Source organism: Dermacentor silvarum, unplaced genomic scaffold, assembly GCF_013339745.2.
Source record: "Dermacentor silvarum isolate Dsil-2018 unplaced genomic scaffold, BIME_Dsil_1.4 Seq1012, whole genome shotgun sequence".
In the NCBI taxonomy this organism is placed as follows: Eukaryota; Metazoa; Arthropoda; class Arachnida; order Ixodida; family Ixodidae; genus Dermacentor; species Dermacentor silvarum.
The window spans coordinates 251831-323919 of NW_023605447.1; the positions used below are offsets into that span (position 1 = coordinate 251831).

The 72089-nt window shown below is 47.2% G+C and overlaps 1 protein-coding gene across 1 annotated transcript; it reads right to left on the bottom strand.

Annotated features, from left to right (window-relative positions):
• Nucleotides 1–19162: 19162 nt before the first annotated feature.
• LOC119434344 (isocitrate dehydrogenase [NADP] cytoplasmic-like) lies at nucleotides 19163–43278 on the bottom strand. Its single transcript, XM_037701510.1, has 3 exons — nucleotides 42802–43278; nucleotides 33068–33168; nucleotides 19163–19367 (listed from the first exon to the last, which is right to left on the bottom strand). The coding sequence occupies exons 1-3, from the start codon at nucleotides 43276–43278 to the stop codon at nucleotides 19163–19165; spliced, it is 783 nt and encodes a 260-aa protein (XP_037557438.1).
• Between the last annotated feature and the right edge of the window lie 28811 nt (nucleotides 43279–72089).

Genomic DNA, 72089 nt, shown 5'->3' on the forward strand with positions numbered 1-72089 from the left:
CTCCGTGGGTAAGACCATGAGTAGTGCGTACTCGTGAGGAAGAGGCTGCCTACCGCGAGCGTCAGCGAGAGTTGGCTCGTGAACGGGCTCGTCGCTTGGTCTCATTGCTTGGGCGGAAAAAAGGGGCGGCGCAACTTGCACGCGAACAAAGAAAGCACGCCACAACACAGGGATACCTCACGCGAAAAAAACAAAAGAACACACACACTCAGAGAACCGCAAATATGTAGCATGAACCAACGAGGCAACGCACAGAGCTGCCGCCGACGTCGTCCGCGTTTCCCCGCGTTCGCGCCGAACGCGCGGTGTACGTGACTGCTGCCGATGCCTCTGGCGGCGGCTTGGCAGGTTAGACGAGAGAACTGGGCACTTGTCGAGTATATATATATATATATATATATATATATTTGTAGCGTCGGAAGTCGCTGCCTCTTCTCGCCTCGCAACGTTTTGATACAAGTTCCTATTGTAGATATGTGTTTACCCAATTGGATCACGTGCAACACATGCACATGTAATACTCGGCGTAACTAACACACCGTCGCAGTACGACCACCATCATAGAGTGGAAGGTTCGTCAATTTTTCGTATATGCAACGCAATATTTTTGGTTGGAATTGCAACCAGTGAAATAAGAAATAAATAAATGCGGGTATTAACGTCCCAGAACTGCACAGGCGCCAAGGGACGCCAAGGTGGAGGACTCCAGGTTAATTTTCACAATGTGAGGTTCCTTGAAGGCCAATTGCAACAAAATTTCCATAACTAAATTTGTTATGAATTAGTACATACCACTGAAGCAATCTTGACAAAATTGCATAGTTTTCTTTCTAGAAGCCTAGAAACACGTATACTGACTACTTATGTTGGGACTATTGGGGGGCACGTCGTATACCGTGAATTCAGCGCCGAGCAGACGATGTGGATGAACGAATCTCGAAGGGCGTTCGTTCTTCCGATGGCTAAGCAGTGTTGTAGCTTCCACAGGGCGGCAAACAGGCGACGGTGCACCGGGGGGCTGTCAGTATGACGCGAGTACCAGGTTACCAGATTAGCTTCAGTTTGAAACTGCGGCGCGAAGCGTGTCACCTTTCGGGTTCCTTTAGGTCCGGGCTTCCCTTCAGGGAGCCACATACACAGAAGCGCACGCACACACACAGACGCTTTATATACAGATACCCCATTAGACAGTTAGCAGAGCGCCGCTTACGCTCCGCTCTGATTTCCCGTCTGAGATATTGCAGGAACTGCGTAGACTTCGCATTTGATAAGCGCGTCTTGCCTAGACGGGTAGGACGCGCTATTAACTCGGCTGCAAAACGAAAAGAGGCCAAGTAGACGCGCTGTCACGCTCCGCTCAGTCGGCTTTAGCGGAGCGAGGGATGGTCTTCGTTCCGCTGCCGGTATCAGCGACGTGCGCAAGCGCAGTAGCGTTCCCGCTATTGTGGTCGCATTTGGTAGCGGTTGTGTGGCATTTTGCTAGCATATGCCGGTCTGAGCGGGGCGGACAGCAAGCGTCATCTAAAACGCTCTATTAACTCGAAGTATTCAAAACTGTAAGACTTCCGAGATAAGCGGAGTTTCGAGATTAGAGCACTGCACAGGCCGATTTTTTCAGCCGGAGCCCGGCCCGGGCCCGTTTTTACTTGGGCGGCCCCCGAGCCCGATCAAAACATATATGGCGAGACGCGGGCCCGGCCCGGCCCGGAAATAATCTACGTTACCCGCCGGCCCGGCCCGCCACCCCATTACCTTAGGCCCGAGCCGTGCCCGAGCCGGGCCCGAGCTCGGCTCGAAACTGGCCCGAACTCGGCCCGAGACCGAAAAATACATTTTTTCAGAGTTGAGACGCCCGAGAAGAACTCGCTGCAAGTTACATGCACACTACCAGAAAGCCCGAGCCCGGCCCGGGCCCGCGTCAAAAAACCCAAGCCCGGTCCGGGCCCGCGTCAAAAGCAGACGCCGTGCCCGAGCCCGGCCCGAGCCCGTGAAAAAAACTGCTCTACCCGGCGCCCGGCCCGGCCCAGGGTGAGCCCGAGCCCGTGCAGTGCTCTGTTTGAGATTGCCCCAGAGTTTTAGACCGAGGAAACCTCCACAGGCGTCGTACTGACCGCTTAGAAAGCGCAAAATGAACTGCCCCGGATAAGCCATCGCTCCAAAATCACGGGGGTAGGGGATTCCAAAATTGTTTCCGCCGTTTGCAGCCAGCTGAACAATGGCCTCAACATCGTATCTCTCGAAAGTGCCATGCCGCGCGTTGCGACAAAAACGCCGCGGGAAAGCGCTCGCCACCACCCTGCTTAGCAACGTGACCACCGCCAGTGCAGCCACAATCAATTGCTGCCTCCAGCACTGCGGTGTACAATGGCGGTGCGCTCACCTGTGGCCGACTAGTGTTCCATATTATATGCACAGGGACACTATGGCCGATGCTACTCTTCTCGCACTCTTTGCAAGCGATTTAGCGATGGATGAAAGCAGCGGCGTGGCGCTGCGAAGCATTCGCGAGATTTTGTTTCACATGCATTTTCCGCCGCGAATTTCCACCGCTGTGAATATCGTCCTGTGCGCAGGCTTTCCCGCACTAGTCTTCCATGGTCACGTGGCGAGGTGGGCCGTCGTTGGTACGGAAGCGGTGCTGCCGCGCTGCCGCCGTGATAAAATTACAACTTGCCCTAACCTCGCCGCTCCAGACGCTAGTGCACCGCTCGAAACAGGTTTGAGCGCCGTGGCGGCCGGAATTGCGAGCGTTCTCGCTCGCATGTGAAACAGGCTTAAGGTGATGGAGGGACTTTAGTCGTAGCGACGGTCCGCCTGCGCAATCAATGGGATAGGCGGCCGAGAACTGTAGATGAGGGTCAAGTAGAACGAAGCACAAGGCAATGGACAAAATTGCAGGCCTGGTCGGTATTTTGCAGCGAGGCGTTATGTTTATAGGCTCCGTACAGTGAACAGGCGGCGTGCTGCGCAGCAGCGGTGGCGCGATGCTCAGCGTCGCATGTGGCGGGCGGCGCGAACTGGGAAGTGGGGAAGACAACGAGATTTCGGAACTACGTATACACGCCTCCGAAAGCGCACAGTATATCCGCGATCCGCTTTCTTTTTTTGTGCGTGTGTTACGTGAAAGTACAAGCGTGGACCTCTGTGATGGCACAAATAGTTTTTGCGGGGTTCAGACCTATTAAAAGAATAGACGATTACTTTCACGGTGCAGCGTTAACCAGCGGAGACAAGCTCTACGCTGCTTAGCATGTTGCTGTGTGAAAGACGGCGTGGACATTCACGCGAAGTGCCATTCGCAACAGGGAAAGCAAGTATACGTCGTCATCCTTCACGTGAATACGTTACTGTTAAACTAAAATGAAGTCACTAAACTGGCACCCTGAAAAGTGACCCCGAAACCGATTTTTAATCGACGCCTCATGTGGCAATGCATGCCTCATTTCGCTAAGGCGCGTTGTACGCGCGGCCTATCATTTTTTGCCCCTGTCACACTGTTACTTTAGATTGTCATACAGCTCGATCTGGACCGCGTGCAGCTACACGCTCACTCGTAGGCTGTCGTCAGCACAGTCATGTCGAGTGAGCTAAACGATTCGGATTGTTGGATCGTGTGTGGCAGTGACTATGCTATCCTCGTTGACTCGTTTGGGACCCAGTCGGAGCCACCTGCTGCGCTGATAAACGAGATTATTAACTAGGCGATCTTAATTTACATGACGCGAATTTTCGTTCTTCATCATGTACAATGATCGCGGCTCATTAGGCCCCTTTCACGAGATACGATATCGCATGCGAATTCCTTTCCTTGCATACGCGCTTTGCTTTTACAATGATACATCGCAAATGTATATCACAAGAAAATCGCACCATGTGAAATCGGCCTCTCAAGCGCCAGCGGCCGAAACGAGGATCGTCGAGGGTGGCTCGCCAGCCAAAATAGGCGTCCTTGGCGCAAAATATTGCTCATCGCACATGCCAGTGCTATGCTGATCATACCGAATGCTAAGACAACGGCAAGCACTCGTCAAATCAGCAAAGTCGTGAAAAATTTCTTTTAAATGTTCAGCAGCTGGCCATGGCCGCTGGCGTCGCACAACGAGCTGTGAAACGCACATGTGTAGCACGCTTTACAGAACAAAACCTTGTCACAAATATCAAAGAAGCTGACTTACTTTACTCTCTCACAGCTGCGACCCATTTCTTTCGCCGTTCGATCTCATAAGATTTGCCAGGAAACCTGTACAACTTTATTACCGGCTGGCCTTCGTGGTTGTGACAGCCCTTTACGCAGCAGTATCACCGGTTCCACTTGCCTTTTTTTTTCACCTCCGACGCTTGCCGATGAAGCGCATGTCATTGCACCGTCGCAAGACGTATAAAAAAATAAGGAGGCTGGTGAACAAAGCAAAACGGCTTCAACCGTGGCCGAGACTAAATGTAGCGCGCGGGAAAGAATTCTCATCAAGCCGGCCAAGCTGCGGCGCCCACTTCCCAACACTGTTGCGTCGCTGCGCCAGGTGGCGCCAGAGCAGCCGCAAACTCGACTCTACGGAGCCTATAGCGAGGCGTTATGCTTTGATGCAGCGAGGCGTTATGCACGAAAAGGATTTAGCCTCGGAAAAGGCGTCGCTAAAAAATTAGGGGCGATGGTTACACTTTTTGGCGATGCCACAGCGGCACAAAAAACGTACAAAAAACGTTTGGGTACCGTCTTTTTTCAGCATTTTGGCAGTCTAGGTTTCGAGATATTCGGAGTTCGGTGCAGAGGAGTTTTGAGATATGGGGTGAAAAACCCATGCAGTTGGCACCTTGCCAGGGAAAAAAATCGACTTGCCGATAATTCCAGATATCAGTGTTCGAATTAACCAGGATTTACTGTATCTTACTGAAGTGTTGAATGTCAGAATCCGGCAGTGAAGATCAACTCCTGGCCGTCCGGAGAGCTCACAACATCGGGAAAGCCTTTGGCCTACCCGTGCTTACGTGGGCGGAGCCACCGACCTAGCCTGGGGGCTTTTGCCCTCGGGCCCTAGTTTCTCTGGACCAAAATAAAGTTCCTGTCATGCCATGCCAGGCCGCGACCCCCGGGGCCGCGGTCTAGATCGATATACCTCGCATTCAAGGTTGCACAGATATACCTCACTGATCCTAACACTAATCACAGAGAAATCATCGTGCAGTGGACAAAAGTCACGGTGATGACATCATACGACCGTGACATTTCCAGCCCTGTAGAGCTGCTATGTATTGCGAATGTCATTTTTATGTGATAATTCTGAGCGAATATATGAATTCCTTTCTGTGCTATTTCAGGATCTTCCATGTGTTCTCTGAGCTGCCCTCGCTACAGCTGATGCCAGGCGTCATTCAAGGACCACTGAACCGCTACATCATGGCCGCGCGCCTTTCTGCGCCGCACTCGCCGATTCTGTGCTGTGGTCCACCAGCACTCATGGACAAAGTATGCAGGGCAGCGCTCGCAGATATTGGCTACAATAATGAACACGTCCTCTTTTATTGAGCCGGTGACAATGAAACACCACACTAGGTAAACAATGCTTTCTATATGCTTTATTTTATAAACAAGTGGCACATTAGTGGGTTCCCAACTGTGACACATTTACTATAAGTACATTTACACATTTACCTTAGACTTGGGCTACAGCACTTGTCCTTGTCGATTGTTACTTTGTCATGCACAAATTAACATCTCTGATGGAGTTAGATACTGCAAGGTCATAAGACAGGCAGGATATGTCTGTGCCCAAGTGATATTTACATTAACTGTACTGTGCCGTAAAAGTGCAATGGGCTGGTCAAGTTGGCAATTTTCATTGTACTTGGGCTACAGCACTTGTCCTCGTCGATCGTTACTTGCTTCACAGTATAACCCTTGCATTGTTTTATGTACTGCCAGTATGCTTGTGAGAAATTAACATGTTTGCTGCAGTGACATACTAGAAGGTCGTAACAGGCAGGACATGCCTATGCTAAAATTTTAAGCGATAGAAATGCAGGCCTGCACATTGGAAATAAAACTTAGGCGCCATTTGGACTCACAAGAGAAGGCTGACAGCTAGAGCTCTTATTAAACAGTCCACTAAGCCTGTCGTTCATCCTGAAGACAGCAAAAGACAAGAGAGCAGTCAGGATGCTTCTTCGGCAGGCTGCTGTTGGCGCCGTCTCGCTACTTTTTTTTTTCTTTTTTTTGGGCGGGGGGGGGGGGGGGTCGTCGAAGCAACATCGAAGCATCGCAGAGTGGCTACAAAAGTGAACAAGGCCTCCTTGCTGAGCCGGTTACAATGAAACACCACGCCCTGCAAACAATGCTTTCTCGACGCTTTAATAAATAAACAGGTGTCACATTATTGGGTAGCCCCACTGACAAATTTACTGTGGTGTACTTTAAAATTGCAATGGGTTGGCTTAGTTGGCAATTTTAGTGTACTTAGGCTACAGCACTTGTCCTCGTTCATCGTTACGTTGTCATACATGTGCTTCACTCTGTAACCCTTGCACTGTTTAAGGGGAGATGTGGGTATTTGAAAAACTTTATTTTTTGAGATATGGTGCTGAAAACATGCACATACATATATGTATTGTTATGCGCTCATTTCGAATATAAGATTCTTTTTATATAAGTTCACATTCCACTCTATTTGCTATCTGCCGTGTGCTCACGAAGAGCTCTTCGGAGTGTCAGCATCGTCGTCGGTAGCTCGCATGATGCTCAGCTCGTGTTGAATAAACGAAGCGAGCGAATCTGAAATCGGCTGTTCTGACCAGTCCTGTTCCTGCAAGAGACAAGAGGGCAGAAATCAAAACTGTGCAAAAAGAGGAGTATTGCACGATACCTCCGACAACATCCAAGATACAATGTGAAGGAATGAACATACATTCATGCAAAAAAACACAATTATAGTTCAACCACGATATATCGAAATTCAATATAAAACGACTGCCTAAATCTATGTAGTTTATAACTTGTGCTAATAGAATACCAGGTTATTAGAACCTCAATATAATAGTGTGTTTATACGCGATTTTTAAGTAAAATAGTAGAAGTAGCAATTAATAGTAAAACCTCGTTAATTAAACCCCCGCTATTTCAGAAAATGGAATAAATCGGACTCGTGCTCTGGCCCCGGCAGGCGTATGCATTTAATGCAATCAGACTGTCGTTAATTCGGACGTATTTGGAAGCACATCGGTTGATCCGGACAACTGTCTGAACTCGGCGAACGCGGAGCGCCGCAAGTGTACCACGCAAGAGAGCAAGAAGGGCGCTGGCGTCCAACTGGAACTAGAGTTATTGTATACGCTACCTACGGGAGCATAGTTGCGCATAGTTCCGCCATCTTGCCCGCCGACGCATCCGTGTTAAGCAGAAAAGCCACTCCTCTTGAATGCAGAATACGGCGCGGCTCAGCTGCGGGTGTGCTTGCTCCTTCATGCCTCGAAGGCGGGTGGCGGGGCGGGCGGCAGTGCAGCCTAGAACACTGCACGGGCTCGGGCTTAAACGAAAGCAGTTTTTCACGGGATCGAGCGGGGCTCGGGCATGGCATGTGCTTTTTATCCGGGACCGGACCGAACTCGGGTTTTTTGACGTGGGACCGTGCCGGGCTCGGGATTTCTGGTGGTGTGCGTGTAACGTGCAATGAGTTATCCTCGCGCGTCTCGACTCTGAAAAACATGTCTTTTTCGGTCTCGGGCCGGGTTCGGGCCGGTTTCGAGCCGTGCTCTGGCCGGGCTCGGGCCTAAGGTAAAGGGGTGGCGGGCAGGGCCGGGCGGCTAACGTAGATTATTTCCGGGTCCGGGCCGGGCCCTTGTCTCCCCATAAAGCTTTTGGTAGGCCTCGGGTGGGGAGCCCAACGTAAAAACGGGCCCGGGCCGGGCCCGGGCTTAAACAATCGGCCCGTGCAGTGCTCTAGTGCAGGCCATAGAAACTAAGGTGCAGGCGCAGCCGTGAAATTGGCTTTTCCTCAAAAGGCTGCTTTTGCGCATGTGACCATATTTGGCGAATAGGGGCGCGGCGCGTTCAATCAGATGCGCAACTCCTTTCTCCAAAGGGAGCATATACAGTAACTCTAACTGGAACGAAGAGGCGGAGTCCGCATCACTATAGTCATCAACGGGAATCAACTTCAAAACTGCGAAGTCGCCATCTATGACCGCGTCGATAGCGGCTGCGGTACGGTGGCTAGATGGGCAGGTGTGCCAACCGGCGCCTCTGGAGCGTAGTTCACCGCTTCTCCGCGTCATGACGCAAAATTGGCGCTGCGGTCAGTAGAACGGTTCCGCAGCGCGCGTCGTCTGCTACAGGGGGCTGGCGGACTGGCGGTGAGCAAAAAAAAAAAAAAAAATAACAAAGCCCGTATTGGAATAGTTGTATGTCGTCTGTTCGTGTCAGATTCAAAGGTGAAGAGCTCCGCATCTCGTACTGTTTGTAAGTTCCTAAGCGATGTGGAATGTTCCAGGTCGGAAAAATGACCGGCGAGATTAGCGGCGGCGTTGCTCCACCAATCAAGACCACCAAGGAGACTACTCCTTCGCTCCGAACTGCAAGTCGGGCTCTAAATTTGGGACAAAGACAGCGGAAATGTTCACCCCGAGCTGCTCAGTAGCTTGCTCAGTATCGGTACGGTGGCTAGATTGTATCGGCGACGTTAATGAGCAAGCGGTACACCGAAAAGCGGATGTCCATGAGCTCCTCGACGTAGGAAATTTTCAAGCCGCACATGAGGTGCTCAGCGCCTGCGATATCGAGCACCGCTGCGCTGCTACAGGGAAAAGAAAAGTGATTCTAGGCTGATATTCTATATAGCAGGCTATGTAGCAAGGAAGTTCCTGCAAAGAACCAAGTGCTCCGATTGCTCAGGGACATTACTAAATTCAACAGAATGAGTAGGTCAGGGCTGTTGCTCCCTTCTGAAGCACTAAAAAAACTGGTAGCATCGCTCGAAGACGCCTTAAGCTTTGCTTCAGTTTAAATGAGGCACGAAGGAACAGTATCGCCGACTTTGCATCCTTTCTGCAGCTGAATCCTTCGAATTTGATCGCTGTGAGCGGCACAAGGAAGAGCTCACACAACGATGTCGTGAAGTTCTATTCAATTATACGCGTTTACTTTCTTGTCAAGGGCAATAACATGGTGGGCGAAAGCAACAGGGAGAAGAAGAATCACCTGAAGTGGAGGCGTGTGCTGTGAATATAATGTTATGATGCGGTGGACCAACGTTGCGGCCTTGCTGGCGCTAGGCTATTTATGTTGGTGCGTTTGCTGACTCAAGTTACGAGAGCGTTTCTTGTATTTTAAATATATTCACGAATTTAGCCCAAGACGTATTACTCTATTTTATTACAATGAAACAGTGAACCATATGCACTTACCAACACAATTCTTCTCGCACCAATTTAGATACCGTAACTGACGCAGCAATAAAACAATAGCTGGATTTCTCGAAATTGAAACATTAGAACTCGCTAAATATCACGTAAACACGGTTCCACATACCGTATAAAACCATTGCAGTATTGTTTTATGCATGGAAAAAATGCATTTACGTCTTTAATGCAATGGGCTGGAGCGCCGCCTTTATATCAATAAATGTGACCGATTGCCAAGCTAGAAAATTTACTTCAGCATTTAGTTTTTTCTGACTAGACGACAACAACAAGTTCCTCATTCTGGCTTGGCCTACACTGCTCAGAACGGTATTATAACGCGCTCGTCTACACAGCGCAGCCGCCGTTGCGCGCCGCTGAACCGTTCTACTGTCCGCAGCGCCAATTTTGCGTCATGATGCGGAGAAGTGGTGAACTACGCTCGGTCGGCACATCTACCCATCTAGCCACCGTAGCTGCGGTATCGTCCGCACTTGCTGCGGCAAGTGGTAATTTCGTTCTGACTCGGTGCAAAGCTGTCGAGGATGAAGAGCACCGGCTACATCGCGATGGACGGACGATCTGTTGGCGACCAGCTGGCGAAAAAATAATTGGCATGCGCGCGCCGCGGCCGCGCTGCATGGAAGGTCGCGGGGCCATCGCCGCTGCGAGAGTCAATCATCACGATATGATGAGAATTGCAGCTTCCACACTGCTTTGGAGCAAAACAGAAACAGCATTTGCTCGTTCATTCAGTAAATAAAAGTGCGTTGGCGTAGTAAGTTTCTTTACTTTTCTTGATTCTTCGATAATCGGACATTTTTTTTCGGTCCCGTGAAATTCGAATTAAGGAAGTTTTACTGTATAAATAAATATAACGGCGTCCACGAAGGAGTGCAGAGACAATAAATCGAAACTTTCGCGGGCGCCGATGGTCAAATGGTTGATTTGCAAGCGGCTGCTTGCGAACACACGTCTCATATTGCACGCCGCGCGATCGCACGCGAGCGCCGAAGTAAGCCAACGTAGCCGAAGCAAAGGAGCGTCATGTGCTTATACAAAGTAAAAACGCGATAAGGTCCTATCTCGCTCTACGCACTCTACGCTTTGGGCATGAGTGAAAGTGTGCGAGGGTGAGATGTGCGAGCAGGAGGAAGGAGAGGGGGGAGCGGACCCGTGGTAACGCAATCAAGCGCGCGCGTGGTAGGGGGAGGAGGTTGGCGTGCGTCTCCTTTTCTAGTGCAGCCGTGTTTGTGCATGGCTGTCAGCGCGTCTGAGCGCATACGCAGTCTTCGCGTTCGCCGTTTTGGAGATAATCTGCCGCGTACGCAAAAAGTGGGCGTGGCATCATGTGCGCTGTCTTCCTGCGCATTTAGTACTGGAGGTTGCGTAATCTCGAGTTTCGGAAACACGTTGAAATGATACTCAGATGAAGCATTCGCTCACCAAATGTTGGCGCATTTCATGATAGTGCCGACCCTATCAGCTGCGGGGGCACAGTGGACGCGAAAGCATGGCTGGCTTCGCTTCGTACCGCCGTTGTGAAGATATCGCCCACACGGCATGAAACCGGTCTTTCGTCGCGCTCTCAAATTCAACAAATTGAATGTTATTTCTCCTTCAGATTTGCTTTTTCCGATTGCTGTTCATAGTTGGCTAAATTTTGAGGCCCCTTCCGTGTAAGAAAAATCCATCGTTGACTGCACGCATTTGTATAAAAGATCAAATGTCAATATAACGAAATTTCGATATAATGAACAAAACTGACAATATTACAGATTTCGTTATCGAGGATTAACTGTACCAGTAGTATTCATTCCTGAAGTGTACGACAAAATACATGGGTACCATTTATATTGTGTTTCAATGCGTAACGCGGTGTTTTGTTACAAAAAGCGGCTCAACAGTCCATGTATATATACCACAAGTTTGATGGCTCATATCATGGTGCACATCTCAAAGCCCGTGCCATCCTCCGAATTCGTTTCAAGTGGACAAACCTTGCAAGCTCACCGGATACAATGCCTAATCAATACGTGCAATGAAGTAACTAATAAAAGTTGATTAGTGATTTGTTAATTAGTGGAAGACGCATTTCAATTTCTCGTGTAAGCAATGTGTCTCGGAGTCATCCAGCTTAGTAGTACAATTAGGCCGTTTCCTAAAATTCTGTATAGTATGAAATAAAACGCCCGGTATGAACAAGTGCCAGTGCAGAGTTTCCATCCGGTAAGTCTGCAAAACACCTGGTAAGTGCGACAAAGCAATGCGACTTACTGCCTCCTCTTCCAGGCATACCGCCATAGTGGCGAGGCTGAACTGAAATTTCCATCAACCAACGTTGGCTGCCTTGCATTGATGATGAGACTATTCTTGATTTCACGCAGAGGTGGCCACTGCAAGCACAAAAGGCACCCACATTCAGAGCTGCCCTTTTGCTAGTACTACACCACTAATGTCGACATTTTTTACGACACTGTTGAATGAGCTAGCATTTGAACGGCCCCTATACACTTTTTGTACATAGACAACACTGCCTATCTGTGTGAACATAGACAACACTGCCCACCATTGGCTAGATTTGTGATCACCAGAATATTCTCAGATTCTCCGTAATAGTATTATTGGGAATTTTGAGTTAAACGAAAAAAAACACATATGTCTGACCTCAAAAAGGCTGAAAAACCATTTCAGCTAAGCACTACTGGTCTACACACGATGGTTGTGTGCAGCTGCGTCTGCTTAACGTGGCCTCTGAGATAGCAGCAGCATGCTGAGTAGCGTGGTCTACCACGGATACCACGGCTTCCAATGGCCGTCGCAATGAGACCTCTCGCTGCCGAAGTGCTTAAGTTTTCTACGGGGCTTTGCCACTTAGGCTTCTCTCCTGTGATGCTTCCCGCTCGAGTGGAGACGAAATGAGATTGAAAGTTGCTCATCGGTGTGACAACTATGTCTAATTCTGCTTATACTTCAAGGATATGAACATTTTATTGCGATAGCAATTATATGGACACTCCAAAGCAGATTTCTCCATCGGCGTCGTCGTCGCCGTGTCCGTCGCCGTCGGAGAGCAAAAGCGCGTTCTGCGCCGTGCTGCCTGAAGGGCTGCAGAATCAGGCGTCTCTTTCCTTCTTTACAATCACCATATATAGACAGCAAACGCGACTTCTATCGCGCGAAAGGCTTTGTGGGGACGGGATGGAGTGAGTGAGTGAGTGAATAAACTTTATTGTAAAATAAATTATTCAGCTGGCCTCATGCGAGGCTTATCTATGGTCGGGGCCCCTATTTCAGGGCTCCGCTGGCTTCCGCAAGTGTTAGCGGACGGGATGGAGGGAGGGGAGGCGACGGTTAGCTGCGGCACCAAATGCGTATTTATATAAAAACGTTTGCGAGGCGAAAAGGTGGGTAAGGTTTCGGACGCTGCTCGACGAGCGTCCCATTCTGATCTCGTCGAAAACCTCCCAGCCACCCCCAGAGGCGCCGACATCAGTCACCAACGCCGCGCGCGTTCGGTGCGAACGCGGGCAAACACCCATGGCGTCGACAACAGTTCTGCGCGTTGCTGGTGCTGCTGCATGTCCAAGTTTATACAGCTGATAAAACCACTATCCTTGCTCCGTATATCTCTCTACTAATTTGCTATCGCAATTGATGCTTCGTCTTTCGGGCGAAACTGCGACATTTTTTTTAGGGCAGGAGGTTTGCGAGATGATGTCATTTATTAGTGAGCATGCCGTTAAAGGACCGCTTTGATACGCGAAGAGAAAGCAGATGGGACATGCCGCGTGAGATGCGGTCAGCCATTCTGTGGTAGCGGTAGCCTGTAAATATTGTCATATACAATTCCGTCTCTCCCCTGTACTTGTGAATCCCCGTGACAATTTGGTGGAGGTGCGGGGTACCAGAAGACGCGCTGTACAACGAAGCTCCGCAGTGGTCGTCGAGTCGGGGTCATGATGATCACACACGAGACCACGACGACGCAGCCTGCGCCGGCCAGTACGACGCCTGCACCAGCCCCGACAACAACGTCAATGATCGTCCTTACGCATCCTAATGACCCAGGGACGTTCTGGGGCACAGATGAGGTTGACGTCAAAGGTTGGATTGAAATTCACGAACGCGTCAGTGAGATAAAGCGTTGGGAGCGACGATGATGCTGGCGAACGTGCTGTTTTATCTCAAAGGAGCGACAAAGGTGCGGTTCAATAACCATGAGGCGGAGATTTGAAGTTGGGACACTTTCCAAGCAAAACTTAGTGCCTTGCTAGGGAAACCCATGGGTCAAAAGGCAGCCGCAATGAAAGAGCTATCCATCCGCACTCAGATATCCACTGAACCATACATATCCTACATTCAGGACGTCTTTGCTCTTTGCCGGAAAGTCGACATGGACATGACGAAGTCGGACAAGGTTAGTCAGGTGTTAAAGAGAATGTCACACATTTGCGTTACACCTATTACTGTGCCGAAATTGCGTGACCATCGACGCAATTATTGAAGAATGCAGGCGTTTTGAGCACGCCAAAAGTAGAAGTATTGCGAGGTAATTCGCTTGGCTACCGAACACCGCTACAATGTCATCATGCGAAGAAGGACAGACCTCTCATCTGCAGTCGTCGCGGCTATCGGAACTTACACGAACCCTCCTTCGGGAAATCGAAGCAATTGCTGCCACTTCCCCAACAACGGCCACGGCGATTTTCACGTGCCGGCCGGTTCCTAGTCCAGTCCATTGCGCTGGGCGTAGTGGCATGAATTCTGCCGCTAGCGAAGTTGCGGCACGCGTGTCGGGAGTCGGTCAATTGACTTCAACCTGTGTTTGGGAGAGCACGAAGGCTATGGCCGCTTCCTCGGCTTGGAGGGATTGTATCGGGTGAGCGAAATGCTGCTCCGATGTTTTTTGTTGACGATTACGGTGGTTGTTGTGGGGCGCGTCTGGTGTAACACCCCGCATCCGTGTAAGCGGTTGAGGGTAAAGTCCCGTATCGCTTGTGTATGGCCCGAGCCCGGGCGTCCCTTCGCTGTGCGTGGTGCACTGGGTGCATGTTGCGAGGTAGAGGAGGTACGGTGATGTTGCTCCCGAATGGCATGGGGTAAGCTAACACTCTGAGGTGGCGGATGGCTGAGAGGAGCAGATAGCCGCAGACATAAGAGAATGGACCTCCCCGCTTCTGTAACCGCCAACCTTGTTCGCTGGCTGGATAAATGTGCCTCGATCAGCTCCTCGGCCGTGTTGTGCACGCCTAGTCGTAGTAGGCGTTCTGTGGACGTATCGATTGGCATGCCCATCACCTGCTTCTATGCCTTTCTGATCGTTGTGTTGATTTTTGTGAATTTCGTCGCGTTGAGTAGTGCGTATGGAATAGCGTAAGTTATTCGAGACACGACGAAGGCTTGGACAAGCGTCATAGGGGCTTCCTCAAGCCCGTGGGCGTCACCTGTCGTCTTGTTCAAAAAAAAGGATGGCAGCTCGAGATTTTGCGTCGACTATCGTGCCTTAAAGAAAATAACGCGCAAAGACGTATATCCTCTGCCAGAGATCGATGACGCCCTGGACGGTCTTCAGGGTGCGAGATACTTCTCATCCATATATCCTGTGCTCATGTTACTGGCAGATTTAGGTTGATGACTTGGACCGAGAAAACAAATGGCTAGTTACTATTTATTAGTTGGAAAAATGCGTCAGGGCCCCTTTAAGAAATCTGTAACCTCTGTAAACAAACAGTAAATAGATTGAAACCAGCTGGCTGCTGTCGCCTAAGACGCAGAAGTCTACTGCATTTTTTTAAAACTACAAGTTACAGTTAGCAGGACTGGAGAGCCACAATCTACCTAAACAAGAGAAGGAGTGCTAAACAAGAGAAGCATGTAATAACATTACGCAGCTTTGTGCGCAACCTTGCCGACTTACAGAAATAGGTTACGCAGTAAAACAAAACATAACCCATTTTTAGATTTACTTCATGATTCAAGTTACGAAATTTGCCGGCCCAAATTGGAATCAGCTAGCGCAAGACAGGGGTAATTGGTGATTGCAGAGAGAGGCCTTCGTCCTGCAGTGGACATAAATATAGGCTGATGATGATGATCCGGTAACATTTATTGTGCTCAATATACAGAAGAATCACGTTAGTTCGACCTCCATGGGGACTAGAATTTTATTTGAGGTAAACAAATTACAAACAAATGAGAGACCTTTAAATATGCACCTGATCAATGGTGTGGTAGAGTAAACAAACCCAAAACAGTTACTGGGCTTGCATTGAAAAAAAAATGTGGCCAGCTTGCACTAGTGGTACAAGGCTGGAGTAACCAGCGGAGCTGGTGATCGACCTAGCTAATTCCAGGTTTTACTCGGCTTGGCTAAGTTTTACTAGAAAATGCTAAGTGCTGCTAGGCACGGTATTCAGAATCGGCGCCCCGCGAAGCGCAGATTATCGCTTGGCCGCGCGACGCGCTTCTACATGAGCGGCGGCTTCTTCAGATGTCCGGATATTGTTCGATCGCCCCATGCCAAGGCTACATGTACTCGCCACCGAATCAACGAGTTCTGTCGGCGTAGCGGCGGCTCCGAGCCTTATCTCCCCGAGGACGTCATGGCCAAGCTGCGTCTCCACACTTGCCGGGGCATGCCTGGTCTAAACCTGCCGAGCCGCCGTCATAGGCGCCTGCTAAAGTCACGGACACCGCGCGCGTTCGGCGTGAACGCGGGGAAACGGAAACGCGGCCGGCATCGGCAGCTCTGCTGGCATGATGGCATGTGCTGGCCGAAGCGTAGGCTCATGCTCATGAAGTCCACGTGCACGAAGATTGCACCTCGAGTGTCGTTTGCTGTGTGGGTGAGGGAAAAGTGCGAGGGTGAGCCGAGAAGGATGGTGCTTTGAGTATGCCGTACTCCCACCTGCGCAATGTTGTAGATTACGTGATCAAGCGGCTCCTTCCTGCTAATTTTAAGCCTGGTGAAAAAAAAGGAAGCACGCGATGGCTCTGCTAGGTCCAGTTGAGTCTTGGCTTTCAGTGCTTATTTCCTCGTCATTTTTTCCGACACGTGACATTCAGGTAGCTAGTGAGGCATCCAACCTTCGCCTATGGCTTGGGTTTGCCCAAAAAGCGGCGCATGGGAGTGAGAATTTGTTCGAAATAACTGTTGTGTCGTTTTTGGAGTTCGAATTCGTGGCAGGTTTTCTTTATTCAAATAGATAGGGCTTGCCGGGACCACCAAAGCAGTTCGAATTATCCATCAATTAAAATTAATGTATTGATATTTATATGTATCCAGTAGGCGAGTTCGTCTAGTTGACTGTAGTAAAGGAAGTATTTTTTACATGGTGACGCAAACAAGCCCTTTGCCAAAATTGTGTCCAGATGTGTTGATGCCTGCTGGTGTTCCTGTGGCAGTATTTGCAATTTTAACAGTATCTCTTGTAATACTACATATTGAACACAAAGCTCTTAGTAAAGATGATAAAAGGTATAAAGAAGTATGCTTGCATTCATTACATGGTTGGCACTTTACAACTACTGTATCAGTGTGCAATATTGCACAACCTCCATGCACAAACTTATAATTACTACGAAGGTTGTGTAATTTTTTATGCTCACAGCAGGACGAAGGCACCCGCCGGGGTGGCTCAGTCAGCTAAGGCGTTGCGCTGCTGAGCCCGAGGTCGCGGGATCGAATCCCGGCCCCGGCGGCCGCATTTCGATGGAGGCGAAATGCAAAAACGCCCGTGTGCTTGCGTTGTAGTGCACGTTAAAGAACCCCAGGTGGTCGAAATTATTCCGGAGCCCTCCACTACGGCGTGCCTCATAATCAGAACTGGTTTTGGCACGTAAAACCCCAGAAAGAAGAAGAAGAAGCAGGACGAAGGCCTCTACCGGCGACCTCCCATTGCCCCTGTCCAGCAGAAGCCGATTAGAAGTTATAGCGGCAAATTTCTCAATTTCATCGAACGACAGAATTCTTGAGTGTCCTCCAGTGCACTTCACTGCCCTTGGCACCCATTATGTAACTAGTGGACGCCAGGTTATCCACTCTATGCATTACATTACCTGCTCAGGCGTCACGTGCTCGTGACGCCTGCGGCAGAAAGGATGTTCCACATCCGCCCTTAGGTTTGTGAGTGGTGGCGCTGGCTAACACTCCCAGTGTTAGTTCTAGTTGTAAAACATAAATACCCCAGAAAGTGGATGGGAAAACGGCTCCGTGGTAACTCAATGGTGAGAGCATCACACGCGTAATGCGAAGACGTGGGTTGGTTCCCCATCTGCGGACAGTTGTTTTTTCATCCGTTTTTACTTGCATTAATTTATCATTTCTTTATTTCAATTAGTAAGAACAAGTAATTTACCCTATGTTGTTCTTTGTGTCATTGTTTGTTGGCTTCCTATGATATGATTAATAAAAATCGGGCCCCTCGGTTCCCTTTTTTCTCATTCATTAAATTGTACCATTCATATACAGTACGCCATAAACAATACTAATCGAATGATCGCGTACTTATGGCGCAGTTTTTCCAAAGCACCGCCTGCTTTAATGCTATACAGCATTACAAGACTAATACGCTCAAAACTTCAATATGCATCTGCAATATGGGATCCCCGAGTAATGTTAATCTCACTACTTCACTTGAACTAGTACAAAATAACTCTACCCATTTCGTTCTTTCTAGTTACAACCGTACAGCGAGTATAACCTCAATGAGAACTAACCTAGCATTTCTTCCACTATCTAATTACCGAAATGTCTCGAGTCTTTCGCTATTTCATAAAATTTTCCATCACATCACACTACACGAGGAGTTCACACTGTGGCCTTAATACATTTGAAAATGCATCGATCATCACAGTAAGGTAAGAATCGATTCATGTCACACGAATACTTTCAGTCTCTCATCCCCCGCACATCTCGAGAATGGAACCACCTTCCCTCAAGCATCGTAGCCATCGCTGATAAACTTTCGCGAAACATTGGCTAACTTTGTACAATCAAGGGAATCATTGTACTATCAAACCTCACTGCACTAGTTCGTTTGAGTTGCTTTACTACTTTGTAAACACTGCCCCCCTTATTGCCATATTTCCCCGAGGGTACTCCAAATTTAAAAAGAACACGAAAACGACTGTTCGCTAATATGGCTGCAAGGTGTCCAAGCTTTCCTTCATTGGCGCATGCATATGTACTCCTGAGCGCAACAGCCAGCCTTGGCCACCTGAGCTATACGGGAAGACACGGGACTGCCGCACTTGTTTCTGAAGGTGTAATGAGTTTACAGGCGGAGCCTTGTGCTAATTCCATTTCCCGCATTTTCATTTGTCATAATCTCCTTGCTCCCTCTCAAGTTATTCATTGAGCGTACACTCTTGGAGGGGGGGGGGGGCAGCAATATGCAACGGTGGATGGACAGACGGCGTCTAGAAGTGAGGGGAGAGGAAGAATAAAAGCAGTGTTCGGACGACCATGTTTGTACACGCCTGCAAACTCCTGCTTGCGTCACATATGGTATATATAGACAGACAGACAGATACACACATCGCAAGAACAGTAACGGTTCGCTGCAGAGCAATTACGATTCATAGCTTCTGTTCTTTAGCAAAGCAAGCATGCTTCACATTACGTAGATGTCAACTGGAGTTTGCTTAATTTTTGCTCTCCTAAGTCACTGCTATATCCATGTGTTATCTTGGCACTGCCACTAAACACCACCTCCAGTTCCGTGACAAAGGCCCTGAACCTAAGCAAATGATTAGCATTTGCAGCAGGAGCTCAAAGTGCAACTGCGTGTGCCACTCGCCTGGTGGAGCCACTCGTTTCTGGAGTCTCTAAAGCCGCAAGGTGAGCTGGCTGGCAGTGGCCACGCTGTAAGAACATACACACTCCGTGGCTGGCCTGCAACAGGTCCCCTACGGCCAGGACTTTGCTGGGAGGCAGCTGTCCTTGAAGCTTGGCTGGCAGCAGCATCTTCAAGGGCCTGCCGCAATAGACAGGACTGTGTGCGTTTTTAAAAGCATACTACAGTTGAAAAGGCAATGTTCATCTAAAGACACCCAAAGGGCAGTAGTGTGTTGGTGTGCAGTCGTCACTATCACAAATTGCAGTTTGAACTTGGCCATGACGACTGTGTAAACACTATTTGAATGAACGGTGCGTTTATTTACACGATCTCACAAGGCAATGAGCCCAAAAAAGTGTGGTTATCGATGAGCACAAAGAATTGTGTTCACCATGCTCATTTTTCGTTCAGTAAGCATTCAATCATAATACTTATCAACTAACCCGCATCGTATCATTTCCATGAACAACTTTCACGAACGAGTTCCATGTCAATTTTCACCCAAACCCTCACCTGCCCAGATTGTATGCATAAGCAGTCGCGTCTTAAATGACACATATTGCTTTATCTCAGGAACTATTACATCACTCAAACAATCTCAGACAGGTATTTACATAGCACGTGCAAAATCCATATTACTGATTGGATTACCGAGCTACCTTACATACACTAACGATAAATACATGCATTTTATGCTAGAAGATCGTTCTAAATCTACACATGCATTCACTCAAAGGCTGAATTCTAGTAGAGAAAATGTCAAACTGCATTCTTTAACAGTGAGCGCCAACCACAGTGGTAATACCAATGCTCTACCTAAATGAATTTAATGTGTTTAGCCTCTCATGCTGCAGAAATGTCTAAAGTAGCGATGAAGTTGAGCCTGCCTACTTTTCAATGCCGTAAAGTTGTTCTTTTCCTGACGATCAATTAACTCGCACTAAACATACGCTGCCGAAATGTACTGCGGCGAAGAGAACTGGTGTAGGAAGCTTGAAGCAACGCCAATACATGTGTATTGTTCTTTTTTCTCTTCCGGCTTACCAAACTACCAGTAACAACAACATTGGCATACTTAGATTTGCAGAAGGACAACACGGGATTTACTGAATGATGTGGTTTAACATTTAACAAAGGGACTATGAGAGATGCCGTAGCCAAAGACTACAAATTATTTCTTACCAACTGCGATTCTTAATATGCAATGGAACCTCTGTAACTGAACAGCATTCACATTCGATCCTCATCACAGTGGCGGCTGCGAGGAATAGAATGTGCGACCTCACGCCCAAGTAGCTAAACGACTCTTCCACAGAACCATTGCGATTGTGGTATGTACCATATATTTCTCTTCAGCGTCTTTATGAAGAGGGTAGTTCTAGTCAATCGATATTTTTCAATTACAAATAAAAATATCAAGAAAAGCTGTCTTACTGTGAGGGGGGACTTAAGTAAGCCAGATATAATATGAAACCAAATAACAGGTGGTGACACACAGATGTGATAGTGTCTGCGTAAGATAAGTTGAGGCTGTTTAGGAGAAGGCATTCAAAAATTAGCCATGACTAAATCCGGCCAACTTCCAGAACTTCCTCTGTAGAAAGGTGTGCGGAAATGATGAAACTACAGTGTAGACTGATGCTGAAGTGACGTCCAAATGTCCTCATTTTCATTCCTATTAAATGCCCGATAGAGCTCTGAACGAAATTTCTAGCAGAATATTGATATATTGGTTGCCTTTAAATCGCTCTACCTCTTCAGTCCAGCTCAGAAGTAATTTGTATGGATGCATGCGCACCATGCGCATGCATCCATACTACCTACCGTAAATATTGGAGGACGCTTAAGCTTCGCCTTTCTGAGTCGAACGCGACAGCATTCAAAGATCCCTGACTGCTTCTCACGCTTCCCGGCAACTACAGTTTATGTAACCCTAGTGCTTACCGGGAAACGCTGGCGGGGAACGCTATGCACAGAGGCGAGCTTTCTGGTAGAAACGCGGCCTCATGCGTGGGCCGATGCCGGAGGTTGTGCATAGCCGCGCCAGAAAAATTACATCGTCTTCTGGTTTCTTTAATAATTTCGCACCTTTAATGTTTCAGTCTGAGGAGATTTAACGTAAAAGGCATGCGCTTTCGGTGTTTTGTTTCATGTCATATGTTTAAGGGCCGTCATTCTCACACTTCGGTGGAATGACTTTGTCAAGGATGTAAGACAAGGCATGACCAATTTTAGTGATAGAAGCCCATGTGATATGTATGCATATGCGCATATAGCCGCATATATGCGCTATATGTGCATATAGTGCATGTCCACAAGAAAATAGAAAGATACCTACAAAGAACGGGGTCTTGCAAGGAGGCACAATCTCTCCAATGCTAAATAATTATGGGGTTTTACGCGCCAAAACCACGATCTGATTATGTGGCATGCCGTAGCGGGGGATGCCGGAAATTTGGATCACCTGAGGTTCTTTAACGTGAACCTAAATCTAAGTACAAGGGTGTTTTCGCATTTCGCCCCCATCGAAATGCGGCCTCCGTGGCCGGGATTCAATCCCGTTACCTCGTGCTCAGTAGTCCAACACCATAGCCACTGAGCATCCACGGCGGGTAATCTCTCCAATGCTATTCACTGCATGCTTAGAAGTACTCAAGCACTTAGACTGGGAAGGCTTAGGAATGAGGATCAACGGCGAATATCTACGCGACCTTCTGTTTGCAGATGACATTGTCATATTCAGCAACAATGGGGATGAATTACAGCAAATGACTGAGGAACTTACCCGAGAAAGTATAAGAGTGCGGTTTAAGATTAAAATGCAGAGGACAGACATGATGTTCAATAGCCTGGCAAGGGAACAAGAATTTAGGATCGCCAGTCCGCCTCTAGAGTCTGTAAAGGAGTACGTTTATCTAGGTCAATTATTCATAGGGGAGAGTAAAAATGAGAAGGAAATTTACAGAATAAAGTTTGGTTGGAGTGCATAAGGTATGCATCCAATAATCTTCACTGGGAGTTCACCATTTTTGTTGAAAAGAAAAGTGTACAATCGTTGCATTCTGTGGGTGGTAAGATGTGGGGCAGAAACTTGGAGGTCAACGAAGGATCTCGAGAAAACGTTAAAGGCCGCACAAAAAGCGATGGAACTAAAAATGTTAGGCCTAACGTTAGGAGACGGAAGAGAGCGGTGTGGATCAGAGAAAAAACGGATTGAATAGCCGATATTCTAGTTGACATTAAGCGGAAGAAATGGAGCTGGTCTAGCCATGTAATGCGTAGGATGTATAACCGGCGGACCAATAGAGTTACAGAATGGATACCAAGAGAAGGGAAGCGCAGTCGAGGACGGCAGAAAACTAGGTGGGGCGATGAAGTTAGGGAATTTGCAGGCGCAAGTTGGAATCAGCTAGTGCAAGACATGGGCAATCCGGTTTTTGCATGTCCCGAGTGCGCATGCGCTGTACCCTAGCGGCGAGTGCCGAATACGTTTTGTACGGCGTCGGTGATTCGTGCAGCTGACGACGCACGCGTATGCAGCATAGCCGTCGAGCACGCGAACTCTTTATTGTCGGCGCTGTGCCGGTTGACGACGCGGTATTGCGCTGTGTTTCGCTAGAAACTTCATCTGTTCACAGCGATATTCGGTTAACGTCCGGTACATCACAATATATACCGAGACGACACCGATGTCCGTCAGAAGTCGACCTCACGCCGGCGCCAACGCTCGGCCGGCTGTAGTTGTGATACTGTGCCAGTGGGAGACCTAAATTGTCATACAAGTATATGACGAAGAAGCGACCGACGACAGCGAGTGATCGTAGTGTGATAAGCTTTCGTACCAACGACGCCGACAAAACCAGTGTTCTGATCGCCGTGCGAGCAGCCGCCGAGCGAGAACATCGCACCGACAACGTGAATATCGCCGCAAATGCGATCGTGCATGTATTTTCATTTATTGACGCTCAAATTGAGCCGAAACGTGTTTCCGACGCTAATATGCATGATCTACAGCCCTTTCCAGTCCTCCACATCATTTTTGAGGCGGTGTCGATCTCCTTCAGGCAGCTTCATTAGGCCTGACACAGCCTACGGGTTCGTCCGCTACCGGCGGACCTGAAATATAGGATAAGCAAGTGCGACGAAAGAAACTGCTAATATAGTTCAGTACTGACCTTACGCCTTGAAGTGAACCACTCTTAGCATAGTACGATGCACACACAGAGTGGGAAGACGCAACACGGCGCAGTGCTAATACCTCGGTACAGGCACCGTTCTTGAACGAAACGAAGGCTGTCGGTCGCAGTCGCCGGCGCTTCCATGAACTAAGGGCAACTACGGCGAGTATCTTTATGCTGCCAGATTTAGTAGTTACCGAAAACACAGTTTGCCTCTTATGCTAAACAGGCAACAAGTGATGGCCCTTTCGATACTGCATCGTAAGCAACAACACCGCTCGTTGCCACGCGAGTACGGCTGGCATCGGAATTTTCGCGTGCCAGTGCGGCTAGGTGGTCGTTGTCGCCGTTTTCAATGTGTCCGGGATGTTCATGCCTTCTCGTCTCAGTGCGATCGCTTCTGATATGTGCATGAGAAGTGTTCATATATGCTTTGAACGTTTCCTCGTTATTTCGTGTGAGTGGTGCACGGTTTCTTTTTTACTTGAAGCGAACAGCGAACGGTGGCCGTACGCGTGCCGATGTAAACAAATGCGCCGTTCTTGCGTTGCATAAATACTCTGGGCGCAGTGTCGCCCCTTCAAAGAGCTGTGGCCACTGTGGTGAAGAGTCAGCTATCAAAGTAGTTTTTATCATCTTATTAGCGTACGTTCAGTGCAGGTCAAACAGTGGCAAATGCATGAACTCGGCTGCTATATACCTCCGCTGACTGGAATCGACCCCAGCTTAAACTTTATGTGGGCGGCTGGCGAATGCTCACGTTCGTGCATTTCAACTTTCGAAGCATGTTTGGACTCATATTCGGAACGAATAAATATGAATAACAGGAATGCAAGCGTAGGCGCTGTGTCAATCGCGTTACGGTGCGATGTATTCGTTCGGAGGCACATCGCACGGTGACTGGTTTTGTCGGCGCAGCTGCACGAAATCCCGTCATCATATTTCGACGACCTGCGGTTCTAAGTTGCACCAGAGTCATTGCCGGCCTAGGCATCCTGCCCAACAAGCGGCCACTCACACAAAACAAAAATTACAACGACTGACAAATGCACAAACCCATTTCAGCTCTCTTCTTCCAGCGTGCCTCTGCGTCCCGCGGGGCCCCGACGCCGTACATATTGCTTCTCGCGGAGCCCGCTGAGGTGGCGCCACAGCGCAATGCAAAAGGCGAATTGGAGATCGCAGGGAGAGGCCTTCGTCCGGCAGTGGTCATAAATATAGGCTGATGGTGATGATAGCGCATGTCATTATAGCATGGCGTGGCATATACATAGACCTAAATATATACAGGAATTTCCGCTCACGTGACGCCGGCGCCGGACGCTGACAGCGGACTTTCTGCGACACGAGGCCCTTAAAGGGACACTAAAGAGAAACAGGAGGTTCAGCTGGAATAAAAGAGGGACCTTCAGGAATGCATGCAGTTTTTGTTGGGTGCAAAAATATGAGTTATAAGCGGAGAAATTCGTAAACAATGACCAAGTATATCTTCCTCAATTTCTCTCACCCCAGATTTGGCGCTGAAGCAGTGTCGTCACAGATTTCATTGCTCTCGGCGAATCAGAATGCGCCATGATACGTCACCGCTTGCGTACCCGTACAAAAATGACTGTTGATTTTCTATTGACGTATTGTTGGGGTATTGTTGAATCAACGGACTCTCAACAAAGTCTCTAAAGTCTTTGAGTTCGCTCAACAGTTGCACAATGATATTACCATTGAGAGCTTCTCAATAAATAATTTATTGAGTAATTTGTGTTGATTTTCGTAGTTGTTTTTCTGTTGTGTAGCAGTTGAGTTTAGCATATAGTAATTAGGACTTGCATATGAAGGCGACAATTCAAAACTTTATTAAGAAGCATTCTTTGCCTAATTCTTGTCGCTTTGCGGTAGGTACGTAGGTTCTAGTTTGGGCTCGCTTTCGTAAAAAGAAAACAGTGTGTGACCGACTTTGGCACCGAACGTTGACCTTCGAGCGCAGCAGCCCGGTGCTCTAAACTTTAGGCCACGAGCGCACGCGTACGTCTCTCGTTCCGAAACCAGTCAGCGCTTTGAATGCTCGGCGCGCGCGCCCCATGTAACTTCCTCGTCTTCTTGCGACAGCTCGCGCTTTGAGGCGCCATTTTAGACTGTACTATGTCCGGGGCCAGCCCGCTTTCGTAGCCGTTTACGCTACGTAGAAACTGCGACGTTGAACCATCTTCATGATCGCCCACGAGTGACTTGCTCGCCGGCGTACAAATGCCATCGTCGTTTTAACATACAACATATGGCATAGCCACAGGTGCGATCCAAAATGCGCACGTTTTAGGGAGCAAAAGAATGTGAAATTCACTTGCAAACACGGTGACTGCGTGCATTTGGAGTTCCCCAAAAGTAGACACGGCGGCAGCGCGGATGATGACGATAAGGCAGGCGCCGACAAGCGACGACGCTACCTTTGAGCATCGGACGCGCTGTGCGAGCCGTAGGACGCAAGCGCGCACAGGCTGTAAACATACACTTCAGAGGTCTTAGAATTTCCTGTGCCACACCCTGTGTCTCGAAAGCATAATACATTTTTTTTATCCAACGGCCGTGGTACTAGATATCAACAACAACGCGCTTTGAGACCACAGCGCGTTGAAAGAGTTTCGGATTCAGCAAAAGCCGCAACATTACGCAGTTAATCGCTGTCTCAGCGGCTGCTCCCGACACTCGCCTTGCAGAAGCATGCGATAAAATTCTTGCCATGGAAGCCTCCCAAGCCTGCAGCTCTCCTATGTTCAGTGAAACAAACGAAGGCCAAAGAGAAATGAAAGAAATCAAACAACAGTTACGCGCCCACGTTATGCCCTACTTTTTACCGCGTCATCTGCAAACGTTCTGCAAACTACTTAAACAAATTATTGTTCACAAAAATAAAGATATTAGTAATAACTTTTACTCATAGGTGACGCAATGAACGCCAAACCAGTGTTTGAGCATGAGTGTTTAAGTGTGTGCGTGCGTGCGTGACTTTATTGTGAGCAGTCTTTGCAACGGTATGCAGTGTGCCGTTAGTTTCGTAGTCGCAATTTTGTTAATCGTATTATTTTTTTTACGCTACAAATTGAGTTCTCCTTCAAAATTTATTATGTTTTCTATGAACAAAATTATCAATCATTATTTATGGATTTTAGTGGTTATTTTTAGTAGGAACGATTTTATTAACTTAATACGATACTGAGGCTGCGACCGGTTTTCGACTCTGTCACTCGTCTGAACTTGTGCGGTGGTTCGTGCCGCGCGCGCTTTGTTGAAAGCATTTTTCTTTTGTTTTTGGACATCATGACGCAAGTTTTAGTGAAATTGCTCTATGATGATAAGTGGGATGTTTATCCGTTGAAGGCGTTCGCTGACGCAGCCACTGGTCTTCGGGCGATGTTCGAGCCTGGCAGTTTAGATCATTGCGCGGCAGAATTCATGATGGAAGGAAGGCGAACAAAGCCGCAGCCTAACCTTCTGCACACAGGTGTGATTTCGTTTTCTTGAGCACATAGCCGCGTTTTTTTTTTTTTCACTTGGACGATCGTGAGATGTTAAGCACACCGTTCACTTTCTGCAGGCAAACCGCATGCCCTGGAGCGAAAGCGCGCGAAGCTAGCGCTTGCTGCCGCCGCTGCTTCGATTGAAATGTTCGTAATATTATCTACTAATTTGCTATCGCAATCGATGCTTCGCCTTTGGAGCGACACTGCGATATTAAAAAAATATTCTTAATCTGTAGTGGCTCATCGTATACCTTAAGGCTAGTGTGCACATTTTCTCGCGTAGTCGTTAACTGCGCCTCTATTTGCGTTGTGGCTAATGTCGCGGTGTGCTGCAAAATATATTTCGCCTTTTCGGTATGTGCGGAGAACAGCCTACCGATAAGTCCTGCATCGGCGCGATGATTACACGGATACACATCGTAAATGAACAGAGGCGTGGTGGCGACGTCGGCAAAGCCGCCGACGGGCTTGCCTTATCACACATCGCCACCCCAACCGCAGTAAGCATATTTATCAAACGTGACGTGTTGCCGTTTAAGGCGTACTGCACGCTTTTAATAGGCGATAACTCAAGCGCGCCGCCGTTCTCTGATACCTCTTTGAGCTGGGCCGACTCGAATGTGCGTTGCTTGCAGAAACGAAAGGAACGCCAGACGGCTCATCGGCGCCTCAAGCTAAGCGCCGCACTCGAGCACCGTTAGCGCGGCGAGGAATGGCACGTTCATGAAGATAGCTCACTGCACAGACGCAAGCGTGCAATGCGCACAGGACGCGTACGCAACGCGCGGCACACAAATCGCGCGGAATGTTCTTAGCCACGCAGCAGCGGATACTAAGCTTCAAAGAAGCGGTGCCGGTTCTCACTAGCACGCTCGCGCGCGCATCGCTCTCGGCGAATTTTTAGGTCTGCCCTGCTGCTCCCGAAGATTCGGACTGCTGCTTGGTATCGGCTGTGTACTATAGCATGGTCTTTCGTGTTGTGAGAGAGCCGGGAATATATTTCACCGGTGTGAAACAAACATCGCTGTGCGTATCTTTGGTAACATTTACTGTAACAATCCATTTCATCATTTTCGCGACGGCCCTCTTGAAAGAGACGCAAATTTTTAATTGCCAGTGTAGTGTACTAATATTTAGTGCGTGGTTATGTATATTTGTTGACAGATTTTTAATTTGCATTATCTAATTCTGTCTACATTCCCTTCTCTACAGGTTACACATGCACCAAATGCCCAGGTGCTACGTGTCGTTCGTCAAGAACAGCTTGGCGTCGTTTCTCGCAAGAGACATCCATTGATCTGCGGCTGATTCACCAGGAAGCTCGCATCTCTGTTGCCACTCTGCGTCAAGTGGGATTTTTAACTATTTTTTATTCTGCCCTGTGGTGTACGCTGTGACGCTGTGAAGACTTACTTTCATGGACGCTGTGAAGGCTTACTTTCGATGTGTTCTGCCTTTTAGTTGTAAAGAATTGGCTACCTTGTGAGTGGAGGTAGTTCCTTTTTCTTGTGAGAATGTTTATCAGCCTAACCAAGTGGTACATGCGTACTTGAAACAGCAGCACAGACGAGGATAATGAAATAAGTAGGAACACATACAAGCGCCGACTCAACTAGAAGTTTATTCTTGAAGACAGGTTGTAAACACATTGGAACTTGACAAAGATAAGAAACCATGTATGCGTGGCCTTTGTGATTAAACAAAATTGTGTTTTCTGCTGTAAGGGGTAGAACGAACAATTGTTTCATCACAAAGACCAGAACACAAGAGAAATTATGGAAGCCTTATTTATTGATTGCAAAGAAGACAAATGCATAAGCTATCTGTTGCTCTTAATGGGAAAGAGTTGGGATTTTTAAAAGAGCTCTCCTTGTTTGGTGGTATCACTTATAGGACATCTTTCACTGTTTTTTTTACCTGCATATTTATACTACAAAACACGTCTTTGTTCCTTTTTTTTGTTGCACCGGGCTGTCTGCCACGCATGCATGGCTATTTCTTTGTCAAGTTGGCCAGTGTGCTTAATATCTTTGTCGTCACGAACAAACTTCTAGTTGAGTCAGCATTATTGTGTGTTCCTACCTTATTTCACCGTTCTCATCTTTGTTTGAGCTGTTTGTAAAGTATGTACACACCAAATTACCAAAGTATCCGTAAAATTGAGATACATGAAGGTATTTGCACTATTCATTTCTGCAAGAATGGTATAGCTTCTCATCTCGTTTGTTCTTAACGTTGTTGTACAGTTTTTGTAATATATAGCTGGAAAGACGTTTTCTGTCAGATTAAATATGCATGTATGTCACTTTTGATATTTTTTTCAACATGGGTAGTGCAGCTCCTTCCGTCTTTCAGTTACTGCTTTGTCGCAACTTTTATATATTTTATGCAGCGAAATGCTGGTGGAATATATATTTATGTGCGCAAGTGTGGTAAATGGTGTTTTGTATGTGCATTTATTTGCGTTTTTTACTAGCTCTCCAATCTGGCTGTACAGTTATTGAAACCTTTTCTCATGCTTTATAATGAGTCGTTCTGGCTCTTTGATGATGCAGGTGACCATTTATTTCACTGTTGGGAATTGCGTTAGCTGTGTGTCACTCCAGTTGTCTGTGTATTTTATGTCACTTTATTATATCATTGAAAGTATTAGCCTTGCATTAGCTTTTTATTGACCGAGGTACCAGTTAGTTGCTGTGTAGGGTGAAAAGGCCCAAAGAAATGATTTCATTAGCTTTGTTCAAGTCCAGAAAAAATTCACTGATGAGCTCACTAAATTAGAAAATGCCACCAGTAAACTCTTCCGTACCCAAAGTAACACAAGAAATTAAATACTGTTCACACTCGAGAGGGAAACAGCGCGAAAAAACCGACAAGAAGGGAGACACACACCAGCGCTTCTTGTCCCTTCTTGTCTTGTGTTTTTTTGCGCTGTTTCCCTCTCGAGTATGCACCGACTAGCCCAAGCCTCTACTGTCTTGAAATACTGTGCAGTTCTTGACTTATGCCAGGGAGGTAAGCTGCTTTTACAGCACAAATGTTTTAGAAGTTTACCTCTGAAAAACACGATTCAGGTGTTTTGTATGAAGTCAACATGAAGTCATTTGTTTCCAGTTTACTTGTTATTTTGCCTACTCACAGGCAGCCGTAAACCCTTCTGTGAGTGTTTACTGGGTGTGTGAAGCATTTTACTGTAAGGTATCCAGTGGTCTTCATTTTTGTATTTATGCATGCAAGCCAAGAGTTCATGTGTTCAAAGTTAGTTACAAGGGTATGCTTAAGGTCTGCCTTTGAGTCACTTGACTGTTGTTTTTACAAAATATATTTTTTTCTGCTGTAATTGTGAAATATAATTCTTTCTGCTGTAATAAACTTCAAGTTGAGTGAGCATTCGTGTGTATTCTTCTTAATTCAGCGTTCGCATCTCTGTTTGAGCTGCTGTTTGTCAAGTCTGTACATACACCAAATTGCCAAAGTGCTCGTAAAATTGTGACACATAAGCTATTTGCATTGTTTATTCTGCAAGAAGGCTATAGGTTTCCATCTTCCGTTTGTTTTTAACATTGCTGTACATCTTTGTAGGTCAAGTTCAAGGAGTCCCTTAGGTAGCCAATAAGAGTGATAACTTTGTAAAATTTATCAATTTCATCCATCATCATCGTAGTTTTAAACCCACTAAGTTCTACTTTTCAGTTCTCATGACCCTGCTTTGTGCTGTGCTGTACAGGCACAGGAAGCTTTTTTATGCTGTAAGTGCAGGTGGTGTTGTATATCTTCCAGAAAAAATTGTTGCGAGTTTAACTAGGCATGTGTACGCTTTTGCTACATTTTTTCAGCATGTGTGCTATAGTTCTGCTCCCTTACACTTAATAGCACTGTAGGCACTAGTATGTGTCTTCAGGTTTCATACAGTTGTGCCTTATATACTGTAATAATGTGTCATGTGCACGCTATATTACATATTAGGGTACATGAAATATGTCAGTCGCTCCTTTGCTTCCGTTCGGATTAGGGAAAGTTATGTGAAGAGGCACCGGGGCATGCAAGTGCAAATAGCAAAGCAATTTCAAAATTAAGTGCACTAAAATGCCACAAGCCCAACAAAATATCAATGATATTTCAGTGGCAATTTTCGAAATATCAATGCCATCTCAACAGGCGCACAATGTACTTTTCAATGCTGTGTCAATAATCACTCAACAAATGGTCAACAGAACAATCACAACAGCATTTCAAGACTGCATCAATGGAAACCCAACAGAAATTCAACAGAAATTACACAATGATATGTCTAAGCACAATGTGCTTTCAATACTAACTCAACAACTATTCAACATTGACTTGCCCAATTGTGTTTCAATAAAATTTCAGTGGCCAATATTCAAGAGCCCTCAACACTTTGCTCAATGATATCCCAACAAACTCCCAATGAATGCTCAATAAGATACTCAACATTGACCAATGATATTTCAATGCATTCTCAACAAAAATTTTTGTAAGGGTAAACGGCCGAGGCACTGGATGCATCATGGCTGCATGCATAGTCGCTGCGTTTGCGTTCGCCGCGATGGATACCGTTGCTGCAGCTGAACCTTGCAACGAAAAGCTCGCCAGGGAAGCAGGACTGCATTTCAGCGATATTCAGTGAAACGGAGCGCGAAATGATCCTCCGTGCTCGAGCGGTAGGTGTTTCCGCGTGCGATGGCGGTGAGCCGCCGGCCGCGCCGGCGGAGAGCTTCGTTTTCGTCGACGGAAGGCGAAGCTAGAGTGTACTAGAATATGGTCCATTGTCTAGTACACTCTAGGCGAAGCGTCCGGTCCGCCAGGCGACGATGCTCCCGACAGATCAAGCGTAGAAAGTTGCGCACGTACTCGGTATGGTTATTTCGTGGCTTTATTTAATGACATTCAGCACTCACCGAGCCGCCAGTTTGCTGCTGCAGGGGCACCGGTAGGGGTTTTGATGAAAGCCGCATTGAGGGAACAGCTGCTCGAGAAAGGACTGGCCTCTGGGGCACGCCAAGATACTTTCCGAGGCCAGGATTATACACATAATCCGAGGGCGAGAAATGCAGAGAGCACACCATCGGTTTCTCTGGCTCTTTTGCCGTTTTATCTTCGGCAGAGCACTGAGCCATTGCGAAAGCCGGGGAGCCAGGGCTGACCGCGCGACACCACATGAAAGGACACAATCGAGTCAACACTGCCGCTGCCCTGAGCAAGCGCCTTGGGCCATATATACAGCCCCTCAACACTACACACACGAAGCATTTTCTGGCTGTTTCCCGCAAGTCAACGTTTTTCGAGCCACGCAACACGCAACCAAACACCGTAGAGCGGAACAGGCGCGCGACGATGCATTGACCAAAAACGAAACTACGAAACACGGCCGCATGTATCGCCATGCCATTTTTCTTATTTATTTAATTTTGTGCTAAACTTGTACTTCCTCGCTTGAAACGGTTAAAAAAGTTGGCAAATGCTGTTTATGTACGTTTAAGATGTATTTCATTTTGCGTTTTATTAACAGCGCTAAATCGCTCTCGACCAATCGCGACCGGTCTGCATTTGTAATCTCCGACGTCAGAACGTGTAGTGCGGGAAATTCGAAGGGGCGTCAGCACCTATCCTTCAGTTTTTCGCTATTTTCTCGCCTATTAAACATCTGTTTACAGTAAGAATGGTATGGCTGTGATCGTGAAAGGATAATCTACCATTTAAGCGCAACTTCCCGTTTCTCTTTAGTGCCCCTTTAAGGCTATCGCGTTTTTTAAAAACCAAATGTCAGGCAATGTCATTTGGGAATGTAGTGACCGGACAAGCTGACTATTCGAAAACAGTCAAATTGTTCCCTTTTGTGTAGGCATATCTCATGGTCATGTACAGCATTCAGTAATTGAAGCACGATCTGTTCACTATGCAAATTTTGTTGCTTTCGCATGTGCTGCCCGAAAGGTATTACTCTCAAATGTCTGACATCATAGCCTCGTAGACTGTTTTCGTCTTTTCATTGCACTGTTCTGAAGACTTAAAACTAAGCGCGTCACAGAAGCCAGTGACATTGTCCCAGTATGCTGGCTTGCTCCAGACCGTTAGGTGCTGCTGGACACTACCGTCCCTGAAGGAAGTTTCGATCCAAAGGCCTCACCTGGTAGAATCTTGGCATGGCGTGCAGCTCGAGGCACTCCCCCTTGGGGAGCTGCATGCCAACTCCTCCCGCAAAGTCCCGCGCACGGGCAGGTAAAAAGCCTACAGGTGTCAAGAGAAAGGGCACCAGTCAGTATCTCGGCACAATAAGCTGTGAGATTGACCCAGTTGCACTTAAGCGCCCGACCAGCAGTATTAGTATAGACACAATCCCTGACGTGTTAGGCATGCAATCACTCCAGGTTGGACTTGTCGCGTCCATAGCCAGCGATCGTTCCTTCGAGAGATTCAACGTTTAACTTCGCCTGGTAATAGCTGTAATGACACTTCGTAATAACGGAGGGGGTAAAAGTTGGGACTATTTAATTTAAGAACAAAATTTTCTCTTTCTAGCAAAGCCCGCGACTACTGACCGCCCGAAGACTGCGTGTCACAGGACGCGGTGTACGCTCCCACAATTTTATGCCGGTTCATGCCATAAGGAAAGTCTGGCGTACGCGCTGCATGTATGTGCAGCATTAAGATTGTTGCTCCTTAATCCGTAAAACAGACGTAGTGAAAGTGAGAGCACGAGGGCGTGTAGGTGAAAAATCTGACAAACATTGGGTGGGCCTCTGCTGTGTGTCTTTCACTCTTGACGCTTCCACTTCATCGACATAAAGAGCAAACCAAAAGCAAAACTACAGCGTAGAAACTAGGGAAAAGTAAGCTTAGTTTGCGGTCGCTTAATCACTCTCTCACTCTGCCGAAACACTGCGATGCTGCTGTGTCCCTGTGCCGGAGTTCTTGACTCGAGGGAACGGTGTAAAAATAAGCCGGAGAGGTGCTCACACTCTCCCCACAACGCGCGCAAAGGCGCCGCCCGCTCGCGTCCAGATTATGTCCGGCTCGGTTACAGCTCGGTCGGTGCCGCCGTAGAGGGCGCTGCGGAATGCGGTCCCAGCCTCGGCGGAAAGGCGCGTGCTGCCGCTACTGCCGCTGCTTCGTCTTCCTGCTTGTATGTGCGACCGCGCTGTTTTGAAGGCACGATTTTTGTTCGTGCTGCGTTTCATGAGCTTGTGCTTGGTTATTGTCGCCAGGGCGCCCTCAACAAAGGTGACAGCGGCCTTCTGAGGGGCGTTTGAAATGGCTAGAAAGTGCTTCGTTCCGAACTGAAATTCTGGACACAGGACTTGTGCGGAGCGTGTGCCTTTATTCAAAGCGCCGTCCGACAGCGATCGTCTAGAGCAGTGGCGCCGTGCAAACATGAGAGCAGACCGAATACTAATGCCTACCGACCATGTCTGTGCCAACCAATTTTCAAGGGATACGATATCGACGGCATATACGCGGAGCTCGATAAAAGGGTTCCCGCCTTATTTCCGAACCGTCCAAAGAACCTCACAGGTCAAATAAAGCTCGAAAGCCGCCGCGGAAGAAAGAACCTCCTGTGTGCCACAGTAGTTTGTGCAAATTTTGCTGCATGTACAATATATATACTGGGCAGCTTAACTATCATGCACCAAGATTTAAAAATTCACCAAGATTTAAATGTCACGTATCTATACAGAACCAAGGTAATGTCTCCCGTCGCTTGGAGGTACTCAGATGATTTTTTTTTGCATTCCGCCTAATTACATAATTATTTTTATAATTGATTCATCAACTTTTCTAATTCTATAACTGGATAAAAAGTGTGAACGACAGAATTGTACAGCAACACGGAAAACTCTCGATACAGCTTTTTGTTGCTCAATACGTGATACATATAAGTGTTTTCCGAGCGTGTAAGAAACACGCGAATGCACGCAAAATTGCCGCACGACTGGCCGCTCGAGGAACTTTGCGTGTATTCGTGGGCTTCTCACGCTCACAAAAACACTTCTACGTAGCGCGTAGTGAGCAATAGAAAGCTGCATCGGGAGTTTTTCATGTGCTCTACAATTTCTCATTGACCCTTTCATCTAATTATATTATTTCAGAAGTTCGTTATTAAATTAAATACGTATGCAATTAGGCGGAATGTAAAAAAAATCTCAGTATCTCCAATGGACGGCAACAACATTACTATGGTTCTGTCCAGCTACGTGACATTTGCATATTTTTAAATCTTTGTGCACCCTGTATAATACTGCTGTTTTCTGTGCAGATGTGTGCCTAATTTTGAAATTTGTTCCATACTGCCTACTGATTTTTTTTTACAATGCGCGAGAGGTGTATGTTACACGCTTGCATGTTTTTATTCAACATTTTTTAATTGTGGGAGTGTATGAGAGCGTAATCTTCTGGGATGGTTATTCCCTATTAAAATTATCGAGCTGCTTTATGCATGATTTTTTTCGTAGTATCTTTGCAATAAAATAAAAAAAGTAAAATGTCTATTGTATTATTGTGTGGTGGGCGTAAGTGTATTTGTGGACAGGCTGTAGCGTGCATTGTCAGACACGCTTACATTGGCATGTCTCCATATGCAATTTAAGAAAAAAGAAAGTCACCTCTTTTTTTTAAATCTCGCAAGAGCCACTCAGTCCTCAATGGCCGTAAGCCAAATGAACAATATACGCGGTCTATGTTTAGTGGAATTGAAATAAAAAAAGGCATTTGCTCAGCCTTCTTTCTGTAATCCAAGATAAGACGGCTGCCTTCGTCCCACCTAATAAATTCCCATTTGAGAGTTTTTACATAGCTGATGTGCATTCTCATCATAAGTTCTAGCCATGAACAACCACATTCCTCTAGTACATTGCATATCGCAAGCTTGCGCCGTTTCATTTCTTAATTTATATCGCGGCCACACTGAATTCGCGCAACGATGCTTGAACGGTTTTCTGAGTGTGACTGGAAGCAGCGATAAGCATGAAATACATTTTTCGGTGCAGTCACTATTTTCTTCAGATCGAGGGGAAGCACGTGGGCTAACGCTTTTATTTTTTTTATGCTTGGATGAACGGCTGGACCGGACGAAACAAATTGTGCGCGCGAGCGTAACTTGAGTGGGTTTTGAGTGCTGCCCGATGGATCCGTGTTCATGTCATTCACGCCTTGCACAAGGAACCTTCATGTTGGCGATGCATTAAGCCTGGTATACTTATAATTTCATCTGAAATAACGAATTTCCTTCGGGATTTGAGTTTCACTCACTCCACTATGAACGAAATTTAGCGGAAGCAGAGCAATGTCAAGCTGCCGGCGCGCTAAGCGGGACTGTGACGCGGCGCCATCTATCGGCTTGCAACAGAGCTACTCGGTGCGCCGCGAGCTGCCCAACATATTCTGGACGCTCGCGCGCGCGCAGTGTCAACACCTAAATGTTCTTACACCGTGCTCGCGGGCGATTGATTGAAATTTAGTCTGCAAAGAGAAGTGGCGCCGCCATCGCTGGCGCTGCCCGCGCGTTATTCCGTTGCTGCTGCTTTCTGCATGTTGACGGTGGTAGTAATTGTGTTGCAAAGGAGTCTTCTGGAAGAAAATTAATCGAAAAATTTCAAAGCCGTGCATTTGTTTCAAGAATAGTCCTGCTCTATTTTACGTGAAGTCTAAAACGACGCGTTTAGACATCCGACAATATACCATAATGTTTAATTCAGTAACTATTGTATGAAACTCCATGCTATATACTTGCGCACAACTTTTCTTGGCTATGAAGCGAAGGATACGGAAGCCCAGCTCGCTTATTTCACGGCTGCTGGAAGTATATCCAGCAGGTTTCTTCACGGCTTCTTACGTAGGCAAAAAGAAACAATATTATTTTGTTTTTTTACAGCACCAAATTCGAAATAATAGGTAACATGCACAGGTCAGCTACTATAATTTTATTGTGTTTTTAGCTCGCCCTTTCAATTTTACGCACATGCGAGACCGTCGCATGTTTTACGCATTCCTAAAATGTAATATGGCGCCCACCTCGTCGACTGAGTGTTCGTTGCTTGCAGTCCTGCCAATAAACTCCATGAGTAGGTGTGACGAACATCACCAGCAAAAAGCCGTCGAAGCTCACAAAGCAAGTGTTTGCAGGGTCTAGGCGGATACAAAGTGAAGCCACTGGAATCGCAACGTCGGCATGTGGTACATGCAGTCGAGTGAGCGAGCTCACTGCGGCGCCGGTTCTAAAGACGCCAGCGCCGGTTGCGCGTCAAACTTCCAACCGACGCCAAGGTCACATGGCCGCTTCGGGGTTTCGACGTAGGTTGCAGTGCTCGCTCGTTGAAACTCGGTACATATCGGATATGTTTAAACATTTATTCATTCACGCTGAGTTAAGTGTCTCCGCCTTCACTAAAGCAAAGAAGTTGGGCGAGGTCGGAGAAGCCGAAACCTGTGATACCCTCGCCACGATTACATTGCGTATGAACACAGTCATGTGCAGAAGCATTGCCCCGTAGCTTTTGCTGCATAGCCAAGAAACGTTGCCAGCAAGTAAAGACATACTTCAGCTAGAGTGACCTAGAATATCGGGAGTATTTTTATGTCACTCTACTTCAGTTTCACAGATCCCTTAGGGATGGTCGAATAATTATTTTATTCGTATAACGATTAATTGTTCATCGTTTTAACCTTTAATCGATTAATCGCTTTCGATGCAGGGTTTTTCATCGATTCATTGATTCATCAAAATTTTCTCCGGGCACTTTCAAGAAGGCTGAAACGCAGTTATCTACTTTTGTATGGCCCTATTTAATATTTGAGAGGTGGAACCAAGTTTGAAACACAAGTGTATACACGTTTGATAAAGGTAATCTTTACCTTGTTAAAGACTAACTATAGTTGTAACTAGTGGCTTTTGACAAGATAAACAATATATGTTATAAAACGGTACTTAGTCCAGAATGAAAAAAATCGTCGGGCCTTTCACTCCGTGAATATGGTTAACCAGCGAAGCTGATACGTGCGGCCCCAGTATTTATCACTAGGTTCATCCCTAGGGTTCATTAAAGTATTTCTCAATTATGAGGTTACACAGACGTTCGGCTGCGACGGAGAGAACGTCACTGACGGTATGCCTGTAGTTCGCCGTTGTCGCTTGCGTTCGATGTCTCGAGTTAGCTCGGCGGCTTGGTTAGCAGCATTCGCCCGCCACTGCCGCTTGCGATTCTTTGAAATCAACTTGCTTCATAAATTAAATTTGTCCGTCACGTAAGACAATGAATGGCTCATACCCTCTTAAGCAATTGCTCATAGCGCCGTATAAACTCTGCCTCCCCATAACGACGACAGAAGAGAAGTGAAATTCTACGCTGGAACGATCAGCGGCGACGCAGCCAGCTATGGAAGCAGACGACGACGACGAACGCGGGAGCAGTGGCACGAGTGCATGCCGAGCACGAGCGCAACCCAAGGGGCGCCAACGAGCCAGCTGCGGAAGAAGACGACGACGCTCGAGCCAATGCTGATGACGATAGTTTTGTGTACACAGGCGATTTCGCCTAGCCATATACGATTTCGCCTAAACTAGGATAGAACTCTAAAAACTGCAGTTGGCAAAAAAGGCAGACGGACCACGCGGGGTTGTGCTACTCCGCCAGCCAATCACAGAAGCAAACAAAATCGTCATCCGACGTTTTCAAACTGGCACCATACTTGATACGACTGTACTTGTACTTGTATTTTCTACAATAATAGTTGAGTGAAACCGTATAAAATTAAGCGTTTATAATGTTATTTTTTGTATTACCGCCTCATTTAGGTAACAGGGAAACTTCGAAGTACGAACTATCTGCAGCCTCGCGGAGGAACAGTGGCTGGCGGTTATGACGGCGTGGGCGGGGCTTCACTGTCGACTTAAGTTCTTCTTTCTTCTTCTTTCTGGGGTTTTACGTGCCAAAACCAGCTCTGATTATGAGGCACGCCGTAGTGGAGGGCTCCGGATTAATTTTGACCACCTGGGGTTCTTTAACGTGCACTACAACGCAAGCACACGGGCGTTTTTGCATTTCGCCTCCATCGAAATGCGGCCGCCGCGGCCGGGATTCGATCCCGCGATCTCGTGCTCAGCAGCGCAACGCCTTAGCTGACTGAGCCACCCCGGCGGGTATGTCGACTTAAGTTGTATCCGACTACACACATATGAAGCTTCGCTTTATTAAGCTATATTGCACTAGTGAGTCCCAGTACAGTGCAGTTAAAGAAGAATTAATAAAAGTGGCAAAAGTGAAAGGTGAAGTTTAGCTGAAATATGCAAGAAATTGCAATGTACACAGGGGAAAAGAAAGTCAGTGGTTTAGGATTTTAAAAAAAGAACATAATCTTTTCTACAGAGCGAAGGAATGTCAATTGGCTGGCATGTTTTGGGTAAAACCGACACCTACTTTGAATGGCACACAACCAGCATGCGAGAATATAGGACTCCATCGCTATGTGAAATGCATGGTCTAAGCAGGCGTGCATGCTGCGTAACATTTTTAGTGGACTAGGAGTGGCATTACGATCAACGACTGGGTTGCTTTGAATTGTGAGGGCATTTCAAGCCTCCGCTTGAAAGCCTCCCCCACCGTGCGTGTGCGGTGGGGGAGGGGAGGCGGAGAGAGGGGAAGCGCTCAGATTGGCATCATTCTGGACTCGGAAAGACAGTCGACAGTCGGTCTACCCCAGCCGCACAGACACTGCTCGTGGGCCGCCATTCCAGTACGATTTCAAAATTTTCGTGCCACTCCTGTCGCACTCTCGAATACGATTAATCGAACAGTCCTAATCGATTAAGTCGATTAAATGAAAGGTCGACATCGATGAAGATTAATCGTTTTGCGGGATACTTTTAATTGATTAATCGTTCATCGATATTACCAACCCTAAGATCCCTATGCGCGTCCACTGGCTGGCGTGGCCGCAGCGGCTGTCAATGGAATTACCGGCGCTCCAGCCGCGCCTTTCGTCACGCGCCGCGCATCAGCTTTCCTGCTGCGATGCGTCGTTTGCTCCGACTGGCCTGCACAGCTTGTCGATCGGTAAATGCAGTTTAGCTACACACTACGGGTTTGTGTTTCTCGTTGCAAATTGTAGCAATTAGCTACAATTCGCCAATTGCAATATCTGTCGTAAAGTAATTAACTAAGAAGTTAATTAGTGAATTGTTAAAATTTGTTGAATATGTGTTTCCAGTTCTCGTGTTACTAACATCCGCCACTTCGAATAACCCAGCTCAACGATAAGAATTATGCTACCTGCCCCAGGCCGGGGTCCGGCCTTCGTCAGGGAATACATGGAAAGGAAAGGCGTGTGCTTAATTACGTATACATGGTACTGGGGGGCATGACATATTGTTGCTGTAAGGTACTTGAACGCGTGTCGAATCAGTATTGCACATGCTAAAGGTGGTGAAAAAAACGGCAAAGCTTGCACTAGGCCGCGCAAAGCTCGAGACACAGCGAAGCTCACCGTCGATTGCGTCATAACCATTGAGATACCTGGCATAACCAAGCTCAACTCAGGCATAGCCAAGGCCGAACATAGCTGCTACCATGTTCAAACTTGATAACACCAAGTTCAACTGCGACATAGCCAAGTTAAACCTAGCTACTACCAGGAGACGCAATCGTCTCCTGGTAGTATAGAATGCACCCCGGGATGATTGCAAGAACAGGTTCGTAGAGCAACAAATGCAACAAAGGCAGGATTTACAAATTAGCTTAGCCAGAGAGGTGTGTACCCAAGTTGTAAACAATATGCGACAACTATTATTCGTTAATATTACTCGTCCTGACACATCAGCAACTAGATAATTGTGTCGGGCGAAGCTTGCGCAAGTGTGTAGGGTGGGCGATCAGCTATTCTGACGACGTGGCATAAACGATGCGATGATATACGGGCTGTTGCTGCTGGGGAAAATGGGAAAATAGATCTCTATAAAGTGGTCGAAGAGTTTGTTTATTTATATACATATACATATATATATATTATATATATAGCTTGCTGGTTTTGTCGTTGATCTTGACTAAAGCTAGGGTAAGGCACGAAAGACTCCATTGGTGTCCCGTTCAGTGCACAGCGTCGTCACTGATTGTGTGAGACAGTGCGCAAACGGAATTCGAGGCTGCTTAGGTTTTTCTTTTACATTTAGAGGGCAGCTTCTATAAGCCCGTTCCTGCGACGAGCGTCGGCGTAGCCGAGTAAACGAGCGCCATAGCGAAGGACCAAAGAGCAACGCGGAGCGCGGAATGAAAGGCGGCGATAGCGAAGAGCGCGCGAGTAAGAAGGTGTGGTGAAAGCGTGAGAAGAAAAGCGACGGTCGCTACGAGATTGGGCCATTGTATTGCGCGTCGTCTGTTCACTTCTTTGCCTCTTCGGCCACTGCCTTTCTTTGGCTAACAAATGTTAAACGTCATCCCTCCATGCACGACGCGCCTGCATGTATAGGAAGTTTCTAGAATGTTATCGATATTTCTATCCATTGGCTGTTGTTCCAAAAGCTTTTTCGTAGTCTGATTATATCGACTACCTTGAAAGATCCATCTGGCCGTATGGCGCGCTGGAGTCTTAGGGTTCAGGAGTTCGACATGACCATAATTTGGAATCACCGATGTGGATCCGAGCGGCGCATGTTCCCGTTGGTTCCATTAACTGGGCACCGGCACTTTTTATGTGTGGCCCGGCACACGGCGTCTTCACTTTCCGAATGCGGTCGGCCAGCTCCTGCCGCACGATTGAGAAGTCTGCGCCAGTATCAACAAGTGCTGTGACGTGATGTCCATCTATGAGAATGCGAAGATCGGCACGGGCAACGTCGTCGGCGTTAGTATTCGTCGTCGTCGTATCGTCTTCTTGGGTAGTGTGGGGGGTATTTTTGCCGTCGCGACAATATGCGTGACGCAAATTGTGTAGAACTTTCTCGAAGCCACGCGGGCGCCAGCGATTACCCTTGAACATGTTCGACCAGTCACGCATAAAAGCCGACGCGCTTGACCCGCAGATCAGATTTCCGACGATCGCCGACTCTGCTCGCGCTACCGTTGTGCTTGAGTGTTACTTCTTTTCCTGGGCGCTGGTTCGCCCAAAATAAAGCGGGTGCTGCCTGCTGACGTCAGTGTTTCAGTGCGCAGTAACAATGTACGTACTTTCTCGAGAGGTACGGTACGTGGTTTACACTAAACACGAATATGTATGTCACCTTGCATGCATAGGCAGTACACAATATTGACACGTAATGCAAAGGCCTTCTGTACCGGCTTCTTGAATTTTAACTCAAAGTTTCGAAACTGTGTCGATATGCATTGTTTCTGTGTCGTGACAACATAATCATAATACAATATAGTGTCAGCCAGTTCTTTCTTAACAATGAACGAAGCAATGGGTATATTACCCGATTGCTTCGTTCATTGTTAAGCAATCATTGTTCATTGTGAAGCAATCACTATATTGCCTAGAGGGAAATCTTGCGCACCTGAGCTGTGGTATGCTTGGGAATGCCACTATATTGTGACTTTGGATTGACATCGTGGTTGGAGAGCAAGGAAACTTTGAAGACGCGCCTGGCTAGCACCGTTCCCTATGTCACAATGATTTATTTCCTGGTGAAACAGCACGTTAAAAGCTGTTTTAGCTTTATTATGCTTTAACTTTATTTAGCCAGCCCAAGCCACGCAGACACATATCCCGCCATTCCGATGACGGTACAACGCCCTTTAAGAAACTCGCATAGACGGTGGCGCCAGATTACCCTCTAGGTTTTATAAGTGAGAAACTGTTTGCAATTCCAAACCCGACGCATGAGCTGCCCTTTAAGTGCCTGTATACCTGCCGCGTATTCAATTTGCCGGCACTTACGTGATTGTTGTAGGGAGCTCCCATGGTAGGCGAGTACTTGTTCTGGAGCGTGCCTGATCCGGGGGCCACGTAGTCCTGGCCCTTGTACTGGTCGCCGAACGCGTGGCGCGCGATGATGATGGGCCTGCGCCACTGCTTCACGAGCGGAGGCATCTTGCGGCAGGCGATGGGCTTCCGGAACACGTCACCACCGAGGGCGTTGCCAATGGCGCCGTTGGGTGACATCCACGTGCGCTTGAAGTGGTACTTCTCGAGAACGTCCTTCTCGACCCTGAGGGTGGCGCACTTGACGCCGCGCACGTTGTGTACCTTGAGCGCCTGGGCGGCATCCAGGGTGACCGTGTCATTGGTCTGGTTGCGATGGTCGATTGACAGATCGAAAGACCTCAGGTCGGCGTCCACGTACGGCTCGATAAGCCTCTCCCGGATCAGGTCCGACACGACGCGCGCCATGTCGTCACCCCGCATCTCGAACATGGGCCCGCACTAGTGTTTCTCCGTGGGGACAGGGGCCAGCAGGTGCGAACAGCGAGGCTCGTCGATGGTCACTGGGCAAGTGAGCGGTCGCCTGGAAAAACGAACGCGTTCGTCTCGCGGCCGTCGTGCTCGCGACCACGAGCTGACCGTGCTCACGCGGCAAAAAGAAAAAGAAGTTTTTGCGTTTAAGATTACATTTAATATGGCAGCATGCATTCAGGTTAACCACTTGATAAATGCATCGGTCCATTGCAAGTGTGTTACGAGAATCACTGAAAATTAAAGAAAATTATTCATTACCACCTTCAAAAATATGTGGTACAGCAATTCACTGCTTTGAATACCCACAGTTAGCATAGCCCCGGAGGAGGGTGATGATGATTTCCTCAATGTGGCACACACCCATCACGGAGGGTGGACCAAAAAGCGGGCGGCACAATTAAAATAATCAATCAATCAATCAGTCGAAACGAACTTTTCTTTCTCTTCTAGGAATATGGAGGTTGTAATCCTGCTGCCAAAAGCACTAATTATTTCTTAAATTGCAGCTCGGAGGGCTGCTAAACAATGAAATGTTGGCAGTATTTTCGAGCCTGTTCTTCAAGCAAGCATTCAGCACACATATAGCGAATCTCTTAAATTAACAATGTTGACACATTTCATGCAAACTTCAGCAGAGCAACTTTGATGGCCATTATTTGGTCTCAAAAATAGGTTTAAAATGAGGAAGTAGGAAAGAGAAATACCAACACAGGTGCGGAAAGAATAAGACGACTCCTGATCTCTCGTCACAAAAGGACGCATCAGTCGCAAACAGATATTTAGCCTGGATATGTTTTGTGTGTTCCCCCAAAAGACCACATAAAACGCTCCTGAGCAAGGGCTTAGAATTTTTTTGATAAGTGTCGTGGAATTAAATGGAAAACTTGGTGCAGAAATAACTTGTGGAACGATGCTACGCATATCTCTCTAATGTTCTTAATTGTACTGCAATTCACTGCTTGGAATACCCGCAGGCAGACAGGGGTGTACAACATCGCACGGGAAATCGATAGAGGCCCACCTGGTACGCCAGAAGTAAAGACTACTACGCACAATAGCGGGACGCTGCTTCTTGGAGCGTCTTGGATATTCCGTACGGAAGATCAGCGCACTGACCAAAATCCCAACACAGGAATACAAGAAACTATGCACGTCTCACCACTTCCCAGGAACATGTGCCCAAACTGCCACATCGGACGGAGACAAGCCCGAGCGCAGGCGCTCGCGAGAAAGTATGGAAACCACCTTAATGTCTTGTACATAGACGCGGCCAGCACCGCAAGGAGCACCGCATTCGTCACCAGCGTAGTCGACAATCACGGGTCCGAAATAAATGCGTCGTCGGTTTCCAGAGTGAGCGCTGCGGAGGCAGAGGAACTAGCGATAGCGTTAGCCATCACGACGCCGCAGTGGGATTTCGTCATAGTTCTGACGGCATGCAGAAATTATTCCAGTGTAAAAATTCTGAATGGAGCCCACCAGCTGCCACCATACATAATATTGTGTGGACTCCGGGGCATGAGTCCTTACGCGGCAATCAGCAGGCACACGCCTACGCCCGAGCGCATGCACACCGGGAGCCACGAGATGACCGCGCCGAGCAGTTACAAAAATTTGAAACTAGCGAGGCCCGTCGGCTACGACACCGATAAGCAGGGTGGCCAAGGGAACTCCTACACGGGCGGCCGCGACCGAGCGTAAGCAGACGATAGTCGGTTTCTTCCGGCAGTACGTAACTATTATCGAAATTTCAAAGCACAGGTCCGCTTGTTTAATAAGCCTGCTTATTGAAGTTCCTCAATAAATATACACAGTAACAGTAAGAAGACGCGCACTGATCCAAACACATTTGGGGTACGTGTGTGCGAGTTCCGCTAGGTGCGAGGCCAGTTGGGTATTTAAAACTAGACGAAATTAGGGAGACCCGACGGCTACGACACCGATGAGCAGGGTGAACAAATTTGAATTGCTACTAGGGTGGCCGAGGCCGAGCGTGAGCAGACGACAGTCGGCTTTTTACGGCAGTACGCAATTATTATAAAAATTCGAACGTACGATCTCGCTTACTTGAAACTTGTTTATAAACTGCATCAAAAAGTCAAACTTTCGCCCGAAAGGCGAATCATCTATTGCGATACAAAATAAATCAGAGAGCCATACGAAGCAAAGATAGTACTTATATTGGCCATATCAACATGTAAACATTCGATTTCTAACTAAATTAACGAGCATGGTGTCAGCGCTCCCAGCAAACATGAACACATCACACTCGATGACCCTGGACACTCGCTGTCAAAACGCTGGCGTGACGAAACGCGACAGCAGCGGCGAGCGAAGTGAGCTTCGTGTTGTCTAGCACGTGACAGTGGGAGCGAGGGGGTGCATGCGCTTTTTTTTTCCTTTTTTGCCAAGAGCTTCATTGAATGCAGAAAATCGAGTGAGTCAGCTAGTATGGAATAAACCAGTCTTTTTCCCAGCCGAATCTCTCTTCTCTAAATTCTATAGTAGTCCTAGTCGATATAAAGAATACAGTGGCACCTTGTGTTGGCCTTTTTGTGTGTCTCCTTGCCCATATGAGAGCAACTCGGTTTCCCGAGTTGAAGTTTATTTTGGTTCCTTTACAACAGAAAACAAACCATGGAGAGCCAGAATAAAGGTGCTTTTCACACCTGACTAAGCCCTTCGCTCCCTAAACAATAAGAAAGCAAATACTTGCAGCTCATAAGCACGCATCGGTTACAATAGTAATATGTGAGCACTTACATAAGCGTTAAAAATAGGTGCACGTTGTCAAGAAAACACAAAATACAAATTGTGAAAATCAGTAGTACTTGCGCAGAGAAATGTGCCACCAGCACAAACTGAAACGTCCAATTTTACGGTAGGAAACAATAGAATGCTTTCTTTTCTCTCTTTTTTGTATTGTGCAATAAGCGAAGCTCTCTCAGATGCCAAGTATACTGTAGAATGCATTTTCAAAAAGTTGTGCATTTGATAAGCAAGCATTTGGAAACCGTAGGGAGTACGAGTCCTATGTGTGGTAGTGTAGATTTTGAAGCTATAGGTTGTAGGCATATGCACTTATCCTTCTTTAATGTCACGTTTCTTGTATCTAATAAAGTTTTTAACAAGATCAACTAACTTTTTTTTCGTTAGACCTCATAAATAGTCAGCAATTTAAACTCACCGAATGACGATTCAATATTCTGGGTATTCGGTACACTCATAACTGCTCTATAACTGCATTTTCTGCAGTATTAAAAACTATATTAGGTTCGTATATCAACAGTGGAACCCCGCACAAGCAAACACAAATACACGTGAGAATGAATAATGACAAAATAAAGCTGTGACGTTACGGTCAGGATTAATGTATTTCACGCCTGCACTGTTGCGATTTCCAAATAGGACGCTTATTACTTGCAAACAAGCGTGGATATTGAGTGAATGAGACAGCTATTTCCCGTCGCTCTTTCTTTTTGCGCGAACCTTGCAGATATATGTATATATCTATGAGAAATTCCCGGAAAAACGGAGACTGGCGTTTTTCTTTTTCATTATTACACTTTCTTTAACGACATCGGATGCTTGTAAGCGCAGTTAAGCAAGCAGACCTCGTCTCGGGCTTGTTGTCTTGACATGATGCGATACCTCATGGCACATATACTATGCATGTCTATCAAACCTTCACGTGCACTTATACTTCGTTCCATACACATAGCAGTCAACGCTGTGGAAACTATACGCAACAAGTTCGGTCAAGAAAAGTTGTCACTGCGCGCGTTCCGTCCACGCTTCGCTGCGTGCCAACAGCGTTCGCTCGCACGAGCATGCACGTGAGGCTCCTCGCGACGGGTGGCAAATAAAAAAAGGCTCGAAAAGAATAGCACAAATAAAAATTATGTAAAAGAACGCATTAGCAGCCGTACACCACAGTGTGTTTGGTTTGAAGGATTAAAACTTGTTTCATTCAACGGTGAGCCTATATAAAGAAACAGTTCCGCACAATTGCCGTCAAAAAAACATCGAACTGTATCCAAGTGCGAACGAAGCCACTTCAAGAAGTCTCTCTAGCCTCCGCAGCGCTGACTGCTATGTATGGAACGGGGTATATAGTGCGCGGCGACTTTCTGAGCAGTCGCATTGACCCCTTTGAAGCGGCGTTTGATAGCGGCCTGGTGCTTCGCGTCGGCTTCCTGAAGCGCTTGTTGTGGCAGCGCCATGTTGCAGCTGCGAATAAGACGAGAGAATTAGCAGCGTTAACTATTTGGGTCCATATCGCGCAGTGATATTCCTGTTGATTTCCTCCGTTATAGGCATGTCCATCACTGTTCTTTCGTTCGTCTGTCTCGTCGAATAATAGGGTGTCGCAGTTTGCTATAGGTGCTACCGGATATCGACAGGAGTCGGCAACTGCCAAAAAAAGCAGCGGATCGTCAGGCATTGCTGCTTTCGGCGCACATGCTTACTCGCTGGATGTTTTTCTACGTAATTTTTGACCAATGCGGCACATGCCCCGCTCTTCGAAGAGCAAAAAACACACTTACGTCGATTGGCGATTGCTTGCTTATGCTTGCTTCCTATACCATGGCGCATACCCACCTCGGGGGATTGGCGATCCGAGGAACGATGATGATAATGATGATGTCCTCGGCACATGGCTCGTACCCACTTCGGGGGATTGGCCACGAATTGAGCCCCTGAACTTTTAGGTCTGGCTTTTGAAGCTACAGTTATTGTGCAATTTAGTAATCAGAGCAGACAGATCAATTTTCCTAAATAGCATAATTTATAGTAATAATGCCATGTATTAAAACTGAAATATCTCAGAGAATTGTAGAAGGGGGATATAAAGTTTTATTCGTTTTGTTGACTGAATGAAACCACAAACGGCATCAAATACGTTCCTGTGGCTAAAGCCAAATACCGAGGCACCGAAAGTGAGTACTGTTTCTGATGTTAAATTAACCCTTAATTTATCACGCGGTATTTCAAGAAGCCTTTTTTTGTAATTTATGCGACGGCATATTAAAAAATTAGTGTTTTACGGTTTCTATTTCTAGGCAGAATTGACACAGCGGCGATATCGCCGGACCAGCCCTGTGTAAATGTAGGTTTTATGGTGCGACACGGCAGAGTAATTTTGTAATGATTACTTCATATTGTCTTGATGGACACCAATGAATTTTCCACGGAAATTTTAGGTGCTGAAATTCAGTCCATGATGTTATTGTTTCCATGATATCCATACGAATTGTATATTTCCGACATCTGATCGCTGTTATTTGTGCCACCACTGGAAGGACCGATATTAACGGTGTATTCAGGGATGCTCGCGCTCATGAATCGGCCATTTCATTGAGATGTAATCCGCAGTGTCGTGGTACCATCATAATTTTGCAAGATTCAGCTGGAGGGGGGGGGGGGAACTAATGTTAGAAACGTCTTTAGAGCTGGGTGAATTTGTTGAAGTTGTAAGCGCAGTACAGACAGAAAGGGAATCTGTTATAATAATCGCGTTGGATTCATTTAAAGGTAGTTTACGCAGTGCAAGAATCATTGCTAAGAGCTCAGCTTCAAATACGGGAGTAAACTCTGGCAGTCTCAAGGAGAATGACCAGGCAAGCGACGTCGAGAAAATGCCTACGCTCGCCTTATCGTCGCTCACAGAAGCGTCAGTGGCTATTATGTTAATTGTGTGTACATCCGCAAGATAATCTTGCAATAAATTATTTAATAACCTGATTGAATGAAACTTGGGTTGTGTGGGAAAATTTCATCGAATTCATCTTTAAATTCTGATTTGAGTCATACGATGGAATAACGTCTCGAATTTTTACATTTAAACTGTCTATTTGTTTTTGTACAAAAATAATCTGTGGGTGTGAAAACGTGGCCAATGAGCTAGGAAGGGGTTGGATCGTTTATAAATGCATACTCCGATCGTTAATTGGAAAACTGTAAAATTTTAGAAATGTTTGGTTGAGCGGCTGCTCGTTCTTCTCTTTGTCGCGCTCCAAACGGTCACGCGCCGAATTGCCACGCGAGAGTGCGAGGTGGTGCTTGCTGTCCGCGGAGCCAGTGAAAGCTAACGTGTTCCAAATTGTTTGGGAAAGAGAAAAAAAAAATGACTCTTCTCTACTACCGTCACATCAGAGAATTAAGAGCCCGTGTAGAAAAGTGAGGCAGGCGGTTCCGCTTAATATAGCCAACCTCTCTGTTGAGTGCATGTTTAAACACTCGAAACGCGTTTCTTTCAATGAACAAGTACGTGCGCTTAGATAAATGAATGCGAGTTGAAAAAAACTCACAGTTATACACTGGCTGTACGCTAAGTTGCATCTTATAGACCCCTTTATAAACTCCGCCCACAGTCCACGTATAGCTAGAGTACAGTCGCGGTCTTTTTGAGCGTGAACACGGAAGCGCGTGGCTTTCTGTACTACCAGCACCTCACAATATCTGTGCGCGACGAGAGTAGCTTCCCTTGGCGCGCATCACGTCATCGGCGCGCTCGCTTGTCGTCTGCTAGCTGTTTTTCTCTTCCTCGGTAGGGACCGTTACGACTGTAACCGAAAATCCGAGGACGACTAAACACGCCTTACGAGTTGTGAACGCGAAAGCATTAATGTCCAACTGAACGCAGCTGAGTGGTCCTTCGAGTTTTGCGCTGCAAGTTTGTGTTTTCCAGTTTTGCGTTTAAATTGGTGTGTTTTTTTTTCTCTTTTTTACAGTTTCCACGTTTGCATGTTGGCTGTAGACTGGCATGATTTGGACGATATTGCTGAGAAATCAAGCTCGCCGCATTCCACCGACTTTCTGTGCGACAAGACACCGAGGAAGCAGCAGGCAGGTAATTAGTGACAAACGTAATGATTTTTTTTATTAGTCGATTATGCATTTATCTTTTTCCAAGTAATATCTGCCTCTTCGAGCAGACCAGCTCACGGACTAGAAGTGCACTGTCTACCACAGGCAGTTTTTTTTTAACTTTCTGAAAGTGTCCGCTAAAACACCTGTATACACCTTCCCGAAGATCACTGTTACATTACGCCCACAAAACCTGCCGTGGTTGCTCAGTGGCTATGGTGTTGCGCTGCTGAGCACGAGGTCGCGGGATCGAATCCCGGCCACGGTGATCGCAGTTCGATGGGGGCGAAATGCGAAGACACCAGTGTATTGTTTAGTTGCATGTTAAAGACCTCAGGTGGTCCAAATTACGGAGTCCCCCACTACAGCGTGCCTAATAAGGAGATCGTCTTTTTGCACGTCAAACCCATATTTAATTTTATTAGGCCCACAAGCAAAATAGACAGCGTGGTAAAAGCTAGTTACAGACAAACGATGATCTTGGGAACGTTGGCACAATACCATTTCAAGTTAATTCATACATCGCCTGGAACGTAATTGCAAGTTCAAGATGCTGTCGCTCTTGAAGCGTACCGCTCGTTATTGCAGTGCGCGTGCAGCAGACGAGACGCGCGAGCTTGCTTGACGCAAGGTGCGCGAAAGTAGAATTCTCGCATGTCGGACGCACTGCGCATGCGCATGCTTCTAGGTGCCGCCGCTAGACTGCGCTGGCAGTACGGAAAGTGGGGTGGAAAGCTAGAAAAGGAACTTAAGAGTGAACAGTAGCAGACAAAGGCGGTGGAAGAAAAGCTAGCCACCGTAGAAATACAGCTGAGGGCCACCATTCCGCAAGGCAATGGTATGGCAATGGTGAACGTATCGATGAGAGCACCGTGAACGGAACTGGCTCCGATGCGGGAATATCCAAGGAAGCCGAAACCACAACGCTGGAAAGCAGTGGCGGAAACGTCAGTAGTGGGCACGACGGGGCTACCTACAAATTCAAAGCCCGATTTCTCTTTGTCTCATCGTTCGCGGCCAGCAAAACACAAGGTTCTCTGATCCGCCGCTAAGCTCACTGTTACACTGGTTATTCATTACATATTTCCTTTGTATTGCTTCGTTCGATAATTTGTAAAGACATGGACCTAATTCTGTACATGTAGGACAATGGTTGGTCTAAAGTTGGATTCTTTTTTATTGTTCGCAAACTACAGCCTTTCTGAAGTTACGTTATGTTGTTTGGAATTTGTCCATACTTTAGAGCAAGAGCGTGCATCGCGTATCTGGATTTTCTTTTAGCGATATCTACATGACGCCAGGTTTTCACCTCTTTGCCGTCGCCGCACTTTGAGCAGTGTCCGCACTGTGACGTCACACCATGGCCCTCGATTCTCCACCAACTTGGCTCGTCGCGGTCGCCGCACGGCCACCGCTCCCGCCATTGCTAAAGTCCCTATATAGTACCGCCATCTACTTTTCCTCCGCAGCCTCCTCTCCTGAAGCGCTTGCTTTTTTTTTACTTTTTGCTTGCGAAAGCCAAGTCGATGGTGGCGCACCTAGAAAGTACGTTGAAGCTTTCAGGCCGTGCGCGCGCCGCCGCCACCGTCGCAGACGACTGTGCTGCGCAGAGGACTTTCAACATGGCTCTGAGGCGGAAAAAAAACAAAATATAAAGTGAAAAGCGCACGCTATCATCGTCCAATCTGAGATACAGGAGACAGAGAAGCGGCGATAATGAAAGGATGGCGGTACTTTTCTTATATAGGGACTTAAGCCATTGGTAGGGAGCCTACACGCAAGCGCTGTTGTGTGTGTTGTTACTACACAGCGCTTGCATGTAGGCTCCCTAGCCATTGGGCGTTCGCCGCGCCCTCTGTGTTACGTCACACCACGGGCCTCGATTCTCCGGCGACTCGGCTCGTCGCGGTCGCCGCGTGGCCACCGCTCCTACAGGCGCGCGTTCGCCGTTGCCTGGCAATCGCCACAGCTGGCGCCCTCTGTATGACGTCACCCCCACGCTCCACAGCTGTGTTAACCGGGAGTAGATAAGGGGAGAGCTCGCGTCGCCGCAGACATAGTTGAGGCCGCAGTATGGATGGTGAGTAGTCGGCCAGCCTGAAGGAGGCCAGGGATCACCGTAAAAATGAAGAGACAGTACGCTGAAGAGACTGAAGATGAGCATGCCGAACGGTTGGCCAAACGCCGTGAACGCGATGCCGCTAGACGCCTAAGCGCAGTCGGAGGTCTGTAGCTATCGCTGCTCGACTGCGTTTAACCTGAGCCAAACCACAGACAATTTTTACATGGTGTTTAAGCCTTGACCAAAATCGTTATAATAATCGGTTCTTATCAAGAGTGCAAGCTTGCTGTTGTGAAACTTTGATGTAATCAATATGTTGTGTTTCGATTTCTGAACAGCCTATTGCTCAAGGCTGATGTGCAGGAATTGCGCGCAGGTCGTACGTGCCTTTTTTTCCCCCTTACGTGCGTCCAGCTGTTAACAAGTCGTTTGTGTGGCTCTCACGGGTAATGTTTTAGAGGGAAAACACGCAACGCATATGGCCGTTTTTTATCTTTTGTTCGTGACATGTTGCCACGCGCTTTTCCGTACCTTCTTTCCTGTTGCTCATTGTAATATGAAGCATTTTATCAAGTGTGCGATCCAGTATTTTTTATGAGCTATTCAAAGTGTAGACAAGAAAAAAAACTTTTTTATGAAACCACTGCCTCCTATTGTGTTCAACTGATAAAAACCGCTCAAAAACGGTAAGCAATTCCATAATAGCAGCTCTGATCGCTTTCTTTTTCCAATCTGCATGACCTAATTCGGCCTTGTTTAGGTTCTTCGAGAATCTTGGCGATCTTTCCAGTAAAAAGATTGCGATCCACGAGTTTACTACCTATGTATGTATGGCATGCTTAAAAATTAAACAATAAATCGTTTGCGCGCCGCTATAGACAACGTAGTTAAACATTTAACAGCCAAAGATAAACAAGAATCGAAACATTGCTATCGAAGCCGAAACAGTGCTAAACCATGCGTCTAAAATCTCGGAAGACAAAAATGCGGTCTGAGCAGCCGCTCGGGGCGCTGGCGGCAGTGCAGTAGCTCGGCCGCAGGGCCCTACGGGAGTGTCCGCTCTTATGTTGGTATGTTTCTCTGTGGCGCCCTTCCGGATAACGAACGCGGTGCGATGCGACTATGGTAAGACCACGAGAAGTGCGTACTCGTGGGGAAGAGGCTGCCTACCGCGAGCGTCAGCGAGAGTTGGCTCGTGAACGGGCTCGTCGCTTACTCTCATTACTGGCGCCGAAAAAAAGGGGCGGCGCAACTTGCACGCGAACAAAGAAAGCGCCACAACACAGGGATACCTCACGCGAAAAAAATAAAAGAACACACACACGCAGAGAACCGCAAATATGTAGCATGAACCAACGAGGCAACGCGCAGTGCTGCTGCCGACGCCGTCCGCGTTTCCCCGCGTTTGCGCCGAACGCGCGGCTGTAGTGTAGTTATATATAATATATATATATATATATATATTTATAGCGTCGGAAGTCGCTGCCGCTTCTCGCCTCGCAACGTTTTGATACAAGTTCCTATTGTAAATATGTGTTTACGCAATTGCACCACGTGCAACACATGCACATGTAATACTCGGCGTAACTAACACACCGTCGCTGTTCGACCACCCTCACGGAGTGGAAGAAGAAGAAGAAGAACGGAAACTTTATTATCAAATCGATAAGATTTGAAGCGGTGCTGCCGGACTCACGGAGTGGAAGGTTCGTCAATTTTTCGTATATGCACCGCAATATTTTTGGTTGGAAATGCAACCAGTGAAATAAGAAATAAAAATGTGGGTGTTAACGTGCCAGAACTGCACAGGGATAAATGACGCCAAGGTGGAGGACTCCAGGTTAATTTTCACCATTTCGGGTTCCTTGAAGGCCAATTGCAACAAAATTTCCATAACTAAATTTGTTATGAATTAGTACATACCACTGAAGCAATCTTGACAAAATTGCATAGTTTTCTTTCTAGAAGCCTTTAAACACGTATACTGACTACGTATGTTGGGACTATTGCGTGGGCACGTCGTATACCGCTAATTCAGCAGTCGCCGAGCAGACGACGTGGATGAACGAATCTCGAAGGGCGTTCGTTCTTCCGAATGGCTAAGCAGTGTTGTAGCTTCCACAGGGCGGCAAACAGGCGACGCGTGCACCTGGGGGCTGTCACTATGACGCGAGTACCAGGTTACGAGATTAGATTCAGTTTGAAAACTGCGGCGCGAAGCGTGTCACCTTTCGGGTTCCTTTAGGTCCGGGCTTCCCTTCAGTGCAGCCACATACACCAGGAAGCGCACGCACACACACAGACGCTTTATATACAGTAATACCCCATTAGACAGTTAGCAGAGCGCCGCTTACGCTCCGCTCTGATTTCCCGTCTGAGATATTGCAGGGAACTGCGTAGACTTCGCATTTGATAAGCGCGTCTTGCCTAGACGGGAGTGACGCGCTATTAACTCGGCTGCAAAACGACAAAGAGGCCAAGTAGACGCGCTGTCACGCTCCGCTCAGTCGGCTTTAGCGGAGCGAGGGATGCGGTCTTCGTTCCGCTGCCGGTATCAGCGACGTGCGCAAGCGCAGTAGCGTTCCCGCTATTGTGTGTCGCATTTGGTAGCGGTTGTGTGGCATTTTGCTAGCATATGCCGGTCTGAGCGGGGCGGACAGCAAGCGCTCATCTAAAACGCTCTATTAACTCGAAGTATTCAAAACTGTAAGACATTCCGAGATAAGCGGAGTTTCGAGATTAGAGCACTGCACAGGCCGATTTTTTCAGCCGGAGCCCGGCCCGGGCCCGTTTTTACGTTGGGCGGGCCGCCCGAGCCCGATCAAAACATTTATGGCGAGACGCGGGCCCGGCCCGGGCCCGGAAATAATCTACGTTACCCGCCCGGCCCGGCCCGCCACCCCATTACCTTAGGCCCGAGCCGCCCTTACAAAAATTTTTGTTGAGAATGCATTGAAATATCATTGGTCAATGTTGAGTATCTTATTGAGCATTCATTGGGAGTTTGTTGGGATATCATTGAGCAAAGTGTTGGGCTCTTGAATATTGGCCACTGAAATTTTATTGAAACACAATTGGGCAAGTCAATGTTGAATAGTTGTTGAGTTAGTATTGAAAGCACATTGTGCTTAGACATATCATTGTGTAATTTCTGTTGAATTTCTGTTGGGTTTCCATTGATGCAGTCTTGAAATGCTGTTGTGATTGTTCTGTTGACCATTTGTTGAGTGATTATTGACACAGCATTGAAAAGTACATTGTGCGCCTGTTGAGATGGCATTGATATTTCGAAAATTGCCACTGAAATATCATTGATATTTTGTTGGGCTTGTGGCATTTTAGTGCTTAATTTTGAAATTGCTTTGCTATTTGCACTTGCATGCCCCGGTGCCTCTTCACATAACTTTCCCTAATCCGAACGGAAGCAAAGGAGCGACTGACATATTTCATGTACCCTAATATGTAATATAGCGTGCACATGACACATTATTACAGTATATAAGGCACAACTGTATGAAACCTGAAGACACATACGCTACAGTGCTATTAAGTGTAAGGGAGCAGAACTATAGCACACATGCTGAAAAAATGTAGCAAAAGCGTACACATGCCTAGTTAAACTCGCAACAATTTTTTCTGGAAGATATACAACACACCTGCACTTACAGCATAAAAAAGCTTCCTGTGCCTGTACAGCACAGCACAAAGCAGGGTCATGAGAACTGAAAAGTAGAACTTAGTGGGTTTAAAACTACGATGATGATGGATGAAATTGATAAATTTACAAAGTTATCACTCTTATTGGCTACCTAAGGGACTCCTTGAACTTGACCTACAAAGATGTACAGCAATGTTAAAAACAAACGGAAGATGGAAACCTATAGCCTTCTTGCAGGAATAAACAATGCAAATAGCTTATGTGTCACAATTTTACGAGCACTTTGGCAATTTGGTGTATGTACAGACTTGACAAACAGCAGCTCAAACAGAGATGCGAACGCTGAATTAAGATAAGAATACACACGAATGCTCACTCAACTTGAAGTTTATTACAGCAGAAAGAATTATATTTCACAATTACAGCAGAAAAAAATATATTTTGTAAAAACAACAGTCAAGTGACTCAAAGGCAGACCTTAAGCATACCCTTGTAACTAACTTTGAACACATGAACTCTTGGCTTGCATGCATAAATACAAAAATGAAGACCACTGGATACCTTACAGTAAAATGCTTCACACACCCAGTAAACACTCACAGAAGGGTTTACGGCTGCCTGTGAGTAGGCAAAATAACAAGTAAACTGGAAACAAATGACTTCATGTATATATATACAAAACACCTGAATCGTGTTTTTCAGAGGTAAACTTCTAAAACATTTGTGCTGTAAAAGCAGCTTACCTCCCTGGCATAAGTCAAGAACTGCACAGTATTTCAAGACAGTAGAGGCTTGGGCTAGTCGGTGCATACTCGAGAGGGAAACAGCGCAAAAAAACACAAGACAAGAAGGGACAAGAAGCGCTGGTGTGTGTCTCCCTTCTTGTCGTGTTTTTTCGCGCTGTTTCCCTCTCGAGTGTGAACAGTATTTAATTTCTTGTGTTACTTGTGGGTACGGAAGAGTTTACTGGTGGCATTTTCTAATTTAGTGAGCTCATCAGTGAATTTTTTTCTGGACTTGAACAAAGCTAATGAAATCATTTCTTTGGGCCTTTTTCACCCTACACAGCAACTAACTGGTACCTCGGTCAATAAAAAGCTAATGCAAGGCTAATACTTTCAATGATATAATAAAGTGACATAAAATACACAGACAACTGGAGTGACAACAGCTAACGCAATTCCCAACAGTGAAATAAATGGTCACCTGCATCATCAAAGAGCCAGAACGACTCATTATAAAGCATGAGAAAAGGTTTCAATAACTGTACAGCCAGATTGGAGAGCTAGTAAAAAACGCAAATAAATGCACATACAAAACACCATTTACCACACTTGCGCACATAAATAATATAATTCCACCAGCATTTCGCTGCATAAAATATATAAAAGTTGCGACAAAGCAGTAACTGAAAGACGGAAGGAGCTGCACTACCCATGTTGAAAAAAATATCAAAAGTGACATACATGCATATTTAATCTGACAGAAAACGTCTTTCCAGCTATATATTACAAAAACTGTACAACAACGTTAAGAACAAACGAGATGAGAAGCTATACCATTCTTGCAGAAATGAATAGTGCAAATAACTTCATGTATCTCAATTTTACGGATACTTTGGTAATTTGGTGTGTACATACTTTACAAACAGCTCAAACAAAGATGAGAACGGTGAAATAAGGTAGGAACACACAATAATGCTGACTCAACTAGAAGTTTGTTCGTGACGACAAAGATATTAAGCACACTGGCCAACTTGACAAAGAAATAGCCATGCATGCGTGGCAGACAGCCCGGTGCAACAAAAAAAAAGGAACAAACACGTGTTTTGTAGTATAAATATGCAGGTAAAAAAAACAGTGAAAGATGTCCTATAAGTGATACCACCAAACAAGGAGAGCTCTTTTAAAATCCCAACTCTTTCCCATTAAGAGCAACAGATAGCTTATGCATTTGTCTTCTTTGCAATCAATAAATAAGGCTTCCATAATTTCTCTTGTGTTCTGGTCTTTGTGATGAAACAATTGTTCGTTCTACCCCTTACAGCAGAAAACACAATTTTGTTTAATCACAAAGGCCACGCATACATGGTTTCTTATCTTTGTCAAGTTCCAATGTGTTTACAACCTGTCTTCAAGAATAAACTTCTAGTTGAGTCGGCGCTTGTATGTGTTCCTACTTATTTCATTATCCTCGTCTGTGCTGCTGTTTCAAGTACGCATGTACCACTTGGTTAGGCTGATAAACATTCTCACAAGAAAAAGGAACTACCTCCACTCACAAGGTAGCCAATTCTTTACAACTAAAAGGCAGAACACATCGAAAGTAAGCCTTCACAGCGTCCATGAAAGTAAGTCTTCACAGCGTCACAGCGTACACCACAGGGCAGAATAAAAAATAGTTAAAAATCCCACTTGACGCAGAGTGGCAACAGAGATGCGAGCTTCCTGGTGAATCAGCCGCAGATCAATGGATGTCTCTTGCGAGAAACGACGCCAAGCTGTTCTTGACGAACGACACGTCAGCACCTGGGCTTTTGGTGCATGTGTAACCTGTAGAGAAGGGAATGTAGACAGAATTAGATAATGCAAATTAAAAATCTGTCACACAATATACATAACCACGCACTAAATATTAGTACACTACACTGGCAATTAAAAATTTGCGTCTCTTTCAAGAGGGCCGTCGCGAAAATGATGAAATGGATTGTTACAGTAAATGTTACCAAAGATACGCACAGCGATGTTTGTTTCACACCGGTGAAATATATTCCCGGCTCTCTCACAACACGAAAGACCATGCTATAGTACACAGCCGATACCAAGCAGCAGTCCGAATCTTCGGGAGCAGCAGGGCAGACCTAAAAATTCGCCGAGAGCGATGCGCGCGCGAGCGTGCTAGTGAGAACCGGCACCGCTTCTTTGAAGCTTAGTATCCGCTGCTGCGTGGCTAAGAACATTCCGCGCGATTTGTGTGCCGCGCGTTGCGTACGCGTCCTGTGCGCATTGCACGCTTGCGTCTGTGCAGTGAGCTATCTTCATGAACGTGCCATTCCTCGCCGCGCTAACGGTGCTCGAGTGCGGCGCTTAGCTTGAGGCGCCGATGAGCCGTCTGGCGTTCCTTTCGTTTCTGCAAGCAACGCACATTCGAGTCGGCCCAGCTCAAAGAGGTATCAGAGAACGGCGGCGCGCTTGAGTTATCGCCTATTAAAAGCGTGCAGTACGCCTTAAACGGCAACACGTCACGTTTGATAAATATGCTTACTGCGGTTGGGGTGGCGATGTGTGATAAGGCAAGCCCGTCGGCGGCTTTGCCGACGTCGCCACCACGCCTCTGTTCATTTACGATGTGTATCCGTGTAATCATCGCGCCGATGCAGGACTTATCGGTAGGCTGTTCTCCGCACATACCGAAAAGGCGAAATATATTTTGCAGCACACCGCGACATTAGCCACAACGCAAATAGAGGCGCAGTTAACGACTACGCGAGAAAATGTGCACACTAGCCTTAAGGTATACGATGAGCCACTACAGATTAAGAATATTTTTTTAATATCGCAGTGTCGCTCCAAAGGCGAAGCATCGATTGCGATAGCAAATTAGTAGATAATATTACGAACATTTCAATCGAAGCAGCGGCGGCAGCAAGCGCTAGCTTCGCGCGCTTTCGCTCCAGGGCATGCGGTTTGCCTGCAGAAAGTGAACGGTGTGCTTAACATCTCACGATCGTCCAAGTGAAAAAAAAAAAAAAACGCGGCTATGTGCTCAAGAAAACGAAATCACTTACCTGTGTGCAGAAGTTAGGCTGCGGCTTTGTTCGCCTTCCTTCCATCATGAATTCTGCCGCGCAACTCATCAAAACTGCCAGGCTCGAACATCACCCGAAGACCAGTAGCTGCGTCAGCAAACGTCTTCAACGGATAAACATCCCACTTATCATCATAGAGCAATTTCACTAAAACTTGCGTCATGATGTCCAAAAACAAAAGAAAAATGCTTCCAACAAAGCGCGCGCGGCACGAACCACCGCACAAGTTCAGACGAGTGACAGAGTCGAAAACCGGTCGCAGCCTCAGTATCGTATTAAGTTAATAAAATCGTTCCTACTAAAAATAACCACTAAAATCCATAAATAATGATTGATAATTTTTGTTCATAGAAAACATAATAAATTTTGAAGGAAAACTTAATTTGTAGCGTAAAAAATAAATAATACGATTAACAAAATTGCGACTACGAAACTAACGGCACACTGGATACCGTTGCAAAAGACTGCTCACAATAAAGTCACGCACGCACGCACACACAAACACTCATGCTCAAACACTGGTTTGGCGTTCATTGCGTCACCTATGAGTAAAAGTTATTACTAATATCTTTATTTTTGAACAATAATTGTTTAAGTAGTTTGCAGCTTTGCAGATGACGCGGTAAAAAGTAGGGTATAACGTGGGCGCGTAACTGTTGTTTGATTTCTTTCATTTCTCTTTGGCCTTCGTTTGTTTCACTGAACATAGGAGAGCTGCAGGCTTGGGAGGCTTCCATGGCAAGAATTTTATCGCATGCTTCTGCAAGGCGAGTGTCGGGAGCAGCCGCTGAGACAGCGATTAGCTGCGTAATGTTGCGGCTGTTGCTGAATCCGAAACTCTTTCAACGCGCTGGTCTCAAAGCGCGTTCGTTGTTTGATATCTAGTACCACGGCCGTTGGGAAAAAAAATGTATTATGCTTTCGAGACACAGGGTGTGGCACAGGAAATTCTAAGACCTCTGAAGTGTATGTTTACAGCCTGTGCGCGCTTGCATCCTACGGCTCGCACAGCGCGTCCGATGCTCAAAGGTAGCGTCGTCGCTTGTCGGCGCCTGCCTTATCGCCACCATCCGCGCTGCCGCCGTGTCTACTTTTGGGGAACTCCCCATGCACGCAGTCACCGTGTTTGCAAGTGAATTTCACATTCTTTTGCTCCCTAAAACGTGCGCATTTTGGATCGCACCTATGGCTATGCCATATGTTGTTTAAAACGACGATGGCATTTGTACGCCGGCGAGCAAGTCACTCGTGGGCGATCATGAAGATGGTTCAACGTCGCAGTTTCTACGTAGCGTAAACGGCTACGAAAGCGGGCTGGTCCCGGACATAGTACAGTCTAACATGGCGCCTCAAAGCGCGAGCTGTCGCAAGAAGACGAGGAAGTTACATGGGGCGCGCGCGGAGCATTCAAAGCGCTGACTGGTTTCGGAACGAGAGACGTACGCGTGCGCTCGTGGCCTAAAGGTTAGAGCACCGGGCTGCTGCGCTCGAAGGTCAACGTTCGGTGCCAAAGTCGGTCACACACTGTTTTCTTTTTACGAAAGCGAGCCCAAACTAGAACCTACTACCTACCGCAAAGTGACAAGAATAGGCAAAGAATGCTTCTTAATAAAGTTTTGAATGTCGCCTTCATATGCAAGTCCTAATTAGTATATGCTAAACTCAACTGCTACACAACAAAAAACAACTACGAAAATCAACACAAATTACTCAATAAATTATTATTGAGAAGCTCTCAATGGTAATATCATTGTGCAACTGTTGAGCGAACTCAAAGACTTTAGAGACTTTGTTGAGTCCGTTGATTCAACAATACCCCAACAATACGTCAATAGAAAATCAACAGTCATTTTGTACGGGATGGGCCGAGCCGGGCCCGAGCTCGGCTCGAAACTGGCCCGAACTCGGCCCGAGACCGAAAAATACATTTTTTCAGAGTTGAGACGCCCGAGAAGAACTCGCTGCAAGTTACATGCACACTACCAGAAAGCCCGAGCCCGGCCCGGGCCCGCGTCAAAAAACCCAAGCCCGGTCCGGGCCCGCGTCAAAAAGCAGACGCCGTGCCCGAGCCCGGCCCGAGCCCGTGAAAAAACTGCTCTACCCGGCCCGGCCCGGCCCGGCCCACGGGTGAGCCCGAGCCCGTGCAGTGCTCTGTTTGAGATTGCCCCAGAGTTTTAGACCGAGGATAACCTCCACAGGGCGTCGTACTGACCGCTTAGAAAGCGCAAAAATGAACTGCCCCGGATAAGCCATCGCTCCAAAATCACGGGGGGTAGGGGATTCCAAAATTGTTTCCGCCGTTTGCAGCCAGCTGAACAATGGCCTCAACATCGTATCTCTCGAAAGTGCCATGCCGCGCGTTGCGACAAAAACGCCGCGGGAAAGCGCTCGCCACCACCCTGCTTAGCAACGTGACCACCGCCAGTGCAGCCACAATCAATTGCTGCCTCCCAGCACTGCGTGTTTACAAGTGGCGGTGCGCTCACCTGTGGCCGACTAGTGTTCCTATATTATATGCACAGGGACACTATGGCCGATGCTACTCTTTCTCGCACTCTTTGCAAGCGATTTAGCGAATGGATGAAGCAGCGGCGTGGCGCTGCGAAGCATTTCGCGAAAGTTGTTTCACATGCATTTCCGCGAATTTTCCACCGCTGTGAATATCGTACTATGCGCAGGCTTTCCCGCACTAGTCTTCACTGGTCACGTGGCGAGGTGGGCCGTCGTTGGTACGGAAGCGGTGCTGCCGCGCTGCCGCCGTGATAAAATTACAACTTGCCCTAACCGCGCCGCTCCAGACGCTAGTGCCACCGCTCGAAACAGGTTGAGCGCCGTGGCGGCCGGAATTGCGAGCGTTTCGCTCGCATGTGAAACAGGCTTAAGGTGATGGAGGGATTTAGTCATAGCGACGGTCCGCCTGCGCAATCAATGGGATCAGGCGGCCGAGAACTGTAGATGAGGGTCAAGTAGAACAAGCAAAGACAATGGGACAAAATTGCAGGCCTGGTCCGGTATTTTGCAGCGAGGCGTTATGCTTTGTTATAGGCTCCGTACAGTGAACAGGCGGCGCTGCTGCGCAGCAGCGGTGGCGCGATGCTCAGCGTCGCATGTGGCGGGCGGCGCGAACTGGGAAGTGGGGAAGACAGCGAGATTTCGGAACTACGTATACACGCCTCCGAAAGCCGCACGTATATCCGCGATCCGCTTTCTTTTTTGTGCGTGGTGTACGTGAAAGTACAAGCGTGGCCCTCTGTGATGGCACAAATAGTTTTTGCGGGGTTCAGACCTATTAAAAGAATAGACGATTACTTTCACGGTGCAGCGTTAACCAGCGGAGACAAGCTCTACGCTGCTTCGCATGTTGCTTGTGTGAAAGACGGCGTGGACGTTCACGCGAAGTGCCATTCGCAACAGGGAAAGCAAGTATACGTCGTCATCCTTCACGTGAATAAAGCTTACTGTTATACTAAAATTGAAGTCACTAAACTGGCACCCTGAAAACGTGACACCCTGAAACCGATTTTAATCGACGCCTCACTGTTGGCAATGCATGCCTCATTTCGCTCCGGCGCGTTGTACGCCGCGGCCTATCATTTGATGCCCCTGTCACACTGTTACTTTAGATTGTCATACAGCTCGATCTGGACCGCGTGCAGCTGCACGCTCACTCGTAGGCTGTCGTCAGCACAGTCATGTCGAGTGAGCTAAACGATTCGGATTGTTGGATCGTGTAGCAGTGACTATGCTATCCTCGTTGACTCGTTTGGGACCCAGTCGGAGCCACCTGCTGCGCTGATAAACGAGATTTATTAACTAGGCGATCTTAATTTACATGACGCGAATTTTCGTTCTTCATCATGTACAATGATCGAGGCTCATTAGGCCCCTTTCACGAGATACGATATCGCATGCGAATTCCTTTCCTTGCATACGCGCTTTGCTTTTACAATGATACATCGCAAATGTATATCACAAGAAAAATCGCACCATGTGAAACCGCGCCTCTCAAGCGCCAGCGGCCGAAACGAGGATCGTCGAGTTAGTGCTCGCCAGCTCAAAATAGGCTTCCTTGGCGCAAAATATTGCTCATCGCACATGCCAGTGCTATGCTGATCATACCGAATGCTAAGACAACGGCAAGCACTCGTCAACTCCGCAAAGTCGTGAAAAATTTCTTTTAAATGTTCAGCAGCTGGCCATGGCCGCTGGCGTCGCACAACGAGCTGTGAAACGCACATGTGTAGCACGCTTTACAGAACAAAACCTTGTCACAAATATCAAAGAAGCTGACTTACTTTACTCTCCTCACAGCTGCGACCCATTTCTTTCGCCGTTCGATCTCATAAGATTTGCCAGGAAACCTGTACAACTTTATTACCGGCTGGCCTTCGTGGTTGTGACAGCCCTTTACGCAGCAGTATCACCGGTTCCACTTGCCTTTTTTTTTCACCTCCGACGCTTGCCGATGAAGCGCATGTCATTGCACCGTCGCAAGACGTATAAAAAATAAGGAGGCTGGTGAACAAAGCAAAACGGCTTCAACCGTGGCCGAGACTAAATGTAGCGCGCGGGAAAGAATCTCATCGAGCCGGCCGAGCTGCGGCGCCCACTTCCCAACACTGTTGCGTCGCTGCGCCAGATGGCGCCAGAGCAGCCGCAAACTCGACTGTACGGAGCCTATAGCGAGGCGTTATGCTTTGATGCAGCGAGGCGTTATGCACGAAAAGGATTTAGCCTCGGAAAAGGCGTCGCTAAAAAATTAGGGGCGATGGTTACACTTTTTGGCGATGCCACAGCGGCACAAAAAACGTACAAAAAACGTTTGGGTACCGTCTTTTTTCAGCATTTTGGCAGTCTAGGTTTCGAGATATTCGGAGTTCGGTGCAGAGGAGTTTTGAGATATGGGGTGAAAAACCCATGCAGTTGGCACCGTGCCAGGGAAAAAAATCGACTTGCCGATAATTCGAGATATCAGTGTTCGAATTAACCAGGATTTACTGTATCTTACTGAAGTGTTGAATGTCAGAATCCGGCAGTGAAGATCAACTCCTGGCCGTCCGGAGAGCTCACAACATCGGGAAAGCCTTTGGCCTACCGGTGCTTACGTGGGCGGAGCCACCGACCTAGCCTGGGGGCTTTTGCCCTCGGGCCCTAGTTTCTCTGGACCAAAATAAAGTTCCTGCCATGCCATGCCAGGCCGCGACCCCGGGGCCGCGGTCTAGATCGATATACCTCGCATTCAAGGTTGCACAGATATACCTCACTGATCCTAACACTAATCACAGAGAAATCATCGTGCAGTGGACAAAAGTCACGGTGATGACATCATACGACCGTGACATTTCCAGCCCTGTAGAGCTGCTATGTATTGCGAATGTCATTTTTATGTGATAATTCTGAGCGAATATATGAATTCCTTTCTGTGCTATTTCAGGATCTTCCATGTGTTCTCTGAGCTGCCCTCGCTACAGCTGATGCCAGGCGTCATTCAAGGACCACTGAACCGCTACATCATGGCCGCGCGCCTTTCGCGCCGCACTCGCCGATTCTGTGCTGTGGTCCACCAGCACTCATGGACAAAGTATGCAGGGCAGCGATCGCAGATATTGGCTACAATAATGAACACGTCCTCTTTTATTGAGCCGGTGACAATGAAACACCACACTAGGTAAACAATGCTTTCTATATGCTTTATTTTATAAACAAGTGGCACATTAGTGGGTTCCCAACTGTGACACATTTACTATAAGTACATTTACACATTTACCTTAGACTTGGGCTACAGCACTTGTCCTTGTCGATTGTTACTTTGTCATGCACAAATTAACATCTCTGATGGAGTTAGATACTGCAAGGTCATAAGACAGGCAGGATATGTCTGTGCCCAAGTGATATTTACATTAACTGTACTGTGCCGGAAAAGTGCAATGGGCTGGTCAAGTTGGCAATTTTCATTGTACTTGGGCTACAGCACTTGTCCTCGTCGATCGTTACTTGCTTCACAGTATAACCCTTGCATTGTTTTATGTACTGCCAGTATGCTTGTGAGAAATTAACATGTTTGCTGCAGTGACATACTGCAAGGGTAACAGGCAGGACATGCCTATGCTAAAATTTTAAGCGATAGAAATGCAGGCCTGCACATTGGAAATAAAACTTAAGGCGCCATTTGGACGAACAAGAGAAGGCTAGCTAGAGCTCTTATTAAACAGTCCACTAAGCCTGTCGTTCATCCTGAAGACAGCAAAAGACAAGAGAGCAGTCAAGATGCTTCTTCGGCAGGCTGCTGTTGGCGCCGTCTCGCTACTTTTTTTTTTCTTTTTTTTGGGCGGGGGGGGGGGGGGGGTCGTCGAAGCAACATCGAAGCATCGCAGAGTGGCTACAAAAGTGAACAAGGCCTCCTTGCTGAGCCGGTTACAATGAAACACCACGCCCTGCAAACAATGCTTTCTCGACGCTTTAATAAATAAACAGGTGTCACATTATTGGGTAGCCCCACTGACAAATTTACTGTGGTGTACTTTAAAATTGCAATGGGTTGGCTTAGTTGGCAATTTTAGTGTACTTAGGCTACAGCACTTGTCCTCGTTCATCGTTACGTTGTCATGCATGTGCTTCACTCTGTAATCCTTGCACTGTTTAAGGGGAGATGTGGGTATTTGAAAAACTTTATTTTTTGAGATATGGTGCTGAAAACATGCACATACATATATGTATTGTTATGCGCTCATTTCGAATATAAGATTCTTTTTATATAAGTTCACATTCCACTCTATTTGCTATCTGCCGTGTGCTCACGAAGAGCTCTTCGGAGTGTCAGCATCGTCGTCGGTAGCTCGCATGATGCTCAGCTCGTGTTGAATAAACGAAGCGAGCGAATCTGAAATCGGCTGTTCTGACCAGTCCTGTTCCTGCAAGAGACAAGAGGGCAGAAATCAAAACTGTGCAAAAAGAGGAGTATTGCACGATACCTCCGACAACATCCAAGATACAATGTGAAGGAATGAACATACATTCATGCAGAAAAACACAATTATAGTTCAACCACGATATATCGAAATTCAATATAAAACGACTGCCTAAATCTATGTAGTTTATAACTTGTGCTAATAGAATACCAGGTTATTAGAACCTCAATATATAGTGTGTTTATACGCGATTTTTAAGTAAAATAGTAGAAGTAGCAATTAATAGTAAAACCTCGTTAATTAAACCCCCGCTATTTCAGAAAATGGAATAAATCGGACTCGTGCTCTGGCCCCGGCAGGCGTATGCATATTTAATGCAATCAGACTGTCGTTAATTCGGACGTATTTGGAAGCACATCGGTTGATCCGGACAACTGTCTGAACTCGGCGAACGCGGAGCGCCGCAAGTGTACCACGCAAGAGAGCAAGAAGGGCGCTGGCGTCCAACTGGAACTAGAGTTATTGTATACGCTACCTACGGGAGCATAGTTGCGCATAGTTCCGCCATCTTGCCCGCCGACGCATCCGTGTTAAGCAGAAAAGCCACTCCTCTTGAATGCAGAATACGGCGCGGCTCAGCTGCGGAGTGTGCTTGCTCCTTCATGCCTCGAAGGCGAGGTGGCGGGGCGGGCGGCAGTGCAGCCTAGAACACTGCACGGGCTCGGGCTTAAACGAAAGCAGTTTTTCACGGGATCGAGCGGGGCTCGGGCATGGCATGTGCTTTTTATCCGGGACCGGACCGAACTCGGGTTTTTTGACGTGGGACCGTGCCGGGCTCGGGATTTCTGGTGGTGTGCGTGTAACGTGCAATGAGTTATCCTCGCGCGTCTCGACTCTGAAAAACATGTCTTTTTCGGTCTCGGGCCGGGTTCGGGCCGGTTCGAGCCGTGCTCTGGCCGGGCTCGGGCCTAAGGTAAAGGGGTGGCGGGCAGGGCCGGGCGGCTAACGTAGATTATTTCCGGGTCCGGGCCGGGCCCTTGTCTCCCCATAAAGCTTTTGGTAGGCCTCGGGTGGGGAGCCCAACGTAAAAACGGGCCGGGCCGGGCCCGGGCTTAAACAATCGGCCGTGCAGTGCTCTAGTGCAGGCCATAGAAACTATGGTGCAGGCGCAGCCGTGAAATTGGCTTTTCCTCAAAAGGCTGCTTTTGCGCATGTGACCATATTTGGCGAATAGGGGCGCGGCGCGTTCAATCAGATGCGCAACTCCTTTCTCCAAAGGGAGCATATACAGTAACTCTAACTGGAACGAAGAGGCGGAGTCCGCATCACTATAGTCATCAACGGGAATCAACTTCAAAACTGCGAAGTCGCCATCTATGACCGCGTCGATAGCGGCTGCGGTACGGTGGCTAGATGGGTAGGTGTGCCAACCGGCGCCTCTGGAGCGTAGTTCACCGCTTCTCCCCGTCATGACGCAAAATTGGCGCTGCGGTCAGTAGAACGGTTCCGCAGCGCGCGTCGTCTGCTACAGGGGGCTGGCGGACTGGCGGTGAGCAAAAAAAAAAAAAAAAAAATAACAAAGCCCGTTGGAATAGTTGTATGTCGTCTGTTCGTGTCAGATTCAAAGGTGAAGAGCTCCGCATCTCTCGTACTGTTTGTAAGTTCCTAAGCGATGTGGAATGTTCCAGGTCGGAAAAATGACCGGCGAGATTAGCGGCGGCGTTGCTCCACCAATCAAGACCACCAAGGAGACCTACTCTTCGCTCCGAACTGCAAGTCGGGCTCTAAATTTGGGACAAAGACAGCGGAAATGTTCACCCCGAGCTGCTCAGTAGCTTGCTCAGTATCGGTACGGTGGCTAGATTGTATCGGCGACGTTAATGAGCAAGCGGTACACCGAAAAGCGGATGTCCATGAGCTCCTCGACGTTGGAAATTTTCAAGCCGCACATGAGGTGCTCAGCGCCTGCGATATCGAGCACCGCTGCGCTGCTACAGGGAAAAGAAAAGTGATTCTAGGCTGATATTCTATATAGCAGGCTATGTAGCAAGGAAGTTCCTGCAAAGAACCAAGTGCTCCGATTGCTCAGGGACATTACTAAATTCAACAGAATGAGTAGGTCAGGGCTGTTGCTCCCTTCTGAAGCACTAAAAAACTGGTAGCATCGCTCGAAGACGCCTTAAGCTTTGCTTCAGTTTAAATGAGGCACGAAGGAACAGTATCGCCGACTTTGCATCCTTTCTGCAGCTGAATCCTTCGAATTTGATCGGCTGTGAGCGGACAAGAAAGAGCTCACAAACGATGTCGTGAAGTTCTATTCAATTATACGCGTTTACTTTCTTGTCAAGGGCAATAACATGGTGGGCGAAAGCAACAGGGAGAAGAAGAATCACCTGAAGTGGAGGCGTGTGCTGTGAATATAATGTTATGATGTGGTGGACCAACGTTGCGGCCTTGCTGGCGCTAGGCTATTTATGTTGGTGCGTTTGCTGACTCAAGTTACGAGAGCGTTTCTTGTATTTTAAATATATTCACGAATTTAGCCCAAGACGTATCACTCTATTTATTACAATGAAACAGTGAACCATATGCACTTACCAACACAATTCTTCTCGCACCAATTTAGATACCGTAACTGACGCAGCAATAAAACAATAGCTGGATTTCTCGAAATTGAAACATTAGAACTCGCTAAATATCACGTAAACACGGTTCCACATACCGTATAAAACCATTGCAGTATTGTTTTATGCATGGAAAAAATGCATTTACGTCTTTAATGCAATGGGCTGGAGCGCCGCCTTTATATGAATAAATGTGACCGATTGCCATGCTAGAAAATTTACTTCAGCATTTAGTTTTTTCTGACTAGACGACAACAACAAGTTCCTCATTCTGGCTTGGCCTACACTGCTCAGAACGGTATTATAACGCGCTCGTCTACACAGCGCAGCCGCCGTTGCGCGCCGCTGAACCGTTCTACTGTCCGCAGCGCCAATTTTGCGTCATGATGCGGAGAAGTGGTGAACTACGCTCGGTCGGCACATCTACCCATCTAGCCACCGTAGCTGCGGTATCGTCCGCACTTGCTGCGGCAAGTGGTAATTTCGTTCTGACTCGGTGCAAAGTAAAAACGCGATAAGGTCCTATCTCGCTCTACGCACTCTACGCTTTGGGCATGAGTGAAAGTGTGCGAGGGTGAGATGTGCGAGCAGGAGGAAGGAGAGGGGGGAGCGGACCCGTGGTAACGCAATCAAGCGCGCGCGTGGTAGGGGAGGAGGTTGGCGTGCGTCTCCTTTTCTAGTGCAGCCGTGTTTGTGCATGGCTGTCAGCGCGTCTGAGCGCATACGCAGTCTTCGCGTTCGCCGTTTTGGAGATAATCTACCGCGTACGCAAAAAGTGGGCGTGGCATCATGTGCGCTGTCTTCCTGCGCATTTAGTACTGGAGGTTGCGTAATCTCGAGTTTCGGAAACACGTTGAAATGATACTCAGATGAAGCATTCGCTCACCAAATGTTGGCGCATTTCATGATAGTGCCGACCCTATCAGCTGCGGGGGCACAGTGGACGCGAAAGCATGGCTGGCTTCGCTTCGTACCGCCGTTGTGAAGATATCGCCCACACGGCATGAAACCGGTCTTTCGTCGCGCTCTCAAATTCAACAAATTGAATGTTATTTCTCCTTCAGATTTGCTTTTTCCGATTGCTGTTCATAGTTGGCTAAATTTTGAGGCCCCTTCCGTGTAAGAAAAATCCATCGTAGACTGCACGCATTTGTATAAAAGATCAAATGTCAATATAACGAAATTTCGATATAATGAACAAAACTGACAATATTACAGATTTCGTTATATCGAGGATTAACTGTACCAGTAGTATTCATTCCTGAAGTGTACGACAAAATACATGGGTACCATTTATATTTGTGTTTCAATGCGTAACGCGGTGTTTTGTTACAAAAAGCGGCTCAACAGTCCATGTATATATACCACAAGTTTGATGGCTCATATCATGGTGCACATCTCAAAGCCCGTGCCATCCTCCGAATTCGTTTCAAGTGGACAAACCTTGCAAGCTCACCGGATACAATGCCTAATCAATACGTGCAATAAAGTAACTAATAAAAAGTTGATTAGTGATTTGTTAATTAGTGGAAGACGCATTTCAATTTCTCATGTAAGCAATGTGTCTCGGAGTCATCCAGCTTAGTAGTACAATTAGGCCGTTTCCTAAAATTCTGTATAGTATGAAATAAAACGCCCGGTATGAACAAGTGCCAGTGCAGAGTTTCCATCTGGTAAGTCTGCAAAACACCTGGTAAGTGCGACAAAGCAATGCGACTTACTGCCTCTTCCAGGCATACCGCCATAGTGGCGAGGCTGAACTGAAATTTCCATCAACCAACGTTGGCTGCCTTGCATTGATGATGAGACTATTCTTGATTTCACGCAGAGGTGGCCACTGCAAGCACAAAAGGCACCCACATTCAGAGCTGCCCTTTTGCTAGTACTACACCACTAATGTCGACATTTTTTACGACACTGTTGAATGAGCTAGCATTTGAACGGCCCCTATACACTTTTTGTACATAGACAACACTGCCTATCTGTGTGAACATAGACAACACTGCCCACCATTGGCTAGATTTGTGATCACCAGAATATTCTCCGATTCTCCGTAATAGTATTATTGGGAATTTTGAGTTAAACGAAAAAAACACATATGTCTGACCTCAAAAAGGCTGAAAAACCATTTCAGCTAAGCACTACTGGTCTACACACGATGGTTGTGTGCAGCTGCGTCTGCTTAACGTGGGCTCTGAGATAGCAGCAGCATGCTGAGTAGCGTGGTCTACCACGGATACCACGGCTTCCAATGGCCGTCGCAATGAGACCTCTCGCTGCCGAAGTGCTTAAGTTTTCTACGGGGCTTTGCCCCTTAGGCTTCCTTGTGATGCTTCCAGCTCGAGTGGAGACGAAATGAGATTGAAAGTTGCTCATCGGTGTGACAACTATGTCTAATTCTGCTTATACTTCAAGGATATGAACATTTTATAGCGATAGCAATTATATGGACACTCCAAAGCAGATTTCTGCATCGGCGTCGTCGTCACCGTGTCCGTCGCCGTCGGAGAGCAAAAGCGCGTTCTGCGCCGTGCTGCCTGAAGGGCTGCAGAATCAGGCGTCTCTTTCCTTCTTTACAATCACCATATATAGACAGCAAACGCGACTTCTATCCCGCGAAAGGCTATGTGGGGACGGGATGGAGGGAGGGGAGGCGACGGTTAGCTGCGGCACCAAATGCGTATTTATATAAAAACGTTGCAAGGCGAAAAGGTGGGTAAGATTTCCGACGCTGCTCGACGAGCGTCCCATTCTGATCTCGTGGAAAACCTCCGAGTCGCCCCCAGAGGCACCGACATCAGTCACCAACGCCGCGCGCGTTCGGTGCGAACGCGGGCAA

What these genes read in the sequence shown, in the direction of transcription:
- LOC119434344 (XM_037701510.1), bottom strand. Translation starts at nt 43,278, where the DNA reads ATGTTCGAGATGCGGGGTGACGACATGGCGCGCGTCGTGTCGGACCTG. An exon ending in GAGCTCCCTACAACAATCAC is followed by an intron (nt 33,169 to 42,801) that starts GTAAGTGCCGGC and finishes TGACACCTGTAG; the next exon opens with GCTTTTTACCTGCCCGTGCG. An exon ending in CCATGCCAAGATTCTACCAG is followed by an intron (nt 19,368 to 33,067) that starts GTGAGGCCTTTG and finishes CTATTGCGGCAG; the next exon opens with GCCCTTGAAGATGCTGCTGC.